Genomic DNA, 72,089 nt, shown 5'->3' with positions numbered 1-72,089 from the left:
TGAAAACACGGTATTTTCAGAGTTTCACAGTGAATTACCAAGAAACAACATAGGAAACCACTGTGAATGGTGAAGTCACATATAGATCCTTTAGTGTGTCAGGTGAAGCACACTACCCAAAAGACTCCTGCGTTCTTGAAACCAGTGTTTGCTCTTTAGTCTACTGTATAAACTTGAAAGCTCACTGAAGCATACATTGAAGCAGAACAACAACGGAACAGCAAGGGCATAATTCCATCTGTTGAAATCGTTTGATTATCTGTATATGTTGGTTAGAATTTCATCTGGTTGAAAGCTCTTGCTGGCCTCCTTCGGAACACAGTCTTTATGAGTTAAAATTAAGGGCAACATCAACTTTAAGAAAGACATACATGAGAACCAGATAGCATCTAATATCTTCAGTTCAAAGAGCTACATCTGTACTTTCAGTAGTACATGCGTTACTCTGCACGGAAAACAAGATATGTCCAGACATCGCTATCTCTGCTTCTGACTTCAATGGCAATGCCACCGGTCACTATCTCCCACAATGAATGCCATCACAGCACGGACAGGGAAGAGAAAGCAATAACTTCTGTTATAATTGCTAGAAATTGAGATGATCTCTCCTGTTTCAAAGAATGATCCTTTACCTGATATAATTTCTAAGCTAGGCCTCTTTGAAAACACGGTATTTTCAGAGTTTCACAGTGAATTACCAAGAAACAACATAGGAAACCACTGTGAACGGTGAAGTCACATATAGATCCTTTAGTGTGTCAGGTGAAGCACACTAACCAAAAGACTCCAGCGTTCTTGAAACCAGTGTTTGCTATTTAATCTACTGTATAAACTCGAAAGCTCACTGAAGCATACAATGAAGCAGAACAACAAGGGCACAGTAAGCATATAATTCCATCTGTTGAAATCGTTTGATTATCTGTATATGTTGGTTAGAATTTCATCTGGTTGAAAGCTGTTGCTGGTCTCCTTCGGAACACAGTCTTTATGAGTTAACAGTAAGTGCAACAGCAACTTTTAGAAAGACATACATGAGAACTAGATAGCATCTAATATCTTCAGTTCAAAGAGCTACATCTGTACTTTCAGTAGTACATGCGTTACTCTGCACGGAAAACAAGATATGTCCAGACATCTCTATCTCTGCTTCTGCCTTCAATGGCAATGCCACCGGTCACTATCTCCCACAATGAATGCCATCACCGCCCGGACAGGGAAGAGAAAACCATAAGTTCTGTTATAATTGCTAGAAATTGTGATGTTCTCTTCTGTTTCAAAGAATGATCCTTTACCTGATATAATTTCTAAGCTAGGCCTCTTTGAAAACACGGTATTTTCAGAGTTTCACAGTGAATTACCAAGAAACAACATAGGAAACCACTGTGAATGGTGAAGTCACATATAGATCCTTTAGTGTGTCAGGTGAAGCACACTACCCAAAAGACTCCTGCGTTCTTGAAACCAGTGTTTGCTCTTTAGTCTACTGTATAAACTCGAAAGCTCACTGAAGCATACAATGAAGCAGAACAACAACGGAACAGCAAGGGCATAATTCCATCTGTTGAAATCGTTTGATTATCTGTATATGGTGGTTAGAATTTCATGTGGTTGAAAACTGTTGCTGGCCTCCTTCGGAATACAGTCTTTATGAGTTAACAATAAGTGCAAGAGCAACTTTTAGAAAGACATAAATGAGAACCAGATAGCATCTAATATCTTCAGTTCAAAGAGCTACATCTGTACTTTCAGTAGTACATGCGTTACTCTGCACGGAAAACAAGATATGTCTAGACATTGCTATCTCTGCTTCTGCCCTCAATGGCAATGCCACCAGTCACTATCTCCCACAATGAATGCTATAACCACACGCACAGAGAAGAGAAAGCAATAACTTCTGTTATAATTGCTGGAAACTGTGATGTTCTCTCCTGTTTCAAAGAATGATCCTTTCCTTGATATAATTTCTAAGCTAGGCCTCTTTGAAAACACGGTATTTTCAGAGTTTCACAGTGAATTACCAAGAAACAACATAGGAAACCACTGTGAACGGTGAAGTCACATATAGATCCTTTAGTGTGTCAGGTGAAGCACACTACCCAAAAGACTCCTGCGTTCTTGAAACCAGTGTTTGCTCTTTAGTCTACTGTATAAACTCGAAAGCTCACTGAAGCATACAATGAAGCAGAACAACAACGGAACAGCAAGGGCATAATTCCATCTGTTGAAATCGTTTGATTATCTGTATATGTTGGTTAGAATTTCATCTGGTTGAAAGCTGTTGCTGGTCTCCTTCGGAACACAGTCTTTATGAGTTAAAATTAAGGGCAACATCAACTTTAAGAAAGACATACATGAGAACCAGATAGCATCTGATATCTTCAGTTCAAAGAGCTACATCTGTACTTTCAGTAGTACATGCGTTACTCTGCACGAAAAAGAAGATATGTCCACACATCGCAATCTCTGCTTCTGCCTTCAATGGCAAGCCACCGGTCACTATCTCCCACAATGAATGCCATCACTGCACGGACAGGGAAGAGAAAACCATAACTTCTGTTATAATTGCTAGAAATTGTGATGTTCTCTTCTGTTTCAAAGAATGATCCTTTACCTTATATAATTTCTAATCTAGGCCTCTTTGAAAACACGGTATTTTCAGAGTTTCACAGTGAATTACCAAGAAACAACATAGGAAACCACTGTGAACGGTGAAGTCACATATAGATCCTTTAGTGTGTCAGGTGAAGCACACTACCCAAAAGACTCCATCGTTCTTGAAACCAGTGTTTGCTCTTTAGTCTACTGTATAAACTCGAAAGCTCACTGAAGCATACATTGAAGCAGAACAACAACGGCACAGCAAGGGCATAATTCCATCTGTTGAAATCGTTTGATTATCTGTATATGGTGGTTAGAATTTCATCTGGTTGAAAGCTGTTGCTGGCCTCCTTCTGAACACAGTCTTTATGAGTTAAAATTAAGGACAACATCAACTTTAAGAAAGACATACATGAGAACCAGATAGCATCTAATATCTTCAGTTCTAAGAGCTACATCTCTACTTTCAGTAGTACATGCGTTACTCTGCACGGAAAACAAGATATGTCCAGACATCGCTATCTCTGCTTCTGCCTTCAATGGCAATGCCACCGGTCACCATCTCGCACAATGAATGCCATCACCGCCCGGACAGGGAGGAGAAAACCATAACTTCTGTTATAATTGCTAGAAATTGTGATGTTCTCTTCTGTTTCAAAGAATGATCCTTTACCTGATATAATTTCTAAGCTAGACCTCTTTGAAAACACGGTATTTTCAGAGTTTCACAGTGAATTACCAAGAAACAACATAGGAAACCACTGTGAACGGTGAAGTCACATATAGATCCTTTAGTGTGTCAGGTGAAGCACACTACCCAAAAGACTCCATCGTTCTTGAAACCAGTGTTTGCTCTTTAGTCTACTGTATGAATTCGAAAGCTCACTGAAGCATACATTGAAGCAGAACAACAACGGCACAGCAAGGGCATAATTCCATCTGTTGAAATCGTTTGATTATCTGTATATGTTGGTTAGAATTTCATCTGGTTGAAAGCTGTTGCTGGCCTCCTTCGGAACACAGTCTTTATGAGATAAAATTAAGGGCAACATCAACTTTAAGAAAGACATACATGAGAACCAGATAGCATCTAATATCTTCAGTTCAAAGAGCTACATCTGTACTTTCAGTAGTACGTGCGTTACTCTGCACGGAAAACAAGATATGTCCAGACATCGCAATCTCTGCTTCTGCCTTCAATGGCAATGCCACCGGTCACTATCTCCCACAATGAATGCCATCACCGCACGGACAGGGAAGAGAAAGAAATAACTTCTGTTATAATTGCTAGAAATTGTGATGATCTCTCCTGTTTCAAAGAATGATCCTTTACCTGATATAATTTCTAAGCTAGGCCTCTTTGAAAACACGGTATTTTCAGAGTTTCACAGTGAATTACCAAGAAACAACATAGGAAACCACTGTGAACGGTGAAGTCACATATAGATCCTTTAGTGTGTCAGGTGAAGCACACTACCCAAAAGACTCCAGCGTTCTTCAAAGCAGTGTTTGCTCTTTAGTCTACTGTATAAACTCGAAAGCTCACTGAAGCATACATTGAAGCAGAACAACAACGGCACAGCAAGGGCATAATTCCATCTGTTGAAATCGTTTGATTATCTGTATATGGTGGTTAGAATTTCATCTGGTTGAAAACTGTTCCCAGCCTCCTTCAGAACACAGTCTTTATGAGTAAACAGTAAGTGCAACAGCAACTTTAAGAAAGACATACATGAGAACCAGATAGCATCTAATATCTTCAGTTCAAAGAGCTACATCTGTACTTTCAGTAGTACATGCGTTACGCTGCAAGAAAAAAAGATATGTCCACACATCGCTATCTCTGCTTCTGCCTTCAATGGCAATGCCACCGGTCACTATCTCCCACAATGAATGCCATCACCGCACGGACAGGGAAGAGAAAACCATAACTTCTGTTATAATTGCTAGAAATTGTGATGTTCTCTTCTGTTTCAAAGAATGATCCTTTACCTGATATAATTTCTAAGCTAGGCCTCTTTGAAAACACGGTATTTTCAGAGTTTCACAGTGAATTACCAAGAAACAACATAGGAAACCACTGTGAACGGTGAAGTCACATATAGATCCTTTAGTGTGTCAGGTGAAGCACACTACCCAAAAGACTCCAGCGTTCTTCAAAGCAGTGTTTGCTCTTTAGTCTACTGTATAAAATCGAAAGCTCACTGAAGCATACAATGAAGCAGAACAACAAGGGCACAGTAAGGGTATAATTCCATCTGTTGAAATCGTTTGATTATCTGTATATGTTGGTTAGAATTTCATCTGGTTGAAAGCTGTTGCTGGCCTCCTTCGGAACACAGTCTTTATGAGTTAAAATTAAGGGCAACATCAACTTTAAGAAAGACATACATGAGAACAAGATAGCATCTGATATCTTCAGTTCAAAGAGCTACATCTGTACTTTCAGTAGTACATGCGTTACTCTGCACGAAAAAGAAGATATGTCCACACATCGCAATCTCTGCTTCTGCCTTCAATGGCAAGCCACCGGTCACTATCTCCCACAATGAATGCCATCACTGCACGGACAGGGAAGAGAAAACCATAACTTCTGTTATAATTGCTAGAAATTGTGATGTTCTCTTCTGTTTCAAAGAATGATCCTTTACCTTATATAATTTCTAAGCTAGGCCTCTTTGAAAACATGGTATTTTCAGAGTTTCACAGTGAATTACCAAGAAACAACATAGGAAACCACTGTGAACGGTGAAGTCACATATAGATCCTTTAGTGTGTCAGGTGAAGCACACTACCCAAAAGACTCCAGCGTTCTTCAAAGCAGTGTTTGCTCTTTAGTCTACTGTATAAACTCGAAAGCTCACTGAAGCATACATTGAAGCAGAACAACAACGGCACAGCAAGGGCATAATTCCATCTGTTGAAATCGTTTGATTATCTGTATATGGGGGTTAGAATTTCATCTGGTTGAAAACTGTTCCCGGCCTCCTTCAGAACACAGTCTTTATGAGTAAACAGTAAGTGCAACAGCAACTTTAAGAAAGACATACATGAGAACCAGATAGCATCTAATATCTTCAGTTCAAAGAGCTACATCTGTACTTTCAGTAGTACATGCGTTACGCTGCAAGAAAAAAAGATATGTCCACACATCGCTATCTCTGCTTCTGCCTTCAATGGCAATGCCACCGGTCACTATCTCCCACAATGAATGCCATCACCGCACGGACAGGGAAGAGAAAACCATAACTTCTGTTATAATTGCTAGAAATTGTGATGTTCTCTTCTGTTTCAAAGAATGATCCTTTACCTGATATAATTTCTAAGCTAGGCCTCTTTGAAAACACGGTATTTTCAGAGTTTCACAGTGAATTACCAAGAAACAACATAGGAAACCACTGTGAACGGTGAAGTCACATATAGATCCTTTAGTGTGTCAGGTGAAGCACACTACCCAAAAGACTCCAGCGTTCTTCAAAGCAGTGTTTGCTCTTTAGTCTACTGTATAAAATCGAAAGCTCACTGAAGCATACAATGAAGCAGAACAACAAGGGCACAGTAAGGGTATAATTCCATCTGTTGAAATCGTTTGATTATCTGTATATGTTGGTTAGAATTTCATCTGGTTGAAAGCTGTTGCTGGTCTCCTTCGGAACACAGTCTTTATGAGTTAAAATTAAGGGCAACATCAACTTTAAGAAAGACATACATGAGAACCAGATAGCATCTGATATCTTCAGTTCAAAGAGCTACATCTGTACTTTCAGTAGTACATGCGTTACTCTGCACGAAAAAGAAGATATGTCCACACATCGCAATCTCTGCTTCTGCCTTCAATGGCAAGCCACCGGTCACTATCTCCCACAATGAATGCCATCACTGCACGGACAGGGAAGAGAAAACCATAACTTCTGTTATAATTGCTAGAAATTGTGATGTTCTCTTCTGTTTCAAAGAATGATCCTTTACCTGATATAATTTCTAAGCTAGGCCTCTTTGAAAACATGGTATTTTCAGAGTTTCACAGTGAATTACCAAGAAACAACATAGGAAACCACTGTGAACGGTGAAGTCACATATAGATCCTTTAGTGTGTCAGGTGAAGCACACTACCCAAAAGACTCCAGCGTTCTTCAAAGCAGTGTTTGCTCTTTAGTCTACTGTATAAACTCGAAAGCTCACTGAAGCATACATTGAAGCAGAACAACAACGGCACAGCAAGGGCATAATTCCATCTGTTGAAATCGTTTGATTATCTGTATATGGTGGTTAGAATTTCATCTGGTTGAAAACTGTTCCCGGCCTCCTTCAGAACACAGTCTTTATGAGTAAACAGTAAGTGCAACAGCAACTTTAAGAAAGACATACATGAGAACCAGATAGCATCTAATATCTTCAGTTCAAAGAGCTACATCTGTACTTTCAGTAGTACATGCGTTACGCTGCAAGAAAAAAAGATATGTCCACACATCGCTATCTCTGCTTCTGCCTTCAATGGCAATGCCACCGGTCACTATCTCCCACAATGAATGCCATCACCGCACGGACAGGGAAGAGAAAACCATAACTTCTGTTATAATTGCTAGAAATTGTGATGTTCTCTTCTGTTTCAAAGAATGATCCTTTACCTGATATAATTTCTAAGCTAGGCCTCTTTGAAAACACGGTATTTTCAGAGTTTCACAGTGAATTACCAAGAAACAACATAGGAAACCACTGTGAACGGTGAAGTCACATATAGATCCTTTAGTGTGTCAGGTGAAGCACACTACCCAAAAGACTCCAGCGTTCTTCAAAGCAGTGTTTGCTCTTTAGTCTACTGTATAAAATCGAAAGCTCACTGAAGCATACAATGAAGCAGAACAACAAGGGCACAGTAAGGGTATAATTCCATCTGTTGAAATCGTTTGATTATCTGTATATGTTGGTTAGAATTTCATCTGGTTGAAAGCTGTTGCTGGTCTCCTTCGGAACACAGTCTTTATGAGTTAAAATTAAGGGCAACATCAACTTTAAGAAAGACATACATGAGAACCAGATAGCATCTGATATCTTCAGTTCAAAGAGCTACATCTGTACTTTCAGTAGTACATGCGTTACTCTGCACGAAAAAGAAGATATGTCCACACATCGCAATCTCTGCTTCTGCCTTCAATGGCAAGCCACCGGTCACTATCTCCCACAATGAATGCCATCACTGCACGGACAGGGAAGAGAAAACCATAACTTCTGTTATAATTGCTAGAAATTGTGATGTTCTCTTCTGTTTCAAAGAATGATCCTTTACCTTATATAATTTCTAAGCTAGGCCTCTTTGAAAACACGGTATTTTCAGAGTTTCACAGTGAATTACCAAGAAACAACATAGGAAACCACTGTGAACGGTGAAGTCACATATAGATCCTTTAGTGTGTCAGGTGAAGCACACTACCCAAAAGACTCCAGCGTTCTTCAAAGCAGTGTTTGCTCTTTAGTCTACTGTATAAAATCGAAAGCTCACTGAAGCATACAATGAAGCAGAACAACAAGGGCACAGTAAGGGTATAATTCCATCTGTTGAAATCGTTTGATTATCTGTATATGTTGGTTAGAATTTCATCTGGTTGAAAGCTGTTGCTGGTCTCCTTCGGAACACAGTCTTTATGAGTTAAAATTAAGGGCAACATCAACTTTAAGAAAGACATACATGAGAACCAGATAGCATCTGATATCTTCAGTTCAAAGAGCTACATCTGTACTTTCAGTAGTACATGCGTTACTCTGCACGAAAAAGAAGATATGTCCACACATCGCAATCTCTGCTTCTGCCTTCAATGGCAAGCCACCGGTCACTATCTCCCACAATGAATGCCATCACTGCACGGACAGGGAAGAGAAAACCATAACTTCTGTTATAATTGCTAGAAATTGTGATGTTCTCTTCTGTTTCAAAGAATGATCCTTTACCTTATATAATTTCTAAGCTAGGCCTCTTTGAAAACACGGTATTTTCAGAGTTTCACAGTGAATTACCAAGAAACAACATAGGAAACCACTGTGAACGGTGAAGTCACATATAGATCCTTTAGTGTGTCAGGTGAAGCACACTACACAAAAGACTCCAGCGTTCTTCAAAGCAGTGTTTGCTCTTTAGTCTACTGTATAAAATCGAAAGCTCACTGAAGCATACAATGAAGAAGAACAACAAGGGCACAGTAAGGGTATAATTCCATCTGTTGAAATCGTTTGATTATCTGTATATGTTGGTTAGAATTTCATCTGGTTGAAAGCTGTTGCTGGTCTCCTTCGGAACACAGTCTTTATGAGTTAAAATTAAGGGCAACATCAACTTTAAGAAAGACATACATGAGAACCAGATAGCATCTGATATCTTCAGTTCAAAGAGCTACATCTGTACTTTCAGTAGTACATGCGTTACTCTGCACGAAAAAGAAGATATGTCCACACATCGCAATCTCTGCTTCTGCCTTCAATGGCAAGCCACCGGTCACTATCTCCCACAATGAATGCCATCACTGCACGGACAGGGAAGAGAAAACCATAACTTCTGTTATAATTGCTAGAAATTGTGATGTTCTCTTCTGTTTCAAAGAATGATCCTTTACCTTATATAATTTCTAAGCTAGGCCTCTTTGAAAACACGGTATTTTCAGAGTTTCACAGTGAATTACCAAGAAACAACATAGGAAACCACTGTGAACGGTGAAGTCACATATAGATCCTTTAGTGTGTCAGGTGAAGCACACTACCCAAAAGACTCCAGCGTTCTTCAAAGCAGTGTTTGCTCTTTAGTCTACTGTATAAACTCGAAAGCTCACTGAAGCATACATTGAAGCAGAACAACAACGGCACAGCAAGGGCATAATTCCATCTGTTGAAATCGTTTGATTATCTGTATATGTTGGTTAGAATTTCATCTGGTTGAAAGCTCTTGCTGGCCTCCTTCGGAACACAGTCTTTATGAGTTAAAATTAAGGGCAACATCAACTTTAAGAAAGACATACATGAGAACCAGATAGCATCTAATATCTTCAGTTCAAAGAGCTACATCTGTACTTTCAGTAGTACATGCGTTACTCTGCACGGAAAACAAGATATGTCCAGACATCGCTATCTCGGCTTCTGCCTTCATTGGCAATGCCACCGGTCACTATCTCCCACAATGAATGCCATCACAGCACGGACAGGGAAGAGAAAGCAATAACTTCTGTTATAATTGCTAGAAATTGAGATGATCTCTCCTGTTTCAAAGAATGATCCTTTACCTGATATAATTTCTAAGCTAGGCCTCTTTGAAAACACGGTATTTTCAGAGTTTCACAGTGAATTACCAAGAAACAACATAGGAAACCACTGTGAACGGTGAAGTCACATATAGATCCTTTAGTGTGTCAGGTGAAGCACACTACCCAAAAGACTCCAGCGTTCTTGAAACCAGTGTTTGCTATTTAATCTACTGTATAAACTCGAAAGCTCACTGAAGCATACAATGAAGCAGAACAACAAGGGCACAGTAAGCATATAATTCCATCTGTTGAAATCGTTTGATTATCTGTATATGTTGGTTAGAATTTCATCTGGTTGAAAGCTGTTGCTGGTCTCCTTCGGAACACAGTCTTTATGAGTTAACAGTAAGTGCAACAGCAACTTTTAGAAAGACATACATGAGAACTAGATAGCATCTAATATCTTCAGTTCAAAGAGCTACATCTGTACTTTCAGTAGTACATGCGTTACTCTGCACGGAAAACAAGATATGTCCAGACATCTCTATCTCTGCTTCTGCCTTCAATGGCAATGCCACCGGTCACTATCTCCCACAATGAATGCCATCACCGCCCGGACAGGGAAGAGAAAACCATAACTTCTGTTATAATTGCTAGAAATTGTGATGTTCTCTTCTGTTTCAAAGAATGATCCTTTACCTGATATAATTTCTAAGCTAGGCCTCTTTGAAAACACGGTATTTTCAGAGTTTCACAGTGAATTACCAAGAAACAACATAGGAAACCACTGTGAATGGTGAAGTCACATATAGATCCTTTAGTGTGTCAGGTGAAGCACACTACCCAAAAGACTCCTGCGTTCTTGAAACCAGTGTTTGCTCTTTAGTCTACTGTATAAACTTGAAAGCTCACTGAAGCATACATTGAAGCAGAACAACAACGGAACAGCAAGGGCATAATTCCATCTGTTGAAATCGTTTGATTATCTGTATATGTTGGTTAGAATTTCATCTGGTTGAAAGCTCTTGCTGGCCTCCTTCGGAACACAGTCTTTATGAGTTAAAATTAAGGGCAACATCAACTTTAAGAAAGACATACATGAGAACCAGATAGCATCTAATATCTTCAGTTCAAAGAGCTACATCTGTACTTTCAGTAGTACATGCGTTACTCTGCACGGAAAACAAGATATGTCCAGACATCGCTATCTCTGCTTCTGACTTCAATGGCAATGCCACCGGTCACTATCTCCCACAATGAATGCCATCACAGCACGGACAGGGAAGAGAAAGCAATAACTTCTGTTATAATTGCTAGAAATTGAGATGATCTCTCCTGTTTCAAAGAATGATCCTTTACCTGATATAATTTCTAAGCTAGGCCTCTTTGAAAACACGGTATTTTCAGAGTTTCACAGTGAATTACCAAGAAACAACATAGGAAACCACTGTGAACGGTGAAGTCACATATAGATCCTTTAGTGTGTCAGGTGAAGCACACTAACCAAAAGACTCCAGCGTTCTTGAAACCAGTGTTTGCTATTTAATCTACTGTATAAACTCGAAAGCTCACTGAAGCATACAATGAAGCAGAACAACAAGGGCACAGTAAGCATATAATTCCATCTGTTGAAATCGTTTGATTATCTGTATATGTTGGTTAGAATTTCATCTGGTTGAAAGCTGTTGCTGGTCTCCTTCGGAACACAGTCTTTATGAGTTAACAGTAAGTGCAACAGCAACTTTTAGAAAGACATACATGAGAACTAGATAGCATCTAATATCTTCAGTTCAAAGAGCTACATCTGTACTTTCAGTAGTACATGCGTTACTCTGCACGGAAAACAAGATATGTCCAGACATCTCTATCTCTGCTTCTGCCTTCAATGGCAATGCCACCGGTCACTATCTCCCACAATGAATGCCATCACCGCCCGGACAGGGAAGAGAAAACCATAACTTCTGTTATAATTGCTAGAAATTGTGATGTTCTCTTCTGTTTCAAAGAATGATCCTTTACCTGATATAATTTCTAAGCTAGGCCTCTTTGAAAACACGGTATTTTCAGAGTTTCACAGTGAATTACCAAGAAACAACATAGGAAACCACTGTGAATGGTGAAGTCACATATAGATCCTTTAGTGTGTCAGGTGAAGCACACTACCCAAAAGACTCCTGCGTTCTTGAAACCAGTGTTTGCTCTTTAGTCTACTGTATAAACTCGAAAGCTCACTGAAGCATACAATGAAGCAGAACAACAACGGAACAGCAAGGGCATAATTCCATCTGTTGAAATCGTTTGATTATCTGTATATGGTGGTTAGAATTTCATGTGGTTGAAAACTGTTGCTGGCCTCCTTCGGAATACAGTCTTTATGAGTTAACAATAAGTGCAAGAGCAACTTTTAGAAAGACATAAATGAGAACCAGATAGCATCTAATATCTTCAGTTCAAAGAGCTACATCTGTACTTTCAGTAGTACATGCGTTACTCTGCACGGAAAACAAGATATGTCTAGACATTGCTATCTCTGCTTCTGCCCTCAATGGCAATGCCACCAGTCACTATCTCCCACAATGAATGCTATAACCACACGCACAGAGAAGAGAAAGCAATAACTTCTGTTATAATTGCTGGAAACTGTGATGTTCTCTCCTGTTTCAAAGAATGATCCTTTCCTTGATATAATTTCTAAGCTAGGCCTCTTTGAAAACACGGTATTTTCAGAGTTTCACAGTGAATTACCAAGAAACAACATAGGAAACCACTGTGAACGGTGAAGTCACATATAGATCCTTTAGTGTGTCAGGTGAAGCACACTACCCAAAAGACTCCTGCGTTCTTGAAACCAGTGTTTGCTCTTTAGTCTACTGTATAAACTCGAAAGCTCACTGAAGCATACAATGAAGCAGAACAACAACGGAACAGCAAGGGCATAATTCCATCTGTTGAAATCGTTTGATTATCTGTATATGTTGGTTAGAATTTCATCTGGTTGAAAGCTGTTGCTGGTCTCCTTCGGAACACAGTCTTTATGAGTTAAAATTAAGGGCAACATCAACTTTAAGAAAGACATACATGAGAACCAGATAGCATCTGATATCTTCAGTTCAAAGAGCTACATCTGTACTTTCAGTAGTACATGCGTTACTCTGCACGAAAAAGAAGATATGTCCACACATCGCAATCTCTGCTTCTGCCTTCAATGGCAAGCCACCGGTCACTATCTCCCACAATGAATGCCATCACTGCACGGACAGGGAAGAGAAAACCATAACTTCTGTTATAATTGCTAGAAATTGTGATGTTCTCTTCTGTTTCAAAGAATGATCCTTTACCTTATATAATTTCTAATCTAGGCCTCTTTGAAAACACGGTATTTTCAGAGTTTCACAGTGAATTACCAAGAAACAACATAGGAAACCACTGTGAACGGTGAAGTCACATATAGATCCTTTAGTGTGTCAGGTGAAGCACACTACCCAAAAGACTCCAGCGTTCTTCAAAGCAGTGTTTGCTCTTTAGTCTACTGTATAAACTCGAAAGCTCACTGAAGCATACATTGAAGCAGAACAACAACGGCACAGCAAGGGCATAATTCCATCTGTTGAAATCGTTTGATTATCTGTATATGTTGGTTAGAATTTCATCTGGTTGAAAGCTCTTGCTGGCCTCCTTCGGAACACAGTCTTTATGAGTTAAAATTAAGGGCAACATCAACTTTAAGAAAGACATACATGAGAACCAGATAGCATCTAATATCTTCAGTTCAAAGAGCTACATCTGTACTTTCAGTAGTACATGCGTTACTCTGCACGGAAAACAAGATATGTCCAGACATCGCTATCTCGGCTTCTGCCTTCATTGGCAATGCCACCGGTCACTATCTCCCACAATGAATGCCATCACAGCACGGACAGGGAAGAGAAAGCAATAACTTCTGTTATAATTGCTAGAAATTGAGATGATCTCTCCTGTTTCAAAGAATGATCCTTTACCTGATATAATTTCTAAGCTAGGCCTCTTTGAAAACACGGTATTTTCAGAGTTTCACAGTGAATTACCAAGAAACAACATAGGAAACCACTGTGAACGGTGAAGTCACATATAGATCCTTTAGTGTGTCAGGTGAAGCACACTACCCAAAAGACTCCAGCGTTCTTGAAACCAGTGTTTGCTATTTAATCTACTGTATAAACTCGAAAGCTCACTGAAGCATACAATGAAGCAGAACAACAAGGGCACAGTAAGCATATAATTCCATCTGTTGAAATCGTTTGATTATCTGTATATGTTGGTTAGAATTTCATCTGGTTGAAAGCTGTTGCTGGTCTCCTTCGGAACACAGTCTTTATGAGTTAACAGTAAGTGCAACAGCAACTTTTAGAAAGACATACATGAGAACTAGATAGCATCTAATATCTTCAGTTCAAAGAGCTACATCTGTACTTTCAGTAGTACATGCGTTACTCTGCACGGAAAACAAGATATGTCCAGACATCTCTATCTCTGCTTCTGCCTTCAATGGCAATGCCACCGGTCACTATCTCCCACAATGAATGCCATCACCGCCCGGACAGGGAAGAGAAAACCATAACTTCTGTTATAATTGCTAGAAATTGTGATGTTCTCTTCTGTTTCAAAGAATGATCCTTTACCTGATATAATTTCTAAGCTAGGCCTCTTTGAAAACACGGTATTTTCAGAGTTTCACAGTGAATTACCAAGAAACAACATAGGAAACCACTGTGAATGGTGAAGTCACATATAGATCCTTTAGTGTGTCAGGTGAAGCACACTACCCAAAAGACTCCTGCGTTCTTGAAACCAGTGTTTGCTCTTTAGTCTACTGTATAAACTTGAAAGCTCACTGAAGCATACATTGAAGCAGAACAACAACGGAACAGCAAGGGCATAATTCCATCTGTTGAAATCGTTTGATTATCTGTATATGTTGGTTAGAATTTCATCTGGTTGAAAGCTCTTGCTGGCCTCCTTCGGAACACAGTCTTTATGAGTTAAAATTAAGGGCAACATCAACTTTAAGAAAGACATACATGAGAACCAGATAGCATCTAATATCTTCAGTTCAAAGAGCTACATCTGTACTTTCAGTAGTACATGCGTTACTCTGCACGGAAAACAAGATATGTCCAGACATCGCTATCTCTGCTTCTGCCTTCAATGGCAATGCCACCGGTCACTATCTCCCACAATGAATGCCATCATAGCACGGACAGGGAAGAGAAAGCAATAACTTCTGTTATAATTGCTAGAAATTGAGATGATCTCTCCTGTTTCAAAGAATGATCCTTTACCTGATATAATTTCTAAGCTAGGCCTCTTTGAAAACACGGTATTTTCAGAGTTTCACAGTGAATTACCAAGAAACAACATAGGAAACCACTGTGAACGGTGAAGTCACATATAGATCCTTTAGTGTGTCAGGTGAAGCACACTACCCAAAAGACTCCAGCGTTCTTGAAACCAGTGTTTGCTATTTAATCTACTGTATAAACTCGAAAGCTCACTGAAGCATACAATGAAGCAGAACAACAAGGGCACAGTAAGCATATAATTCCATCTGTTGAAATCGTTTGATTATCTGTATATGTTGGTTAGAATTTCATCTGGTTGAAAGCTGTTGCTGGTCTCCTTCGGAACACAGTCTTTATGAGTTAACAGTAAGTGCAACAGCAACTTTTAGAAAGACATACATGAGAACTAGATAGCATCTAATATCTTCAGTTCAAAGAGCTACATCTGTACTTTCAGTAGTACATGCGTTACTCTGCACGGAAAACAAGATATGTCCAGACATCTCTATCTCTGCTTCTGCCTTCAATGGCAATGCCACCGGTCACTATCTCCCACAATGAATGCCATCACCGCCCGGACAGGGAAGAGAAAACCATAACTTCTGTTATAATTGCTAGAAATTGTGATGTTCTCTTCTGTTTCAAAGAATGATCCTTTACCTGATATAATTTCTAAGCTAGGCCTCTTTGAAAACACGGTATTTTCAGAGTTTCACAGTGAATTACCAAGAAACAACATAGGAAACCACTGTGAACGGTGAAGTCACATATAGATCCTTTAGTGTGTCAGGTGAAGCACACTACCCAAAAGACTCCAGCGTTCTTCAAAGCAGTGTTTGCTCTTTAGTCTACTGTATAAACTCGAAAGCTCACTGAAGCATACATTGAAGCAGAACAACAACGGCACAGCAAGGGCATAATTTCATCTGTTGAAATCGTTTGATTATCTGTATATGGTGGTTAGAATTTCATCTGGTTGAAAACTGTTCCCGGCCTCCTTCAGAACACAGTCTTTATGAGTAAACAGTAAGTGCAACAGCAACTTTAAGAAAGACATACATGAGAACCAGATAGCATCTAATATCTTCAGTTCAAAGAGCTACATCTGTACTTTCAGTAGTACATGCGTTACGCTGCAAGAAAAAAAGATATGTCCACACATCGCTATCTCTGCTTCTGCCTTCAATGGCAATGCCACCGGTCACTATCTCCCACAATGAATGCCATCACCGCACGGACAGGGAAGAGAAAACCATAACTTCTGTTATAATTGCTAGAAATTGTGATGTTCTCTTCTGTTTCAAAGAATGATCCTTTACCTGATATAATTTCTAAGCTAGGCCTCTTTGAAAACACGGTATTTTCAGAGTTTCACAGTGAATTACCAAGAAACAACATAGGAAACCACTGTGAACGGTGAAGTCACATATAGATCCTTTAGTGTGTCAGGTGAAGCACACTACCCAAAAGACTCCAGCGTTCTTCAAAGCAGTGTTTGCTCTTTAGTCTACTGTATAAAATCGAAAGCTCACTGAAGCATACAATGAAGCAGAACAACAAGGGCACAGTAAGGGTATAATTCCATCTGTTGAAATCGTTTGATTATCTGTATATGTTGGTTAGAATTTCATCTGGTTGAAAGCTGTTGCTGGTCTCCTTCGGAACACAGTCTTTATGAGTTAAAATTAAGGGCAACATCAACTTTAAGAAAGACATACATGAGAACCAGATAGCATCTGATATCTTCAGTTCAAAGAGCTACATCTGTACTTTCAGTAGTACATGCGTTACTCTGCACGAAAAAGAAGATATGTCCACACATCGCAATCTCTGCTTCTGCCTTCAATGGCAAGCCACCGGTCACTATCTCCCACAATGAATGCCATCACTGCACGGACAGGGAAGAGAAAACCATAACTTCTGTTATAATTGCTAGAAATTGTGATGTTCTCTTCTGTTTCAAAGAATGATCCTTTACCTTATATAATTTCTAAGCTAGGCCTCTTTGAAAACACGGTATTTTCAGAGTTTCACAGTGAATTACCAAGAAACAACATAGGAAACCACTGTGAACGGTGAAGTCACATATAGATCCTTTAGTGTGTCAGGTGAAGCACACTACCCAAAAGACTCCAGCGTTCTTCAAAGCAGTGTTTGCTCTTTAGTCTACTGTATAAAATCGAAAGCTCACTGAAGCATACAATGAAGCAGAACAACAAGGGCACAGTAAGGGTATAATTCCATCTGTTGAAATCGTTTGATTATCTGTATATGTTGGTTAGAATTTCATCTGGTTGAAAGCTGTTGCTGGTCTCCTTCGGAACACAGTCTTTATGAGTTAAAATTAAGGGCAACATCAACTTTAAGAAAGACATACATGAGAACCAGATAGCATCTGATATCTTCAGTTCAAAGAGCTACATCTGTACTTTCAGTAGTACATGCGTTACTCTGCACGAAAAAGAAGATATGTCCACACATCGCAATCTCTGCTTCTGCCTTCAATGGCAAGCCACCGGTCACTATCTCCCACAATGAATGCCATCACTGCACGGACAGGGAAGAGAAAACCATAACTTCTGTTATAATTGCTAGAAATTGTGATGTTCTCTTCTGTTTCAAAGAATGATCCTTTACCTTATATAATTTCTAAGCTAGGCCTCTTTGAAAACACGGTATTTTCAGAGTTTCACAGTGAATTACCAAGAAACAACATAGGAAACCACTGTGAACGGTGAAGTCACATATAGATCCTTTAGTGTGTCAGGTGAAGCACACTACACAAAAGACTCCAGCGTTCTTCAAAGCAGTGTTTGCTCTTTAGTCTACTGTATAAAATCGAAAGCTCACTGAAGCATACAATGAAGAAGAACAACAAGGGCACAGTAAGGGTATAATTCCATCTGTTGAAATCGTTTGATTATCTGTATATGTTGGTTAGAATTTCATCTGGTTGAAAGCTGTTGCTGGTCTCCTTCGGAACACAGTCTTTATGAGTTAAAATTAAGGGCAACATCAACTTTAAGAAAGACATACATGAGAACCAGATAGCATCTGATATCTTCAGTTCAAAGAGCTACATCTGTACTTTCAGTAGTACATGCGTTACTCTGCACGAAAAAGAAGATATGTCCACACATCGCAATCTCTGCTTCTGCCTTCAATGGCAAGCCACCGGTCACTATCTCCCACAATGAATGCCATCACTGCACGGACAGGGAAGAGAAAACCATAACTTCTGTTATAATTGCTAGAAATTGTGATGTTCTCTTCTGTTTCAAAGAATGATCCTTTACCTTATATAATTTCTAAGCTAGGCCTCTTTGAAAACACGGTATTTTCAGAGTTTCACAGTGAATTACCAAGAAACAACATAGGAAACCACTGTGAACGGTGAAGTCACATATAGATCCTTTAGTGTGTCAGGTGAAGCACACTACCCAAAAGACTCCAGCGTTCTTCAAAGCAGTGTTTGCTCTTTAGTCTACTGTATAAACTCGAAAGCTCACTGAAGCATACATTGAAGCAGAACAACAACGGCACAGCAAGGGCATAATTCCATCTGTTGAAATCGTTTGATTATCTGTATATGTTGGTTAGAATTTCATCTGGTTGAAAGCTCTTGCTGGCCTCCTTCGGAACACAGTCTTTATGAGTTAAAATTAAGGGCAACATCAACTTTAAGAAAGACATACATGAGAACCAGATAGCATCTAATATCTTCAGTTCAAAGAGCTACATCTGTACTTTCAGTAGTACATGCGTTACTCTGCACGGAAAACAAGATATGTCCAGACATCGCTATCTCGGCTTCTGCCTTCATTGGCAATGCCACCGGTCACTATCTCCCACAATGAATGCCATCACAGCACGGACAGGGAAGAGAAAGCAATAACTTCTGTTATAATTGCTAGAAATTGAGATGATCTCTCCTGTTTCAAAGAATGATCCTTTACCTGATATAATTTCTAAGCTAGGCCTCTTTGAAAACACGGTATTTTCAGAGTTTCACAGTGAATTACCAAGAAACAACATAGGAAACCACTGTGAACGGTGAAGTCACATATAGATCCTTTAGTGTGTCAGGTGAAGCACACTACCCAAAAGACTCCAGCGTTCTTGAAACCAGTGTTTGCTATTTAATCTACTGTATAAACTCGAAAGCTCACTGAAGCATACAATGAAGCAGAACAACAAGGGCACAGTAAGCATATAATTCCATCTGTTGAAATCGTTTGATTATCTGTATATGTTGGTTAGAATTTCATCTGGTTGAAAGCTGTTGCTGGTCTCCTTCGGAACACAGTCTTTATGAGTTAACAGTAAGTGCAACAGCAACTTTTAGAAAGACATACATGAGAACTAGATAGCATCTAATATCTTCAGTTCAAAGAGCTACATCTGTACTTTCAGTAGTACATGCGTTACTCTGCACGGAAAACAAGATATGTCCAGACATCTCTATCTCTGCTTCTGCCTTCAATGGCAATGCCACCGGTCACTATCTCCCACAATGAATGCCATCACCGCCCGGACAGGGAAGAGAAAACCATAACTTCTGTTATAATTGCTAGAAATTGTGATGTTCTCTTCTGTTTCAAAGAATGATCCTTTACCTGATATAATTTCTAAGCTAGGCCTCTTTGAAAACACGGTATTTTCAGAGTTTCACAGTGAATTACCAAGAAACAACATAGGAAACCACTGTGAATGGTGAAGTCACATATAGATCCTTTAGTGTGTCAGGTGAAGCACACTACCCAAAAGACTCCTGCGTTCTTGAAACCAGTGTTTGCTCTTTAGTCTACTGTATAAACTTGAAAGCTCACTGAAGCATACATTGAAGCAGAACAACAACGGAACAGCAAGGGCATAATTCCATCTGTTGAAATCGTTTGATTATCTGTATATGTTGGTTAGAATTTCATCTGGTTGAAAGCTCTTGCTGGCCTCCTTCGGAACACAGTCTTTATGAGTTAAAATTAAGGGCAACATCAACTTTAAGAAAGACATACATGAGAACCAGATAGCATCTAATATCTTCAGTTCAAAGAGCTACATCTGTACTTTCAGTAGTACATGCGTTACTCTGCACGGAAAACAAGATATGTCCAGACATCGCTATCTCTGCTTCTGACTTCAATGGCAATGCCACCGGTCACTATCTCCCACAATGAATGCCATCACAGCACGGACAGGGAAGAGAAAGCAATAACTTCTGTTATAATTGCTAGAAATTGAGATGATCTCTCCTGTTTCAAAGAATGATCCTTTACCTGATATAATTTCTAAGCTAGGCCTCTTTGAAAACACGGTATTTTCAGAGTTTCACAGTGAATTACCAAGAAACAACATAGGAAACCACTGTGAACGGTGAAGTCACATATAGATCCTTTAGTGTGTCAGGTGAAGCACACTAACCAAAAGACTCCAGCGTTCTTGAAACCAGTGTTTGCTATTTAATCTACTGTATAAACTCGAAAGCTCACTGAAGCATACAATGAAGCAGAACAACAAGGGCACAGTAAGCATATAATTCTATCTGTTGAAATCGTTTGATTATCTGTATATGTTGGTTAGAATTTCATCTGGTTGAAAGCTGTTGCTGGTCTCCTTCGGAACACAGTCTTTATGAGTTAACAGTAAGTGCAACAGCAACTTTTAGAAAGACATACATGAGAACTAGATAGCATCTAATATCTTCAGTTCAAAGAGCTACATCTGTACTTTCAGTAGTACATGCGTTACTCTGCACGGAAAACAAGATATGTCCAGACATCTCTATCTCTGCTTCTGCCTTCAATGGCAATGCCACCGGTCACTATCTCCCACAATGAATGCCATCACCGCCCGGACAGGGAAGAGAAAACCATAACTTCTGTTATAATTGCTAGAAATTGTGATGTTCTCTTCTGTTTCAAAGAATGATCCTTTACCTGATATAATTTCTAAGCTAGGCCTCTTTGAAAACACGGTATTTTCAGAGTTTCACAGTGAATTACCAAGAAACAACATAGGAAACCACTGTGAATGGTGAAGTCACATATAGATCCTTTAGTGTGTCAGGTGAAGCACACTACCCAAAAGACTCCTGCGTTCTTGAAACCAGTGTTTGCTCTTTAGTCTACTGTATAAACTCGAAAGCTCACTGAAGCATACAATGAAGCAGAACAACAACGGAACAGCAAGGGCATAATTCCATCTGTTGAAATCGTTTGATTATCTGTATATGGTGGTTAGAATTTCATGTGGTTGAAAACTGTTGCTGGCCTCCTTCGGAATACAGTCTTTATGAGTTAACAATAAGTGCAAGAGCAACTTTTAGAAAGACATAAATGAGAACCAGATAGCATCTAATATCTTCAGTTCAAAGAGCTACATCTGTACTTTCAGTAGTACATGCGTTACTCTGCACGGAAAACAAGATATGTCTAGACATTGCTATCTCTGCTTCTGCCCTCAATGGCAATGCCACCAGTCACTATCTCCCACAATGAATGCTATAACCACACGCACAGAGAAGAGAAAGCAATAACTTCTGTTATAATTGCTGGAAACTGTGATGTTCTCTCCTGTTTCAAAGAATGATCCTTTCCTTGATATAATTTCTAAGCTAGGCCTCTTTGAAAACACGGTATTTTCAGAGTTTCACAGTGAATTACCAAGAAACAACATAGGAAACCACTGTGAACGGTGAAGTCACATATAGATCCTTTAGTGTGTCAGGTGAAGCACACTACCCAAAAGACTCCTGCGTTCTTGAAACCAGTGTTTGCTCTTTAGTCTACTGTATAAACTCGAAAGCTCACTGAAGCATACAATGAAGCAGAACAACAACGGAACAGCAAGGGCATAATTCCATCTGTTGAAATCGTTTGATTATCTGTATATGTTGGTTAGAATTTCATCTGGTTGAAAGCTGTTGCTGGTCTCCTTCGGAACACAGTCTTTATGAGTTAAAATTAAGGGCAACATCAACTTTAAGAAAGACATACATGAGAACCAGATAGCATCTGATATCTTCAGTTCAAAGAGCTACATCTGTACTTTCAGTAGTACATGCGTTACTCTGCACGAAAAAGAAGATATGTCCACACATCGCAATCTCTGCTTCTGCCTTCAATGGCAAGCCACCGGTCACTATCTCCCACAATGAATGCCATCACTGCACGGACAGGGAAGAGAAAACCATAACTTCTGTTATAATTGCTAGAAATTGTGATGTTCTCTTCTGTTTCAAAGAATGATCCTTTACCTTATATAATTTCTAATCTAGGCCTCTTTGAAAACACGGTATTTTCAGAGTTTCACAGTGAATTACCAAGAAACAACATAGGAAACCACTGTGAACGGTGAAGTCACATATAGATCCTTTAGTGTGTCAGGTGAAGCACACTACCCAAAAGACTCCAGCGTTCTTCAAAGCAGTGTTTGCTCTTTAGTCTACTGTATAAACTCGAAAGCTCACTGAAGCATACATTGAAGCAGAACAACAACGGCACAGCAAGGGCATAATTCCATCTGTTGAAATCGTTTGATTATCTGTATATGTTGGTTAGAATTTCATCTGGTTGAAAGCTCTTGCTGGCCTCCTTCGGAACACAGTCTTTATGAGTTAAAATTAAGGGCAACATCAACTTTAAGAAAGACATACATGAGAACCAGATAGCATCTAATATCTTCAGTTCAAAGAGCTACATCTGTACTTTCAGTAGTACATGCGTTACTCTGCACGGAAAACAAGATATGTCCAGACATCGCTATCTCGGCTTCTGCCTTCATTGGCAATGCCACCGGTCACTATCTCCCACAATGAATGCCATCACAGCACGGACAGGGAAGAGAAAGCAATAACTTCTGTTATAATTGCTAGAAATTGAGATGATCTCTCCTGTTTCAAAGAATGATCCTTTACCTGATATAATTTCTAAGCTAGGCCTCTTTGAAAACACGGTATTTTCAGAGTTTCACAGTGAATTACCAAGAAACAACATAGGAAACCACTGTGAACGGTGAAGTCACATATAGATCCTTTAGTGTGTCAGGTGAAGCACACTAACCAAAAGACTCCAGCGTTCTTGAAACCAGTGTTTGCTATTTAATCTACTGTATAAACTCGAAAGCTCACTGAAGCATACAATGAAGCAGAACAACAAGGGCACAGTAAGCATATAATTCCATCTGTTGAAATCGTTTGATTATCTGTATATGTTGGTTAGAATTTCATCTGGTTGAAAGCTGTTGCTGGTCTCCTTCGGAACACAGTCTTTATGAGTTAACAGTAAGTGCAACAGCAACTTTTAGAAAGACATACATGAGAACTAGATAGCATCTAATATCTTCAGTTCAAAGAGCTACATCTGTACTTTCAGTAGTACATGCGTTACTCTGCACGGAAAACAAGATATGTCCAGACATCTCTATCTCTGCTTCTGCCTTCAATGGCAATGCCACCGGTCACTATCTCCCACAATGAATGCCATCACCGCCCGGACAGGGAAGAGAAAACCATAACTTCTGTTATAATTGCTAGAAATTGTGATGTTCTCTTCTGTTTCAAAGAATGATCCTTTACCTGATATAATTTCTAAGCTAGGCCTCTTTGAAAACACGGTATTTTCAGAGTTTCACAGTGAATTACCAAGAAACAACATAGGAAACCACTGTGAATGGTGAAGTCACATATAGATCCTTTAGTGTGTCAGGTGAAGCACACTACCCAAAAGACTCCTGCGTTCTTGAAACCAGTGTTTGCTCTTTAGTCTACTGTATAAACTTGAAAGCTCACTGAAGCATACATTGAAGCAGAACAACAACGGAACAGCAAGGGCATAATTCCATCTGTTGAAATCGTTTGATTATCTGTATATGTTGGTTAGAATTTCATCTGGTTGAAAGCTCTTGCTGGCCTCCTTCGGAACACAGTCTTTATGAGTTAAAATTAAGGGCAACATCAACTTTAAGAAAGACATACATGAGAACCAGATAGCATCTAATATCTTCAGTTCAAAGAGCTACATCTGTACTTTCAGTAGTACATGCGTTACTCTGCACGGAAAACAAGATATGTCCAGACATCGCTATCTCTGCTTCTGCCTTCAATGGCAATGCCACCGGTCACTATCTCCCACAATGAATGCCATCACAGCACGGACAGGGAAGAGAAAGCAATAACTTCTGTTATAATTGCTAGAAATTGAGATGATCTCTCCTGTTTCAAAGAATGATCCTTTACCTGATATAATTTCTAAGCTAGGCCTCTTTGAAAACACGGTATTTTCAGAGTTTCACAGTGAATTACCAAGAAACAACATAGGAAACCACTGTGAACGGTGAAGTCACATATAGATCCTTTAGTGTGTCAGGTGAAGCACACTAACCAAAAGACTCCAGCGTTCTTGAAACCAGTGTTTGCTATTTAATCTACTGTATAAACTCGAAAGCTCACTGAAGCATACAATGAAGCAGAACAACAAGGGCACAGTAAGCATATAATTCCATCTGTTGAAATCGTTTGATTATCTGTATATGTTGGTTAGAATTTCATCTGGTTGAAAGCTGTTGCTGGTCTCCTTCGGAACACAGTCTTTATGAGTTAACAGTAAGTGCAACAGCAACTTTTAGAAAGACATACATGAGAACTAGATAGCATCTAATATCTTCAGTTCAAAGAGCTACATCTGTACTTTCAGTAGTACATGCGTTACTCTGCACGGAAAACAAGATATGTCCAGACATCTCTATCTCTGCTTCTGCCTTCAATGGCAATGCCACCGGTCACTATCTCCCACAATGAATGCCATCACCGCCCGGACAGGGAAGAGAAAACCATAACTTCTGTTATAATTGCTAGAAATTGTGATGTTCTCTTCTGTTTCAAAGAATGATCCTTTACCTGATATAATTTCTAAGCTAGGCCTCTTTGAAAACACGGTATTTTCAGAGTTTCACAGTGAATTACCAAGAAACAACATAGGAAACCACTGTGAATGGTGAAGTCACATATAGATCCTTTAGTGTGTCAGGTGAAGCACACTACCCAAAAGACTCCTGCGTTCTTGAAACCAGTGTTTGCTCTTTAGTCTACTGTATAAACTCGAAAGCTCACTGAAGCATACAATGAAGCAGAACAACAACGGAACAGCAAGGGCATAATTCCATCTGTTGAAATCGTTTGATTATCTGTATATGGTGGTTAGAATTTCATGTGGTTGAAAACTGTTGCTGGCCTCCTTCGGAATACAGTCTTTATGAGTTAACAATAAGTGCAAGAGCAACTTTTAGAAAGACATAAATGAGAACCAGATAGCATCTAATATCTTCAGTTCAAAGAGCTACATCTGTACTTTCAGTAGTACATGCGTTACTCTGCACGGAAAACAAGATATGTCTAGACATTGCTATCTCTGCTTCTGCCCTCAATGGCAATGCCACCAGTCACTATCTCCCACAATGAATGCTATAACCACACGCACAGAGAAGAGAAAGCAATAACTTCTGTTATAATTGCTGGAAACTGTGATGTTCTCTCCTGTTTCAAAGAATGATCCTTTCCTTGATATAATTTCTAAGCTAGGCCTCTTTGAAAACACGGTATTTTCAGAGTTTCACAGTGAATTACCAAGAAACAACATAGGAAACCACTGTGAACGGTGAAGTCACATATAGATCCTTTAGTGTGTCAGGTGAAGCACACTACCCAAAAGACTCCTGCGTTCTTGAAACCAGTGTTTGCTCTTTAGTCTACTGTATAAACTCGAAAGCTCACTGAAGCATACAATGAAGCAGAACAACAACGGAACAGCAAGGGCATAATTCCATCTGTTGAAATCGTTTGATTATCTGTATATGTTGGTTAGAATTTCATCTGGTTGAAAGCTATTGCTGGCCTCCTTCGGAACACAGTCTTTATGAGTTAAAATTAAGGGCAACATCAACTTTAAGAAAGACATACATGAGAACCAGATAGCATCTAATATCTTCAGTTCAAAGAGCTACATCTGTACTTTCAGTAGTACATGCGTTACTCTGCACGGAAAACAAGATATGTCCAGACATCGCTATCTCGGCTTCTGCCTTCATTGGCAATGCCACCGGTCACTATCTCCCACAATGAATGCCATCACAGCACGGACAGGGAAGAGAAAGCAATAACTTCTGTTATAATTGCTAGAAATTGAGATGATCTCTCCTGTTTCAAAGAATGATCCTTTACCTGATATAATTTCTAAGCTAGGCCTCTTTGAAAACACGGTATTTTCAGAGTTTCACAGTGAATTACCAAGAAACAACATAGGAAACCACTGTGAACGGTGAAGTCACATATAGATCCTTTAGTGTGTCAGGTGAAGCACACTACCCAAAAGACTCCAGCGTTCTTGAAACCAGTGTTTGCTATTTAATCTACTGTATAAACTCGAAAGCTCACTGAAGCATACAATGAAGCAGAACAACAAGGGCACAGTAAGCATATAATTCCATCTGTTGAAATCGTTTGATTATCTGTATATGTTGGTTAGAATTTCATCTGGTTGAAAGCTGTTGCTGGTCTCCTTCGGAACACAGTCTTTATGAGTTAACAGTAAGTGCAACAGCAACTTTTAGAAAGACATACATGAGAACTAGATAGCATCTAATATCTTCAGTTCAAAGAGCTACATCTGTACTTTCAGTAGTACATGCGTTACTCTGCACGGAAAACAAGATATGTCCAGACATCTCTATCTCTGCTTCTGCCTTCAATGGCAATGCCACCGGTCACTATCTCCCACAATGAATGCCATCACCGCCCGGACAGGGAAGAGAAAACCATAACTTCTGTTATAATTGCTAGAAATTGTGATGTTCTCTTCTGTTTCAAAGAATGATCCTTTACCTGATATAATTTCTAAGCTAGGCCTCTTTGAAAACACGGTATTTTCAGAGTTTCACAGTGAATTACCAAGAAACAACATAGGAAACCACTGTGAATGGTGAAGTCACATATAGATCCTTTAGTGTGTCAGGTGAAGCACACTACCCAAAAGACTCCTGCGTTCTTGAAACCAGTGTTTGCTCTTTAGTCTACTGTATAAACTTGAAAGCTCACTGAAGCATACATTGAAGCAGAACAACAACGGAACAGCAAGGGCATAATTCCATCTGTTGAAATCGTTTGATTATCTGTATATGTTGGTTAGAATTTCATCTGGTTGAAAGCTCTTGCTGGCCTCCTTCGGAACACAGTCTTTATGAGTTAAAATTAAGGGCAACATCAACTTTAAGAAAGACATACATGAGAACCAGATAGCATCTAATATCTTCAGTTCAAAGAGCTACATCTGTACTTTCAGTAGTACATGCGTTACTCTGCACGGAAAACAAGATATGTCCAGACATCGCTATCTCTGCTTCTGCCTTCAATGGCAATGCCACCGGTCACTATCTCCCACAATGAATGCCATCACAGCACGGACAGGGAAGAGAAAGCAATAACTTCTGTTATAATTGCTAGAAATTGAGATGATCTCTCCTGTTTCAAAGAATGATCCTTTACCTGATATAATTTCTAAGCTAGGCCTCTTTGAAAACACGGTATTTTCAGAGTTTCACAGTGAATTACCAAGAAACAACATAGGAAACCACTGTGAACGGTGAAGTCACATATAGATCCTTTAGTGTGTCAGGTGAAGCACACTAACCAAAAGACTCCAGCGTTCTTGAAACCAGTGTTTGCTATTTAATCTACTGTATAAACTCGAAAGCTCACTGAAGCATACAATGAAGCAGAACAACAAGGGCACAGTAAGCATATAATTCCATCTGTTGAAATCGTTTGATTATCTGTATATGTTGGTTAGAATTTCATCTGGTTGAAAGCTGTTGCTGGTCTCCTTCGGAACACAGTCTTTATGAGTTAACAGTAAGTGCAACAGCAACTTTTAGAAAGACATACATGAGAACTAGATAGCATCTAATATCTTCAGTTCAAAGAGCTACATCTGTACTTTCAGTAGTACATGCGTTACTCTGCACGGAAAACAAGATATGTCCAGACATCTCTATCTCTGCTTCTGCCTTCAATGGCAATGCCACCGGTCACTATCTCCCACAATGAATGCCATCACCGCCCGGACAGGGAAGAGAAAACCATAACTTCTGTTATAATTGCTAGAAATTGTGATGTTCTCTTCTGTTTCAAAGAATGATCCTTTACCTGATATAATTTCTAAGCTAGGCCTCTTTGAAAACACGGTATTTTCAGAGTTTCACAGTGAATTACCAAGAAACAACATAGGAAACCACTGTGAATGGTGAAGTCACATATAGATCCTTTAGTGTGTCAGGTGAAGCACACTACCCAAAAGACTCCTGCGTTCTTGAAACCAGTGTTTGCTCTTTAGTCTACTGTATAAACTCGAAAGCTCACTGAAGCATACAATGAAGCAGAACAACAACGGAACAGCAAGGGCATAATTCCATCTGTTGAAATCGTTTGATTATCTGTATATGGTGGTTAGAATTTCATCTGGTTGAAAACTGTTGCTGGCCTCCTTCGGAATACAGTCTTTATGAGTTAACAATAAGTGCAAGAGCAACTTTTAGAAAGACATAAATGAGAACCAGATAGCATCTAATATCTTCAGTTCAAAGAGCTACATCTGTACTTTCAGTAGTACATGCGTTACTCTGCACGGAAAACAAGATATGTCTAGACATTGCTATCTCTGCTTCTGCCCTCAATGGCAATGCCACCAGTCACTATCTCCCACAATGAATGCTATAACCACACGCACAGAGAAGAGAAAGCAATAACTTCTGTTATAATTGCTGGAAACTGTGATGTTCTCTCCTGTTTCAAAGAATGATCCTTTCCTTGATATAATTTCTAAGCTAGGCCTCTTTGAAAACACGGTATTTTCAGAGTTTCACAGTGAATTACCAAGAAACAACATAGGAAACCACTGTGAACGGTGAAGTCATATATAGATCCTTTAGTGTGTCAGGTGAAGCACACTACCCAAAAGACTCCTGCGTTCTTGAAACCAGTGTTTGCTCTTTAGTCTACTGTATAAACTCGAAAGCTCACTGAAGCATACAATGAAGCAGAACAACAACGGAACATCAAGGGCATAATTCCATCTGTTGAAATCGTTTTATTATCTGTATATGTTGGTTAGAATTTCATCTGGTTGAAAGCTATTGCTGGCCTCCTTCGGAACACAGTCTTTATGAGTTAAAAATAAGGGCAACATCAACTTTAAGAAAGACATACATGAGAACCAGATAGCATCTAATATCTTCAGTTCAAAGAGCTACATATGTACTTTCAGTAGTACATGCGTTACTCTGCACGGAAAACAAGATATGTCCAGACATTGCTGTCTCTGTTTCTGCCCTCAATGGCAATGCCACAAGTCACTATCTCCCACAATGAATGCTAAAACAACACGCACTGAGAAGAGAAAGCAATAACTTCTGTTATAATTGCTGGAAACTGTGATGTTCTCTCCTCTTTCAAAGAATGATCCTTTACCTGATATAATTTCTAAGCTAGGCCTCTTTGAAAACACGGTATTTTCAGAGTTTCACAGTGAATTACCAAGAAACAACATAGGAAACCACTGTGAACGGTGAAGTCACATATAGATCCTTTAGTGTGTCAGGTGAAGCACACTACCCAAAAGACTCCTGCGTTCTTGAAACCAGTGTTTGCTCTTTAGTCTACTGTATAAACTCGAAAGCTCACTGAAGCATACAATGAAGCAGAACAACAACGGCACAGCAAGGGCATAATTCCATCTGTTGAAATAGTTTGATTATCTGTATATGGTGGTTAGAATTTCATCTGGTTGAAAGCTGTTGCTGGCCTCCTTCGGAACACAGTCTTTATGAGTTAAAAATAAGGGCAACATCAACTTTAAGAAAGACATACATGAGAGCCAGATAGCATCTAATATCTTCAGTTCAAAGAGCTACATCTGTACTTTCAGTAGTACATGCGTTACTCTGCACGGAAAACAAGATATATCCAGACATTTCTATCTCTGCTTCTGCCTTCAATTGCAATGCCACCGGTCACTATCTCCCACAATGAATGCCATCACCGCATGGACTGGGAAGAGAAAGCAATAACTTCTGTTATAATTGCTAGAAATTGTGATGTTCTCTCCTGTTTCAAAGAATGATCCTTTACCGGATATAATTTCTAGCTAGGCCTCTTTGAAAACACGGTATTTTCAGAGTTTCACAGTGAATTACCAAGAAACAACATAGGAAACCACTGTGAACGGTGAAGTCATATATAGATCCTTTAGTGTGTCAGGTGAAGCACACTACCCAAAAGACTCCTGCGTTCTTGAAACCAGTGTTTGCTCTTTAGTCTACTGTATAAACTCGAAAGCTCACTGAAGCATACAATGAAGCAGAACAACAACGGAACAGCAAGGGCATAATTCCATCTGTTGAAATCGTTTGATTATCTGTATATGGTGGTTAGAATTTCATGTGGTTGAAAACTGTTGCTGGCCTCCTTCGGAATACAGTCTTTATGAGTTAACAATAAGTGCAAGAGCAACTTTTAGAAAGACATAAATGAGAACCAGATAGCATCTAATATCTTCAGTTCAAAGAGCTACATCTGTACTTTCAGTAGTACATGCGTTACTCTGCACGGAAAACAAGATATGTCTAGACATTGCTATCTCTGCTTCTGCCCTCAATGGCAATGCCACCAGTCACTATCTCCCACAATGAATGCTATAACCACACGCACAGAGAAGAGAAAGCAATAACTTCTGTTATAATTGCTGGAAACTGTGATGTTCTCTCCTGTTTCAAAGAATGATCCTTTCCTTGATATAATTTCTAAGCTAGGCCTCTTTGAAAACACGGTATTTTCAGAGTTTCACAGTGAATTACCAAGAAACAACATAGGAAACCACTGTGAACGGTGAAGTCACATATAGATCCTTTAGTGTGTCAGGTGAAGCACACTACCCAAAAGACTCCTGCGTTCTTGAAACCAGTGTTTGCTCTTTAGTCTACTGTATAAACTCGAAAGCTCACTGAAGCATACAATGAAGCAGAACAACAACGGAACAGCAAGGGCATAATTCCATCTGTTGAAATCGTTTGATTATCTGTATATGTTGGTTAGAATTTCATCTGGTTGAAAGCTATTGCTGGCCTCCTTCGGAACACAGTCTTTATGAGTTAAAAATAAGGGCAACATCAACTTTAAGAAAGACATACATGAGAACCAGATAGCATCTAATATCTTCAGTTCAAAGAGCTACATATGTACTTTCAGTAGTACATGCGTTACTCTGCATGGAAAACAAGATATGTCCAGACATTGCTGTCTCTGTTTCTGCCCTCAATGGCAATGCCACAAGTCACTATCTCCCACAATGAATGCTAAAACAACACGCACTGAGAAGAGAAAGCAATAACTTCTGTTATAATTGCTGGAAACTGTGATGTTCTCTCCTCTTTCAAAGAATGATCCTTTACCTGATATAATTTCTAAGCTAGGCCTCTTTGAAAACACGGTATTTTCAGAGTTTCACAGTGAATTACCAAGAAACAACATAGGAAACCACTGTGAACGGTGAAGTCACATATAGATCCTTTAGTGTGTCAGGTGAAGCACACTACCCAAAAGACTCCTGCGTTCTTGAAACCAGTGTTTGCTCTTTAGTCTACTGTATAAACTCGAAAGCTCACTGAAGCATACAATGAAGCAGAACAACAACGGCACAGCAAGGGCATAATTCCATCTGTTGAAATAGTTTGATTATCTGTATATGGTGGTTAGAATTTCATCTGGTTGAAAGCTGTTGCTGGCCTCCTTCGGAACACAGTCTTTATGAGTTAAAAATAAGGGCAACATCAACTTTAAGAAAGACATACATGAGAGCCAGATAGCATCTAATATCTTCAGTTCAAAGAGCTACATCTGTACTTTCAGTAGTACATGCGTTACTCTGCACGGAAAACAAGATATATCCAGACATTTCTATCTCTGCTTCTGCCTTCAATTGCAATGCCACCGGTCACTATCTCCCACAATGAATGCCATCACCGCATGGACTGGGAAGAGAAAGCAATAACTTCTGTTATAATTGCTAGAAATTGTGATGTTCTCTCCTGTTTCAAAGAATGATCCTTTACCTGATATAATTTCTAGCTAGGCCTCTTTGAAAACACGGTATTTTCAGAGTTTCACAGTGAATTACCAAGAAACAACATAGGAAACCACTGTGAACGGTGAAGTCATATATAGATCCTTTAGTGTTTCAGGTGAAGCACACTACCCAAAAGACTCCTGCGTTCTTGAAACCAGTGTTTGCTCTTTAGTCTACTGTATAAACGCGAAAGCTCACTGAAGCATACAATGAAGCAGAACAACAACGGAACAGCAAGGGCATAATTCCATCTGTTGAAATCGTTTGATTATCTGTATATGGTGGTTAGAATTTCATCTGGTTGAAAACTGTTGCTGGCCTCCTTCGGAACACAGTCTTTATGAGTTAACAATAAGTGCAACAGCAACTTTTAGAAAGGCATACATGAGAACCAGATAGCATCTAATATCTTCAGTTCAAAGAGCTACATCTGTACTTTCAGTAGTACATGCGTTACTCTGCACGGAAAACAAGATATGTCCAGACATTGCTATCTCTGCTTCTGCCCTCAATGGCAATGCCACCAGTCACTATTTCCCACACTGAATGCTATAACCACACGCACAGAGAAGAGAAAGCAATAACTTCTGTTATAATTGCAGGAAACTGTGATGTTCTCTCCTGTTTCAAAGAATGATCCTTTCCTTGATATAATTTCTAAGCTAGGCCTCTTGGAAAACACGGTATTTTCAGAGTTTCACAGTGAATTACCAAGAAACAACATAGGAAACCACTGTGAACGGTAAAGTCACGTATAGATCCTTTAGTGTGTCAGGTGAAGCACACTACCCAAAAGACTCCAGCGTTCTTGAAACCAGTGTTTGCTTTTTCGTCTACTGTATAAACTCGAAAGCTCACTGAAGCATACAATGAGGCAGAACAACAACGGCACAGCAAGGGCATAATTCCATCTGTTGAAATCGTTTGATTATCTGTATATGCTGGTTAGAATTTCATCTGGTTGAAAGCTGTTGCTGGTCTCCTTCGGAACACAGTCTTTATGAGTTAACAATAAGTGCAACAGCAACTTTTAGAAAGACATACATGAGAACCAGATAGCATCTAATATCTTCAGTTCAAAGAGCTACATCTGTACTTTCAGTAGTACATGCGTTACTCTGCACGGAAAACAAGATATGTTCAGACATTGCTATCTCTGCTTCTGCCTTCAATGGCAATGCCACCGGTAACTATCTCCCACAATGAATGCTATAACCACACGGACAGAGGAGAGAAAGGAATAACTTCTGTTATAATTGCTAGAAATTGTGATGTTCTCTTCTCTTTCAAAGAATGATCCTTTACCTGATATAATTTCTAAGCTAGGCCTCTTGGAAAGCACGGTATTTTCAGAGTATCACAGTAAATTACCAGGAAACAAAGCAGGAAACCACGGTGAACGGTGAAGTCACATATAGATCCTTTAGTGTGTCAGGTGAAGCACACTGCACAAAAGACTCCAGCGTTCTTGAAACCAGTGTTTGCTTTTTCGTCTACTGTATAAACTCGAAAGCTCACTGAAGCATACAATGAGGCAGAACAACAACGGCACAGCAAGGGCATAATTCCGTCTGTTGAAATCGTTTGATTATCTGTATATGTTGGTTAGAATTTCATCTGGTTGAAAGCTGTTGCTGGCCTCCTTCGGAACACAGTCTTTATGAGTTAATAATATGTGCAACAGCATCTTTTAGAAAGACACACATGAAAACTAGATATCATCTAATATCTTTAGTTCAAAGAGTTACATCTGTACTTTCAGCAGTATATTCGTTACTCTCCACGGAAAACAAGATATGTGCAGACACTGCTATCTCTGCTTCTGCCCTCAATGGCAATGCCACCAGTCACTATTTCCCACACTGAATGCTATAACCACACGCACAGAGAAGAGAAAGCAATAACTTCTGTTATAATTGCAGGAAACTGTGATGTTCTCTCCTGTTTCAAAGAATGATCCTTTCCTTGATATAATTTCTAAGCTAGGCCTCTTTGAAAACACGGTATTTTCAGAGTTTCACAGTGAATTACCAAGAAACAACATAGGAAACCACTGTGAACGGTGAAGTCACATATAGATCCTTTAGTGTGTCAGGTGAAGCACACTACCCAAAAGACTCCAGCGTTCTTGAAACCAGTGCTTGCTCTTTAGTCCACTGTATAAACTCGAAAGCTCACTGAAGCATACAATGAAGCAGAACAACAACGGCACAGCAAGGGCATAATTCCATCTGTTGAAATCATTTGATTATCTGTATATGGTGGTTAGAATTTCATCTGGTTGAAAACTGTTGCTGGCCTCCTTCGGAACACAGTCTTTATGAGTTAACAATAAGTGCAACAGCAACTTTTAGAAAGACATACATGAGAACCAGATAGCATCTAATATCTTCAGTTCAAAGAGCTACATCTGTATTTTCAGTAGTACATGCGTTACTCTGCACGGAAAACAAGATATGTTCAGACATTGCTATCTCTGCTTCTGCCTTCAATGGCAATGCCACCGGTAACTATCTCCCACAATGAATGCTATAACCACACGGACAGAGGAGAGAAAGGAATAACTTCTGTTATAATTGCTAGAAATTGTGATGTTCTCTTCTCTTTCAAAGAATGATCCTTTACCTGATATAATTTCTAAGCTAGGCCTCTTGGAAAGCACGGTATTTTCAGAGTATCACAGTAAATTACCAGGAAACAAAGCAGGAAACCACGGTGAACGGTGAAGTCACATATAGATCCTTTAGTGTGTCAGGTGAAGCACACTGCACAAAAGACTCCAGCGTTCTTGAAACCAGTGTTTGCTTTTTCGTCTACTGTATAAACTCGAAAGCTCACTGAAGCATACAATGAGGCAGAACAACAACGGCACAGCAAGGGCATAATTCCATCTGTTGAAATCGTTTGATTATCTGTATATGCTGCTTAGAATTTCATCTGGTTGAAAGCTGTTGCTGGTCTCCTTCGGAACACAGTCTTTATAAGTTAAAATAAGGGCAACATCAAATTTTAGAAAGACATACATGAGAACCAGATAGCATCTAATATCTTCAGTTCAAAGAGCTACCTCTGTACTTTCAGTAGTACATGCGTTACTCTGCATGGAAAACAAGATATGTCCAGACATCGTTGTCTCTGCTTCTGCCTTCAATGTCAATGCCACCGGTCACTATATCCCACAATGAAAGCCATCACCGCTGGGACAGGGAAGAGAAAGCAATAACTTCTGTTATAATTGCTAGAAATTGTGATGATCTCTCCTGTTTCAAAGAATGATCCTTTACCTGATATAATTTCTAAGCTAGGCCTCTTGGAAAACACGGTATTTTCAGAGTTTCACAGTGAATTACCAAGAAACAACATAGGAAACCACTGTGAACGGTAAAGTCACGTATAGATCCTTTAGTGTGTCAGGTGAAGCACACTACCCAAAAGACTCCAGCGTTCTTGAAACCAGTGTTTGCTCTTTAGTCTACTGTATAAACTCGAAAGCTCACTGAAGCATACAATGAAGCAGAACAACAACGGCACAGCAAGGGCATAATTCCGTCTGTTGAAATCGTTTGATTATCTGTATATGTTGGTTAGAATTTCATCTGGTTGAAAGCTGTTGCTGGCCTCCTTCGGAACACAGTCTTTATGAGTTAAAAATAAGGGCAACATCAACTTTAAGAAAGACATATATGACAACCAGATAGCATTTAATATCTTCAGTTCAAAGAGCTACATCAGTACTTTCAGTGGTATATGCGTTACTCTCCACGGAAAACAAGATACGTCCAGACATTGCTATCTCTGCTTCTGCCTTCAATGGCAAAGCCACCGGTCACTATCTCCCACAATGAATGCTATAACCACACGGACAGAGGATAGAAAGCAATAACTTCTGTTATAATTTCTAGAAACTGTGATGTTCTCTCTTGTTTCAAAGAATGATACTTTACCTGGTATAATTTCTAAGCTAGGCCTCTTTGAAAACACGGTATTTTCCGAGTTTCACAGTGAATTACCAAGAAACAAAGAAGAAAACCACTGTGAACGGTGAAGTCACATATAGATCCTTTAGTGTGTCAGGTGATGCACACTACACAAAAGACTCCAGCGTTCTTGAAACCAGTGTTTGCTTTTTAGTCTACAATATAAACTCGAAAGCTCACTGAAGCATACAATGAGGCAGAACAACAACGGCACAGCAAGGGCATAATTCCATCTGTTGAAATCGTTTGATTATCTGTATATCCTTGTTAGAATTTCATCTGGTTGAAATCTGTTGCTGGTCTCCTTCGGAACACAGTCTTTATGAGTTAAAATAAGGGCAACATCAACTTTTAGAAAGACATACATGAGAACCAGATAGCATCTAATATCTTCAGTTCAAAGAGCTACATCTGTACTTTCAGTAGTACATGCGTTACTCTGCATGGAAAAGAAGATATGTCCAGGCATCGTTGTCTCTGCTTCGGCCTTCAATGTCAATGCCACCGGTCACTATCTCCCACAATGAAAGCCATCACCACACGGACAGGAAAGAGAAAGCAATAACTTCTGTTATAATATCTAGAATTTTGATGTTCTCTCCTGTTTCAAAGAATGATTCTTTACCTGATATAATTTCTAAGCTAGGCCTCTTTGAAAACACGGTATTTTCCGAGTTTCACAGTGAATTACCAAGAAACAAAGCAGGAAACCACTGTGAACGGTGAAGTCATATATAGATCCTTTAGTGTATCAGGTGAATCACACTACACAAAAGACTCCAGCGTTCTTGAAACCAGTGTTTGCTCTTTAGTCCACTGTATAAACTCGAAAGCTCACTGAAGCATACAATGAGGCAGAACAACAACGGCACAGCAAGGGCATAATTCCATCTGTTGAAATCGTTTTATTTTCTGTATATGTTGGTTAGAATTTCATCTGGTTGAAAGCTGTTGCTGGCCTCCTTTGGAACACAGTCTTTATTAGTTAATAATATGTGCAACAGCATCTTTTAGAAAGACACACATGAAAACCAGATATCATCTAATATCTTTAGTTCAAAGAGTTACATCTGTACTTTCAGCAGTATATTCGTTACTCTCCACGGAAAACAAGATATGTGCAGACACTGCTATCTCTGCTTCTGCCCTCAATGGCAATGCCACCAGTCACTATTTCCCACACTGAATGCTATAACCACACGCACAGAGAAGAGAAAGCAATAACTTCTGTTATAATTGCAGGAAACTGTGATGTTCTCTCCTGTTTCAAAGAATGATCCTTTCCTTGATATAATTTCTAAGCTAGGCCTCTTGGAAAACACGGTATTTTCAGAGTTTCACAGTGAATTACCAAGAAACAACATAGGAAACCACTGTGAACGGTGAAGTCACATATAGATCCTTTAGTGTGTCAGGTGAAGCACACTACCCAAAAGACTCCAGCGTTCTTGAAACCAGTGCTTGCTCTTTAGTCCACTGTATAAACTCGAAAGCTCACTGAAGCATACAATGAAGCAGAACAACAACGGCACAGCAAGGGCATAATTCCATCTGTTGAAATCATTTGATTATCTGTATATGGTGGTTAGAATTTCATCTGGTTGAAAACTGTTGCTGGCCTCCTTCGGAACACAGTCTTTATGAGTTAACAATAAGTGCAACAGCAACTTTTAGAAAGACATACATGAGAACCAGATAGCATCTAATATCTTCAGTTCAAAGAGCTACATCTGTATTTTCAGTAGTACATGCGTTACTCTGCACAGAAAACAAGATATGTTCAGACATTGCTATCTCTGCTTCTGCCTTCAATGGCAATGCCACCGGTAACTATCTCCCACAATGAATGCTATAACCACACGGACAGAGGAGAGAAAGGAATAACTTCTGTTATAATTGCTAGAAATTGTGATGTTCTCTTCTCTTTCAAAGAATGATCCTTTACCTGATATAATTTCTAAGCTAGGCCTCTTGGAAAGCACGGTATTTTCAGAGTATCACAGTAAATTACCAGGAAACAAAGCAGGAAACCACGGTGAACGGTGAAGTCACATATAGATCCTTTAGTGTGTCAGGTGAAGCACACTGCACAAAAGACTCCTGCGTTCTTGAAACCAGTGTTTGCTTTTTCGTCTACTGTATAAACTCGAAAGCTCACTGAAGCATACAATGAGGCAGAACAACAACGGCACAGCAAGGGCATAATTCCATCTGTTGAAATCGTTTGATTATCTGTATATGCTGCTTAGAATTTCATCTGGTTGAAAGCTGTTGCTGGTCTCCTTCGGAACACAGTCTTTATAAGTTAAAATAAGGGCAACATCAAATTTTAGAAAGACATACATGAGAACCAGATAGCATCTAATATCTTCAGTTCAAAGAGCTACCTCTGTACTTTCAGTAGTACATGCGTTACTCTGCATGGAAAAGAAGATATGTCCAGGCATCGTTGTCTCTGCTTCGGCCTTCAATGTCAATGCCACCGGTCACTATCTCCCACAATGAAAGCCATCACCACACGGACAGGAAAGAGAAAGCAATAACTTCTGTTATAATATCTAGAATTTTGATGTTCTCTCCTGTTTCAAAGAATGATTCTTTACCTGATATAATTTCTAAGCTAGGCCTCTTTGAAAACACGGTATTTTCCGAGTTTCACAGTGAATTACCAAGAAACAAAGCAGGAAACCACTGTGAACGGTGAAGTCATATATAGATCCTTTAGTGTATCAGGTGAATCACACTACACAAAAGACTCCAGCGTTCTTGAAACCAGTGTTTGCTCTTTAGTCCACTGTATAAACTCGAAAGCTCACTGAAGCATACAATGAGGCAGAACAACAACGGCACAGCAAGGGCATAATTCCATCTGTTGAAATCGTTTTATTTTCTGTATATGTTGGTTAGAATTTCATCTGGTTGAAAGCTGTTGCTGGCCTCCTTTGGAACACAGTCTTTATTAGTTAATAATATGTGCAACAGCATCTTTTAGAAAGACACACATGAAAACCAGATATCATCTAATATCTTTAGTTCAAAGAGTTACATCTGTACTTTCAGCAGTATATTCGTTACTCTCCACGGAAAACAAGATATGTGCAGACACTGCTATCTCTGCTTCTGCCCTCAATGGCAATGCCACCAGTCACTATTTCCCACACTGAATGCTATAACCACACGCACAGAGAAGAGAAAGCAATAACTTCTGTTATAATTGCAGGAAACTGTGATGTTCTCTCCTGTTTCAAAGAATGATCCTTTCCTTGATATAATTTCTAAGCTAGGCCTCTTGGAAAACACGGTATTTTCAGAGTTTCACAGTGAATTACCAAGAAACAACATAGGAAACCACTGTGAACGGTGAAGTCACATATAGATCCTTTAGTGTGTCAGGTGAAGCACACTACCCAAAAGACTCCAGCGTTCTTGAAACCAGTGCTTGCTCTTTAGTCCACTGTATAAACTCGAAAGCTCACTGAAGCATACAATGAAGCAGAACAACAACGGCACAGCAAGGGCATAATTCCATCTGTTGAAATCATTTGATTATCTGTATATGGTGGTTAGAATTTCATCTGGTTGAAAACTGTTGCTGGCCTCCTTCGGAACACAGTCTTTATGAGTTAACAATAAGTGCAACAGCAACTTTTAGAAAGACATACATGAGAACCAGATAGCATCTAATATCTTCAGTTCAAAGAGCTACATCTGTATTTTCAGTAGTACATGCGTTACTCTGCACAGAAAACAAGATATGTTCAGACATTGCTATCTCTGCTTCTGCCTTCAATGGCAATGCCACCGGTAACTATCTCCCACAATGAATGCTATAACCACACGGACAGAGGAGAGAAAGGAATAACTTCTGTTATAATTGCTAGAAATTGTGATGTTCTCTTCTCTTTCAAAGAATGATCCTTTACCTGATATAATTTCTAAGCTAGGCCTCTTGGAAAGCACGGTATTTTCAGAGTATCACAGTAAATTACCAGGAAACAAAGCAGGAAACCACGGTGAACGGTGAAGTCACATATAGATCCTTTAGTGTGTCAGGTGAAGCACACTGCACAAAAGACTCCTGCGTTCTTGAAACCAGTGTTTGCTTTTTCGTCTACTGTATAAACTCGAAAGCTCACTGAAGCATACAATGAGGCAGAACAACAACGGCACAGCAAGGGCATAATTCCATCTGTTGAAATCGTTTGATTATCTGTATATGCTGCTTAGAATTTCATCTGGTTGAAAGCTGTTGCTGGTCTCCTTCGGAACACAGTCTTTATAAGTTAAAATAAGGGCAACATCAAATTTTAGAAAGACATACATGAGAACCAGATAGCATCTAATATCTTCAGTTCAAAGAGCTACCTCTGTACTTTCAGTAGTACATGCGTTACTCTGCATGGAAAACAAGATATGTCCAGACATCGTTGTCTCTGCTTCTGCCTTCAATGTCAATGCCACCGGTCACTATATCCCACAATGAAAGCCATCACCGCTGGGACAGGGAAGAGAAAGCAATAACTTCTGTTATAATTGCTAGAAATTGTGATGATCTCTCCTGTTTCAAAGAATGATCCTTTACCTGATATAATTTCTAAGCTAGGCCTCTTGGAAAACACGGTATTTTCAGAGTTTCACAGTGAATTACCAAGAAACAACATAGGAAACCACTGTGAACGGTAAAGTCACGTATAGATCCTTTAGTGTGTCAGGTGAAGCACACTACCCAAAAGACTCCAGCGTTCTTGAAACCAGTGTTTGCTCTTTAGTCTACTGTATAAACTCGAAAGCTCACTGAAGCATACAATGAAGCAGAACAACAACGGCACAGCAAGGGCATAATTCCGTCTGTTGAAATCGTTTGATTATCTGTATATGTTGGTTAGAATTTCATCTGGTTGAAAGCTGTTGCTGGCCTCCTTCGGAACACAGTCTTTATGAGTTAAAAATAAGGGCAACATCAACTTTAAGAAAGACATATATGACAACCAGATAGCATTTAATATCTTCAGTTCAAAGAGCTACATCAGTACTTTCAGTGGTATATGCGTTACTCTCCACGGAAAACAAGATACGTCCAGACATTGCTATCTCTGCTTCTGCCTTCAATGGCAATGCCACCGGTCACTATCTCCCACAATGAATGCTATAACCACACGGACAGAGGAGAGAAAGCAATAACTTCTGTTATAATTTCTAGAAACTGTGATGTTCTCTCTTGTTTCAAAGAATGATACTTTACCTGGTATAATTTCTAAGCTAGGCCTCTTTGAAAACACGGTATTTTCCGAGTTTCACAGTGAATTACCAAGAAACAAAGAAGAAAACCACTGTGAACGGTGAAGTCACATATAGATCCTTTAGTGTGTCAGGTGATGCACACTACACAAAAGACTCCAGCGTTCTTGAAACCAGTGTTTGCTTTTTAGTCTACAATATAAACTCGAAAGCTCACTGAAGCATACAATGAGGCAGAACAACAACGGCACAGCAAGGGCATAATTCCATCTGTTGAAATCGTTTGATTATCTGTATATCCTTGTTAGAATTTCATCTGGTTGAAATCTGTTGCTGGTCTCCTTCGGAACACAGTCTTTATGAGTTAAAATAAGGGCAACATCAACTTTTAGAAAGACATACATGAGAACCAGATAGCATCTAATATCTTCAGTTCAAAGAGCTACATCTGTACTTTCAGTAGTACATGCGTTACTCTGCATGGAAAAGAAGATATGTCCAGGCATCGTTGTCTCTGCTTCGGCCTTCAATGTCAATGCCACCGGTCACTATCTCCCACAATGAAAGCCATCACCGCACGGACAGGAAAGAGAAAGCAATAACTTCTGTTATAATATCTAGAATTTTGATGTTCTCTCCTGTTTCAAAGAATGATTCTTTACCTGATATAATTTCTAAGCTAGGCCTCTTTGAAAACATGGTATTTTCCGAGTTTCACAGTGAATTACCAAGAAACAAAGCAGGAAACCACTGTGAACGGTGAAGTCATATATAGATCCTTTAGTGTATCAGGTGAATCACACTACACAAAAGACTCCAGCGTTCTTGAAACCAGTGTTTGCTCTTTAGTCCACTGTATAAACTCGAAAGCTCACTGAAGCATACAATGAGGCAGAACAACAACGGCACAGCAAGGGCATAATTCCATCTGTTGAAATCGTTTTATTTTCTGTATATGTTGGTTAGAATTTCATCTGGTTGAAAGCTGTTGCTGGCCTCCTTTGGAACACAGTCTTTATTAGTTAATAATATGTGCAACAGCATCTTTTAGAAAGACACACATGAAAACCAGATATCATCTAATATCTTTAGTTCAAAGAGTTACATCTGTACTTTCAGCAGTATATTCGTTACTCTCCACGGAAAACAAGATATGTGCAGACACTGCTATCTCTGCTTCTGCCCTCAATGGCAATGCCACCAGTCACTATCTCCCACAATGAATTGCATCACGACACGGACAGAGAAGAGAAAGCAATAACTTCTGTTATAATTGCTAAAAATATGTGATGTTCTCTCCTGTTTCAAAGAATGATCCTTTACCTGATATAATTTCTAAGTTAGGCCTCTTTAAAAACACGGTAATTTCAGAGTTTCACAGTGAATTACCAAGAAACAAAGAAGGAAACCACTGTGAACGCTGAAGTCACATATAGATCCCTTAGTATTGACAAAGATTATTTTAAAAGAATACTCACTCGCCTGTGTTCTAACAGAATACTCACCTAGACTGTGTTCTAACAGAATATGGACTATGTCGATATTTAAAGAATACTCACTGAGCCTGTGTTCTAAAAGAATACTCACTCAGCCTCTGTTCTAACAAAATACTCACTCAGCAAGTGTTTTACCAGAATATGGATTCAGATTATTTTCAACGAATACTCACTCAGCCTATGTTCTAACAGAATATGGACTCAGTTTATTTTTAATTAATATGCACTCAGCTTGTGTGCTAACAGAATACTAACTCAGAATGCATTCTAAGAGAATACTCACTCAGCCTGTGTTGTAACAGTATACTCACTCAGCCTGTGTTCTAACAGTATACTCACTCAGCAAGTGTACTAACAGGATATTGACTCAGATTATTCTTAAAGAATACATACTTAGCCTATGTTCTAACAGAATATGGACTCAGTCTATGTTTAAAGTATACTAACTCATTTCAGTGTTCTAACAGAACACTCACTCAGCCTGTGTTCTAACAGAATACGCACTCAGCCTGGGTTTTAAGAAAATACTCACTCAGCCAGTGTACTAAAAGTGTATTGACTCAGATTATTTTCAAAGAATACTCATTCAGCCTGTGTTCTAACAGAATACTCACTCAGCCTGTGTTCTAACAGAATACTCACTCAGCGAGAGTTCTACCAGAATATGGATTCAGATTATTTTCAAAAAATACTCACTCAGCCTGTGTTCTAACAGAATACTCACTCAGCCTGTGTTCTAATAGAATACTCAGTAAAAGAGTGTTCTAATGGAATGTGGTCTCAGCTTTTGTTAAAAGAATACTCACTCAGCCTGTGTTCTAACAGAATATGGACTCAGTATATTTTTAAATAATACCCACCCAACCTGTGTTCTAACAGAATACTCTCTCAGCCTGTGTTCAAAAAGAATGTGGTCTCAGATTTTGTTCAAAATTACTCACTCAGTCTGTGTTCTAACAGAATATGGACTAAGTCTATGTTTAAAGAATACTCACTAAGCCGGGGTTCTAACAGAATACTCACTCAGCCTGTGTTCTAATAGAATACCCACTCAGCCTGTGTTCTAACAGAATATGTACACAATCTATGTTTAAAAAATACTCTCAAAGACTGTGTTCTAACAGTATACTCATCAGCCTGTGTTGTAATGGAATAGGGACTCAGATTTTGTTAAAAGAATACTCACTCAGCCTGTATTCTAACAGAATATGGACTCAGTTTATTTTTAAATAATACCCACTCAGCCTGTGTTCTAACAGAATACTCACTCAGCCTGTGTTGTAACAGTATATTCTCTCAGCTTGTTGTCTAAAAGAATATGGACTCAGTTTATTTTTTCATAATATCCACTCAGCCTGTGTTCTAACACAATACTCACTCAGCCTGTGTTCTTACAGAATAGGGACTCAGTTTATTTTTAAATAATATCCACTCAGGCTGTGTGCCAACAGAATACTCACTCAGAATGCATTCGAACAGAATAATCACTCACCCAGTGTTGTAAGAGTGTACTCACTCAGTCTGTGTTCTAAAAGAATATGGACTCAGTTTATTTTTAAATAATACCCACTCAGCCTGTGTTCTAACAGAAAACTCACTCAGCCTGGGTTTTAACAAAATACTCACTCAGCAAGAGTACTAACTGTATATTGACTCAGATTATTTTCAAATAATACTCACTCAGCCAGTGTTGTACCAGAATATGGATTCAGATTATTTTCAACGAATACTCACTCAGCCTATGTTCTAACAGAATATGGACTCAGTTTATTTTGAATTAATATGCACTCAGCTTGTGTGCTAACAGAATACTAACTCAGAATGCATTCTAAGAGAATACTCACTCAGCCTGTGTTGTAACAGTATACTCACTCAGCCTGTGTTCTAACAGAATACTCACAAAGCAAGTGTACTAACAGGATATTGACTCAGATTATTTTTAAAGAATACATACTCAGCCTATGTTCTAACAGAATATGGACTCAGTCTATGTTTTAAGTATACTCACTCAGTTCAGTGTTCTAACAGAACACTCACTCAGCCTGTGGTCTAACAGAATACGCACTCAGCCTGGGTTTTAAAAAAATACTCACTCAGCCAGTGTACTAAAAGTGTATTGACTCAGATTATTTTCAAAAATACTCACTCAGCCTGTGTTCTAACAGAACACTCACGGAGCCTGTGTTCTTAAAGAATACTAACTCAGCCTGTGTTCTAACAGAATGTGGATTCAGATCAAAAATTACTAACTCAGTCTGTGTTCTAACAGAATATGGACTCAGATTTTGTTCAAAAATTACTCAGTCTGTGTTCTAACAGAATATGGACTCAGTCTATGTTTAAAGAATACTCACTCAGCCAGTATTTTACAAGAGTATGGACTCAGCTTGTGTTCTAACAGAATACTCACTCAGCCTGTGTTCTAACAGAATATGGACTCAGTCTATATTTAAAGAATACTCACTCACCTCAGTATTCTAAGAGAACACTCACGTAGCCTGTGTTCTAACAGAATGTGGATTCAGATAAAAAATTACTAACTCAGTCTGTGTTCTAACAGAATTTGGACTCAGATTTTGTTCAAAAATTACTCAGTCTGTGTTCTAACAGAATATGGACTCAGTCTATGTTTAAAGAATACTCACTCAGCCAGTGTTCTACCAGAATATGGATTCAGATTATTTTCAAAGAATAGTCACTCAGCATGTGTTCTAGCAGAACGCTCACTTAGCCTGTGATCTAACAGAATGTGGACTCAGATATTGTTGAAAAATTACTAACTCAGTCTGTGTTCTAACAGAATTTGGACGCAGTCTATGTTTAAAGAATACTAACTCACCTCAGTGTTCTAACAGAAAACTCACGTAGCCTGTGTTCCAACAGAACACTAACTCAGCCTGTGTTCTAACAAAATGTGGATTCAGATCAAAAATTACTAACTCAGTCTGTGTTCTAACAGAATATGGACTCAGATTTTGTTCAAAAATTACTGAGTCTGTGTTCTAACAGAATATGGACTCAGTCAATGTTTAAAGAATACTCACTCAGCCAGTATTTTACCAGAGTATGGACTCAGCCTGTGTTCTAACACAATACTCACACAGCCTGTGTTCTAACAGGATATGGACTCAGTCTATATTTAAAGAATACTCTCTCACCTCAGTATTCTAACAGAACACTCACGTAGACAGTTTTCTAACAGAATACTCACACAGCCTGTGTTCTATAAGAATACTCACTCAGCCACCGTTTTAAGAGAATATGGATTCAGATTATTTTCAAAGAATACTCACTCAGCCTGTGTTCTAGCAGAACACTCACTTAGCCTGTGTTCTAAAAGAATGTGGACTCAGATATTGTTCAAAAATTACTAACTCAGTCTGTGTTTTAACAGAATTTGGACGCATTCTATGTTTAAAGAATACTCACTCACCTCAGTGTTCTAACAGAACACTCACATAGCCTGTGTTCCAACAGAACACTAACTCAGCCTGTGTTCTAACAAAATGTGGATTCAGATCAAAAATTACTAACTCAGTCTGTGTTCTAACAGAATATGGACTCAGATTTTGTTCAAAAATTACTCAGTCTGTGTTCTAACAGAATATGGACTCAGATTTTGTTCAAAAATTACTCAGTCTGTGTTCTAACAGAATATGGACTCAGTCTATGTTTAAAGAATACTCACTCAGCCAGTATTTTACAAGAGTATGGACTCAGCCTGTGTTCTAACAGAATACTCACACAGCCTGTTTTCTAACAGAATATGGACTCAGTCTATATTTAAAGAATACTCACTCACCTCAGTATTCTAACAGAACACTCACGTAACCTGTGTTCTAACAGAATACTAACTCAGCCTGTGTTCTAACAGAATGTGGACTCAGATTTTGTTCAAAAATTTCTCAGTCTGTGTTCTAACAGAATATGGACTCAGATTTTGTTCAAAAATTACTCAGTCTGTGTTCTAACAGAATATGGTCTCAGTCTATGTTCAAAGAATACTCACTCAGCCAGTATTTTACAAGAGTATGGACTCAGCCTGTGTTCTAACAGAATACTCACTCAGCCTGTGTTCTAACAGAATATGGACTCAGTCTATATTTAAAGAATACTCACTCACCTCAGTATTCTAAGAGAACACTCACGTAGCCTGTGTTCTAACAGAATACTAACTCAGCCTGTGTTCTAACAGAATGTGGACTCAGATTTTGTTCAAAAATTTCTCAGTCTGTGTTCTAACAGAATATGGACTCAGATTTTGTTCAAAAATTACTCAGTCTGTGTTCTAACAGAATATGGACTCAGATTTTGTTCAAAAATTACTCAGTCTGTGTTCTAACAGAATATGGACTCAGTCTATGTTTAAAGAATACTCACTCAGCCAGTATTTTACAAGAGTATGGACTCAGCCTTTGTTCTAACAGAATACTCACACAGCCTGTTTTCTAACAGAATATGGACTCAGTCTATATTTAAAGAATACTCACTCACCTCAGTATTCTAACAGAACACTCACTTAGCCTGTGTTCTAACAGAATACTAACTCAGCCTGTGTTCTAACAGAATGTGGACTCAGATTTTGTTCAAAAATTTCTCAGTCTGTGTTCTAACAGAATATGGACTCAGTCTCTGTTTAAAGAATACTCACTCAGCTCAGTGTTCTAACAGAACACTCACTTAGCCTGTGTTCTAACAGAATGTGGACTCAGATATTGATCAAATATTACTAACTCAGTCTGTGTTCTAACAGAATTTGGATGCAGTCTATATTTAAAGAATACTCACTCCGCCTGTGTTCTAACAGAATACGCACTCAACCTGGTTTTTAATAAAATACTCACGCAGCCAGTGTACTAACAGGATATTGACTCAGATTATTTTCTAAGAATACTCAATGAGCCTGTTTTCTAACAGAATACTCACTCAGTCTGTGTTCTAACAGAATACTCACTCAGCGAGAGTTCTATCAGAATATGGATTCAGATTATTTTAAAATAATACCCACTCAGCCTGTGTTCTAACAGAATACTCACCCAGCCTGTGTTCTAACAGAATATGGACTCAGTCTATATTTAAAGAATACTCACTCACCTCAGTATTCTAACAGAACACTCACGGAGCCTCTGTTCTAAGAGAATACTAACTCAGCCTGTGTTCTAACAGAATGTGGGTTCAGATCAAAAATTACTAACTCAGTCTGTGTTCTAACAGAATTTGGACTCTGATTTTGTTCAAAAATTACTCAGTCTGTGTTCTAACAGAATATGGACTCAGTCTATGTTTAAAGAATACTCACTCAGCCAGTGTTCTACCAGAATATGGATTCAGATTATTTTCAAAGAATACTCACTCAGCATGTGTTCTAGCAGAACGCTCACTTAGCCTGTGATCTAACAGAATGTGGACTCAGATATTGTTGAAAAATTACTAACTCAGTCTGTGTTCTAACAGAATTTGGACTCTGATTTTGTTCAAAAATTACTCAGTCTGTGTTCTAACAGAATGTGGACTCAGTCTATGTTTAAAGAATACTCACTCAGCCAGTGTTCTACCAGAATATGGATTCAGATTATTTTCAAAGAATACTCACTCAGCATGTGTTCTAGCAGAACGCTCACTTAGCCTGTGATCTAACAGAATGTGGACTCAGATATTGTTGAAAAATTACTAACTCAGTCTGTGTTCTAACAGAATTCGGACGCAGTCTATGTTTAAAGAATACTAACTCACCTCAGTGTTCTAACAGAAAACTCACGTAGCCTGTGTTCCAACAGAACACTAACTCAGCCTGTGTTCTAACAAAATGTGGATTAAGATCAAAAATTACTAACTCAGTCTGTGTTCTAACAGAATATGGACTCAGATTTTGTTCAAAAATTACTGAGTCTGTGTTCTAACAGAATATGGACTCAGTCAATGTTTAAAGAATACTCACTCAGCCAGTATTTTACCAGAGTATGGACTCAGCCTGTGTTCTAACACAATACTCACACAGCCTGTGTTCTAACAGGATATGGACTCAGTCTATATTTAAAGAATACTCACTCACCTCAGTATTCTAACAGAACACTCACGTAGCCAGTTTTCTAACAGAATACTCACACAGCCTGTGTTCTATAAGAATACTCACTCAGCCACCGTTTTAAGAGAATATGGATTCAGATTATTTTCAAAGAATACTCACTCAGCCTGTGTTCTATCAGAACACTCACTTAGCCTGTGTTCTAAAAGAATGTGGACTCAGATATTGTTCAAAAATTACTAACTCAGTCTGTGTTTTAACAGAATTTGGACGCATTCTATGTTTAAAGAATACTCACTCACCTCAGTGTTCTAACAGAACACTCACATAGCCTGTGTTCCAACAGAACACTAACTCAGCCTGTGTTCTAACAAAATGTGGATTCAGATCAAAAATTACTAACTCAGTCTGTGTTCTAACAGAATATGGACTCAGATTTTGTTCAAAAATTACTCAGTCTGTGTTCTAACAGAATATGGACTCAGATTTTGTTCAAAAATTACTCAGTCTGTGTTCTAACAGAATATGGACTCAGTCTATGTTTAAAGAATACTCACTCAGCCAGTATTTTACAAGAGTATGGACTCAGCCTGTGTTCTAACAGAATACTCACACAGCCTGTTTTCTAACAGAATATGGACTCAGTCTATATTTAAAGAATACTCACTCACCTCAGTATTCTAACAGAACACTCACGTAACCTGTGTTCTAACAGAATACTAACTCAGCCTGTGTTCTAACAGAATGTGGACTCAGATTTTGTTCAAAAATTACGCAGTCTGTGTTCTAACAGAATATGGACTCAGTCTATGTTCAAAGAATACTCACTCAGCCAGTATTTTACAAGAGTATGGACTCAGCCTGTGTTCTAACAGAATACTCACTCAGCCTGTGTTCTAACAGAATATGGACTCAGTCTATATTTAAAGAATACTCACTCACCTCAGTATTCTAAGAGAATACTCACGTAACCTGTGTTCTAACAGAATGTGGATTCAGATAAAAAATTACTAACTCAGTCTGTGTTCTAACAGAATGTGGACTCAGATTTTGTTCAAAAATTACTCAGTCTGTGTTCTAACAGAATATGGACTCAGTCTATATTTAAAGAATACTCACTCAGCCAGTGTTATACCAGAATATGGATTCAGATTATTTTCAAAGAATACTCACTCAGCCTGTGTTCTAGCAGAACGCTCACTTAGCCTGTGTTCTAACAGAATGTGGACTCAGATATTGTTGAAAAATTACTAACTCAGTCTGTGTTCTAACAGAATTTGGACGCAGTCTATGTTTAAAGAATACTAACTCACCTCAGTGTTCTAACAGAACACTCACGTAGCCTGTGTTCCAACAGAACACTAACTCAGCCTGTGTTCTAACAAAATGTGGATTCAGATCAAAAATTACTAACTCAGTCTGTGTTCTAACAGAATATGGACTCAGATTTTGTTCAAAAATTACTGAGTCTGTGTTCTAACAGAATATGGACTCAGTCAATGTTTAAAGAATACTCACTCAGCCAGTATTTTACCAGAGTATGGACTCAGCCTGTGTTCTAACACAATACTCACACAGCCTGTGTTCTAACAGGATATGGACTCAGTCTATATTTAAAAAATACTCACTCACCTCAGTATTCTAACAGAACACTCACGTAGCCAGTTTTCTAACAGAATACTCACACAGCCTGTGTTCTATAAGAATACTCACTCAGCCACCGTTTTAAGAGAATATGGATTCAGATTATTTTCAAAGAATACTCACTCAGCCTGTGTTCTAGCAGAACACTCACTTAGCCTGTGTTCTAAAAGAATGTGGACTCAGATATTGTTCAAAAATTACTAACTCAGTCTGGGTTTTAACAGAATTTGGACGCATTCTATGTTTAAAGAATACTCACTCACCTCAGTGTTCTAACAGGACACTCACGTAGCCTGTGTTCCAACAGAACACTAACTCAGCCTGTGTTCTAACAAAATGTGGATTCAGATCAAAAATTACTAACTCAGTCTGTGTTCTAACAGAATATGGACTCAGATTTTGTTCAAAAATTACTCAGTCTGTGTTCTAACAGAATATGGACTCAGATTTTGTTCAAAAATTACTCAGTCTGTGTTCTAACAGAATATGGACTCAGTCTATGTTTAAAGAATACTCACTCAGCCAGTATTTTACAAGAGTATGGACTCAGCCTTTGTTCTAACAGAATACTCACACAGCCTGTTTTCTAACAGAATATGGACTCAGTCTATATTTAAAGAATACTCACTCACCTCAGTATTCTAACAGAACACTCACTTAGCCTGTGTTCTAACAGAATACTAACTCAGCCTGTGTTCTAACAGAATGTGGACTCAGATTTTGTTCAAAAATTTCTCAGTCTGTGTTCTAACAGAATATGGACTCAGTCTCTGTTTAAAGAATACTCACTCAGCTCAGTGTTCTAACAGAACACTCACTTAGCCTGTGTTCTAACAGAATGTGGACTCAGATATTGATCAAATATTACTAACTCAGTCTGTGTTCTAACAGAATTTGGACTCAGATTTTGTTCAAAAATTACTCAGTCTGTGTTCTAACAGAATATGGACTCAGATTTTGTTCAAAAATTACTCAGTCTGTGTTCTAACAGAATATGGACTCAGTCTATGTTTAAAGAATACTCACTCAGCCAGTATTTTACAAGAGTATGGACTCAGCCTGTGTTCTAACAGAATACTCACTCAGCCTGTGTTCTAACAGAATATGGACTCAGTCTATATTTAAGGAATACTCACTCACCTCAGTATTCTAAGAGAACACTCACGTAGCCTGTGTTCTAACAGAATGTGGATTCAGATAAAAAATTACTAACTCAGTCTGTGTTCTAACAGAATGTGGACTCAGTCTATGTTTAAAGAATACTCACTCAGCCAGTGTTCTACCAGAATATGGATTCAGATTATTTTCAAAGAATACTCACTCAGCCTGTGTTCTATCAGAACGCTCACTTAGCCTATGTTCTAAAAGAATGTGGACTCAGATATTGTTCAAAAATTACTAACTCAGTCTGTGTTTTAACAGAATTTGGACGCATTCTATGTTTAAAGAATACTCACTCACCTCAGTGTTCTAACAGGACACTCACGTAGCCTGTGTTCCAACAGAACACTAACTCAGCCTGTGTTCTAACAAAATGTGGATTCAGATCAAAAATTACTAACTCAGTCTGTGTTCTAACAGAATATGGACTCAGATTTTGTTCAAAAATTACTGAGTCTGTGTTCTAACAGAATATGGACTCAGTCAATGTTTAAAGAATACTCACTCAGCCAGTATTTTACCAGAGTATGGACTCAGCCTGTGTTCTAACACAATACTCACACAGCCTGTGTTCTAACAGGATATGGACTCAGTCTATATTTAAAGAATACTCACTCACCTCAGTATTCTAACAGAACACTCACGTAGACAGTTTTCTAACAGAATACTCACACAGCCTGTGTTCTATAAGAATACTCACTCAGCCACCGTTTTAAGAGAATATGGATTCAGATTATTTTCAAAGAATACTCACTCAGCCTGTGTTCTAGCAGAACACTCACTTAGCCTGTGTTCTAAAAGAATGTGGACTCAGATATTGTTCAAAAATTACTAACTCAGTCTGTGTTTTAACAGAATTTGGACGCATTCTATGTTTAAAGAATACTCACTCACCTCAGTGTTCTAACAGAACACTCACATAGCCTGTGTTCCAACAGAACACTAACTCAGCCTGTGTTCTAACAAAATGTGGATTCAGATCAAAAATTACTAACTCAGTCTGTGTTCTAACAGAATATGGACTCAGATTTTGTTCAAAAATTACTCAGTCTGTGTTCTAACAGAATATGGACTCAGTCTATGTTTAAAGAATACTCACTCAGCCAGTATTTTACAAGAGTATGGACTCAGCCTGTGTTCTAACAGAATACTCACACAGCCTGTGTTCTAACAGAATATGGACTCAGTCTATATTTAAAGAATACTCACTCACCTCAGTATTCTAACAGAACACTCACGTAACCTGTGTTCTAACAGAATACTAACTCAGCCTGTGTTCTAACAGAATGTGGACTCAGATTTTGTTCAAAAATTTCTCAGTCTGTGTTCTAACAGAATATGGACTCAGATTTTGTTCAAAAATTACTCAGTCTGTGTTCTAACAGAATATGGACTGAGTCTATGTTTAAAGAATACTCAGTAAGCCAGTATTTTTCCAGAGTATGGACTCAGCCTGTGTTCTAACAGAATACTCACTCAGCCTGTGTTCTAACAGAATATGGACTCAGTCTATATTTAAAGAATACTCACTCACCTCAGTATTCTAAGAGAACACTCACGTAGCCTGTGTTCTAACATAAGGTGGATTCAGATAAAAAATTACTAACTCAGTCTGTGTTCTAACAGAATGTGGACTCAGATGTTGGTCAAAAATTACTCAGTCTGTGTTCTAACAGAATATGGACTCAGTCTATGTTTAAAGAATACTCACTCAGCCAGTGTTCTACCAGAATATGGATTCAGATTATTTTCAAAGAATACTCACTCAGCCTGTGTTCTAGCAGAACGCTCACTTAGCCTGTGTTCTAACAGAATGTGGACTCAGATATTGTTGAAAAATTACTAACTCAGTCTGTGTTCTAACAGAATTTGGACGCAGTCTATGTTTAAAGAATACTAACTCACCTCAGTGTTCTAACAGAACACTCACGTAGCCTGTGTTCCAACAGAACACTAACTCAGCCTGTGTTCTAACAAAATGTGGATTCAGATCAAAAATTACTAACTCAGTCTGTGTTCTAACAGAATATGGACTCAGATTTTGTTCAAAAATTACTGAGTCTGTGTTCTAACAGAATATGGACTCAGTCAATGTTTAAAGAATACTCACTCAGCCAGTATTTTACCAGAGTATGGACTCAGCCTGTGTTCTAACACAATACTCACACAGCCTGTGTTCTAACAGGATATGGACTCAGTCTATATTTAAAAAATACTCACTCACCTCAGTATTCTAACAGAACACTCACGTAGCCAGTTTTCTAACAGAATACTCACACAGCCTGTGTTCTATAAGAATACTCACTCAGCCACCGTTTTAAGAGAATATGGATTCAGATTATTTTCAAAGAATACTCACTCAGCCTGTGTTCTAGCAGAACACTCACTTAGCCTGTGTTCTAAAAGAATGTGGACTCAGATATGGTTCAAAAATTACTAACTCCGTCTGTGTTTTAACAGAATTTGGACGCATTCTATGTTTAAAGAATACTCACTCACCTCAGTGTTCTAACAGGACACTCACGTAGCCTGTGTTCCAACAGAACACTAACTCAGCCTGTGTTCTAACAAAATGTGGATTCAGATCAAAAATTACTAACTCAGTCTGTGTTCTAACAGAATATGGACTCAGATTTTGTTCAAAAATTACTCAGTCTGTGTTCTAACAGAATATGGACTCAGATTTTGTTCAAAAATTACTCAGTCTGTGTTCTAACAGAATATGGACTCAGTCTATGTTTAAAGAATACTCACTCAGCCAGTATTTTACAAGAGTATGGACTCAGCCTTTGTTCTAACAGAATACTCACACAGCCTGTTTTCTAACAGAATATGGACTCAGTCTATATTTAAAGAATACTCACTCACCTCAGTATTCTAACAGAACACTCACTTAGCCTGTGTTCTAACAGAATACTAACTCAGCCTGTGTTCTAACAGAATGTGGACTCAGATTTTGTTCAAAAATTTCTCAGTCTGTGTTCTAACAGAATATGGACTCAGTCTCTGTTTAAAGAATACTCACTCAGCTCAGTGTTCTAACAGAACACTCACTTAGCCTGTGTTCTAACAGAATGTGGACTCAGATATTGATCAAATATTACTAACTCAGTCTGTGTTCTAACAGAATTTGGATGCAGTCTATATTTAAAGAATACTCACTCCGCCTGTGTTCTAACAGAATACGCACTCAACCTGGTTTTTAATAAAATACTCACGCAGCCAGTGTACTAACAGGATATTGACTCAGATTGTTTTCTAAGAATACTCAATGAGCCTGTTTTCTAACAGAATACTAACTCAGTCTGTGTTCTAACAGAATACTCACTCAGCGAGAGTTCTATCAGAATATGGATTCAGATTATTTTAAAATAATACCCACTCAGCCTGTGTTCTAACAGAATACTCACCCAGCCTGTGTTCTAACAGAATATGGACTCAGTCTATATTTAAAGAATACTCACTCACCTCAGTATTCTAACAGAACACTCACGGAGCCTCTGTTCTAAGAGAATACTAACTCAGCCTGTGTTCTAACAGAATGTGGGTTCAGATCAAAAATTACTAACTCAGTCTGTGTTCTAACAGAATATGGACTCAGATTTTGTTCAAAAATTACTCAGTCTGTTTCTAACAGAATATGGTCTCAGTCTATGTTTAAAGAATACTCACTCAGCCAGTATTTTACCAGAGTATGGACTCAGCCTGTGTTCTAACAGAATACTCACACAGCCTGTGTTCTAACAGAATATGGACTCAGTCTATATTTAAAGAATACTCACTCACCTCAGTATTCTAACAGAACACTCACGTAACCTGTGTTCTAACAGAATACTAACTCAGCCTGTGTTCTAACAGAATATGGACTCAGATTTTGTTCAAAAATTACTCAGTCTGTGTTCTAACAGAATATGGACTCAGTCTATGTTTAAAGAATACTCACTCAGCCAGTATTTTACAAGAGTATGGACTCAGCCTTTGTTCTAACAGAATACTCACACAGCCTGTTTTCTAACAGAATATGGACTCAGTCTATATTTAAAGAATACTCACTCACCTCAGTATTCTAACAGAACACTCACTTAGCCTGTGTTCTAACAGAATACTAACTCAGCCTGTGTTCTAACAGAATGTGGACTCAGTCTCTGTTTAAAGAATACTCACTCAGCTCAGTGTTCTAACAGAACACTCACTTAGCCTGTGTTCTAACAGAATGTGGACTCAGATATTGATCAAATATTACTAACTCAGTCTGTGTTCTAACAGAATTTGGACTCAGATTTTGTTCAAAAATTACTCAGTCTGTGTTCTAACAGAATATGGACTCAGATTTTGTTCAAAAATTACTCAGTCTGTGTTCTAACAGAATATGGACTCAGTCTATGTTTAAAGAATACTCACTCAGCCAGTATTTTACAAGAGTATGGACTCAGCCTTTGTTCTAACAGAATACTCACACAGCCTGTTTTCTAACAGAATATGGACTCAGTCTATATTTAAAGAATACTCACTCACCTCAGTATTCTAACAGAACACTCACTTAGCCTGTGTTCTAACAGAATACTAACTCAGCCTGTGTTCTAACAGAATGTGGACTCAGATTTTGTTCAAAAATTTCTCAGTCTGTGTTCTAACAGAATATGGACTCAGTCTCTGTTTAAAGAATACTCACTCAGCTCAGTGTTCTAACAGAACACTCACTTAGCCTGTGTTCTAACAGAATGTGGACTCAGATATTGATCAAATATTACTAACTCAGTCTGTGTTCTAACAGAATTTGGACTCAGATTTTGTTCAAAAATTACTCAGTCTGTGTTCTAACAGAATATGGACTCAGATTTTGTTCAAAAATTACTCAGTCTGTGTTCTAACAGAATATGGACTCAGTCTATGTTTAAAGAATACTCACTCAGCCAGTATTTTACAAGAGTATGGACTCAGCCTGTGTTCTAACAGAATACTCACTCAGCCTGTGTTCTAACAGAATATGGACTCAGTCTATATTTAAAGAATACTCACTCACCTCAGTATTCTAAGAGAACACTCACGTAGCCTGTGTTCTAACAGAATGTGGATTCAGATAAAAAATTACTAACTCAGTCTGTGTTCTAACAGAATGTGGACTCAGTCTATGTTTAAAGAATACTCACTCAGCCAGTGTTCTACCAGAATATGGATTCAGATTATTTTCAAAGAATACTCACTCAGCCTGTGTTCTATCAGAACGCTCACTTAGCCTATGTTCTAAAAGAATGTGGACTCAGATATTGTTCAAAAATTACTAACTCAGTCTGTGTTTTAACAGAATTTGGACGCATTCTATGTTTAAAGAATACTCACTCACCTCAGTGTTCTAACAGGACACTCACGTAGCCTGTGTTCCAACAGAACACTAACTCAGCCTGTGTTCTAACAAAATGTGGATTCAGATCAAAAATTACTAACTCAGTCTGTGTTCTAAGAGAATATGGACTCAGATTTTGTTCAAAAATTACTCAGTCTGTGTTCTAACAGAATATGGACTCAGATTTTGTTCAAAAATTACTCAGTCTGTGTTCTAACAGAATATGGACTCAGTCTATGTTTAAAGAATACTCACTCAGCCAGTATTTTACAAGAGTATGGACTCAGCCTGTGTTCTAACAGAATACTCACACAGCCTGTGTTCTAACAGAATATGGACTCAGTCTATATTTAAAGAATACTCACTCACCTCAGTATTCTAACAGAACACTCACGTAACCTGTGTTCTAACAGAATACTAACTCAGCCTGTGTTCTAACAGAATGTGGACTCAGATTTTGTTCAAAAATTTCTCAGTCTTTGTTCTAACAGAATATGGACTCAGATTTTGTTCAAAAATTACTCAGTCTGTGTTCTAACAGAATATGGACTGAGTCTATGTTTAAAGAATACTCAGTAAGCCAGTATTTTTCCAGAGTATGGACTCAGCCTGTGTTCTAACAGAATACTCACTCAGCCTGTGTTCTAACAGAATATGGACTCAGTCTATATTTAAAGAATACTCACTCACCTCAGTATTCTAAGAGAACACTCACGTAGCCTGTGTTCTAACATAAGGTGGATTCAGATAAAAAATTACTAACTCAGTCTGTGTTCTAACAGAATGTGGACTCAGATTTTGTTCAAAAATTACTCAGTCTGTGTTCTAACAGAATATGGACTCAGTCTATGTTTAAAGAATACTCACTCAGCCAGTGTTCTACCAGAATATGGATTCAGATTATTTTCAAAGAATACTCACTCAGCCTGTGTTCTAGCAGAACGCTCACTTAGCCTGTGTTCTAACAGAATGTGGACTCAGATATTGTTGAAAAATTACTAACTCAGTCTGTGTTCTAACAGAATTTGGACGCAGTCTATGTTTAAAGAATACTAACTCACCTCAGTGTTCTAACAGAACACTCACGTAGCCTGTGTTCCAACAGAACACTAACTCAGCCTGTGTTCTAACAAAATGTGGATTCAGATCAAAAATTACTAACTCAGTCTGTGTTCTAACAGAATATGGACTCAGATTTTGTTCAAAAATTACTGAGTCTGTGTTCTAACAGAATATGGACTCAGTCAATGTTTAAAGAATACTCACTCAGCCAGTATTTTACCAGAGTATGGACTCAGCCTGTGTTCTAACACAATACTCACACAGCCTGTGTTCTAACAGGATATGGACTCAGTCTATATTTAAAAAATACTCACTCACCTCAGTATTCTAACAGAACACTCACGTAGCCAGTTTTCTAACAGAATACTCACACAGCCTGTGTTCTATAAGAATACTCACTCAGCCACCGTTTTAAGAGAATATGGATTCAGATTATTTTCAAAGAATACTCACTCAGCCTGTGTTCTAGCAGAACACTCACTTAGCCTGTGTTCTAAAAGAATGTGGACTCAGATATGGTTCAAAAATTACTAACTCCGTCTGTGTTTTAACAGAATTTGGACGCATTCTATGTTTAAAGAATACTCACTCACCTCAGTGTTCTAACAGGACACTCACGTAGCCTGTGTTCCAACAGAACACTAACTCAGCCTGTGTTCTAACAAAATGTGGATTCAGATCAAAAATTACTAACTCAGTCTGTGTTCTAACAGAATATGGACTCAGATTTTGTTCAAAAATTACTCAGTCTGTGTTCTAACAGAATATGGACTCAGAATTTTGTTCAAAAATTACTCAGTCTGTGTTCTAACAGAATATGGACTCAGTCTATGTTTAAAGAATACTCACTCAGCCAGTATTTTACAAGAGTATGGACTCAGCCTTTGTTCTAACAGAATACTCACACAGCCTGTTTTCTAACAGAATATGGACTCAGTCTATATTTAAAGAATACTCACTCACCTCAGTATTCTAACAGAACACTCACTTAGCCTGTGTTCTAACAGAATACTAACTCAGCCTGTGTTCTAACAGAATGTGGACTCAGATTTTGTTCAAAAATTTCTCAGTCTGTGTTCTAACAGAATATGGACTCAGTCTCTGTTTAAAGAATACTCACTCAGCTCAGTGTTCTAACAGAACACTCACTTAGCCTGTGTTCTAACAGAATGTGGACTCAGATATTGATCAAATATTACTAACTCAGTCTGTGTTCTAACAGAATTTGGATGCAGTCTATATTTAAAGAATACTCACTCCGCCTGTGTTCTAACAGAATACGCACTCAACCTGGTTTTTAATAAAATACTCACGCAGCCAGTGTACTAACAGGATATTGACTCAGATTATTTTCTAAGAATACTCAATGAGCCTGTTTTCTAACAGAATACTCACTCAGCGAGAGTTCTATCAGAATATGGATTCAGATTATTTTAAAATAATACCCACTCAGCCTGTGTTCTAACAGAATACTCACCCAGCCTGTGTTCTAACAGAATATGGACTCAGTCTATATTTAAAGAATACTCACTCACCTCAGTATTCTAACAGAACACTCACGGAGCCTCTGTTCTAAGAGAATACTAACTCAGCCTGTGTTCTAACAGAATGTGGGTTCAGATCAAAAATTACTAACTCAGTCTGTGTTCTAACAGAATATGGACTCAGATTTTGTTCAAAAATTACTCAGTCTGTTTCTAACAGAATATGGTCTCAGTCTATGTTTAAAGAATACTCACTCAGCCAGTATTTTACCAGAGTATGGACTCAGCCTGTGTTCTAACAGAATACTCACACAGCCTGTGTTCTAACAGAATATGGACTCAGTCTATATTTAAAGAATACTCACTCACCTCAGTATTCTAACAGAACACTCACGTAACCTGTGTTCTAACAGAATACTAACTCAGCCTGTGTTCTAACAGAATATGGACTCAGATTTTGTTCAAAAATTACTCAGTCTGTGTTCTAACAGAATATGGACTCAGTCTATGTTTAAAGAATACTCACTCAGCCAGTATTTTACAAGAGTATGGACTCAGCCTTTGTTCTAACAGAATACTCACACAGCCTGTTTTCTAACAGAATATGGACTCAGTCTATATTTAAAGAATACTCACTCACCTCAGTATTCTAACAGAACACTCACTTAGCCTGTGTTCTAACAGAATACTAACTCAGCCTGTGTTCTAACAGAATGTGGACTCAGATTTTGTTCAAAAATTTCTCAGTCTGTGTTCTAACAGAATATGGACTCAGTCTCTGTTTAAAGAATACTCACTCAGCTCAGTGTTCTAACAGAACACTCACTTAGCCTGTGTTCTAACAGAATGTGGACTCAGATATTGATCAAATATTACTAACTCAGTCTGTGTTCTAACAGAATTTGGACTCAGATTTTGTTCAAAAATTACTCAGTCTGTGTTCTAACAGAATATGGACTCAGATTTTGTTCAAAAATTACTCAGTCTGTGTTCTAACAGAATATGGACTCAGTCTATGTTTAAAGAATACTCACTCAGCCAGTATTTTACAAGAGTATGGACTCAGCCTGTGTTCTAACAGAATACTCACTCAGCCTGTGTTCTAACAGAATATGGACTCAGTCTATATTTAAAGAATACTCACTCACCTCAGTATTCTAAGAGAACACTCACGTAGCCTGTGTTCTAACAGAATGTGGATTCAGATAAAAAATTACTAACTCAGTCTGTGTTCTAACAGAATGTGGACTCAGTCTATGTTTAAAGAATACTCACTCAGCCAGTGTTCTACCAGAATATGGATTCAGATTATTTTCAAAGAATACTCACTCAGCCTGTGTTCTATCAGAACACTCACTTAGCCTATGTTCTAAAAGAATGTGGACTCAGATATTGTTCAAAAATTACTAACTCAGTCTGTGTTTTAACAGAATTTGGACGCATTCTATGTTTAAAGAATACTCACTCACCTCAGTGTTCTAACAGGACACTCACGTAGCCTGTGTTCCAACAGAACACTAACTCAGCCTGTGTTCTAACAAAATGTGGATTCAGATCAAAAATTACTAACTCAGTCTGTGTTCTAACAGAATATGGACTCAGATTTTGTTCAAAAATTACTGAGTCTGTGTTCTAACAGAATATGGACTCAGTCAATGTTTAAAGAATACTCACTCAGCCAGTATTTTACCAGAGTATGGACTCAGCCTGTGTTCTAACACAATACTCACACAGCCTGTGTTCTAACAGGATATGGACTCAGTCTATATTTAAAGAATACTCACTCACCTCAGTATTCTAACAGAACACTCACGTAGACAGTTTTCTAACAGAATACTCACACAGCCTGTGTTCTATAAGAATACTCACTCAGCCACCGTTTTAAGAGAATATGGATTCAGATTATTTTCAAAGAATACTCACTCAGCCTGTGTTCTAGCAGAACACTCACTTAGCCTGTGTTCTAAAAGAATGTGGACTCAGATATTGTTCAAAAATTACTAACTCAGTCTGTGTTTTAACAGAATTTGGACGCATTCTATGTTTAAAGAATACTCACTCACCTCAGTGTTCTAACAGAACACTCACATAGCCTGTGTTCCAACAGAACACTAACTCAGCCTGTGTTCTAACAAAATGTGGATTCAGATCAAAAATTACTAACTCAGTCTGTGTTCTAACAGAATATGGACTCAGATTTTGTTCAAAAATTACTCAGTCTGTGTTCTAACAGAATATGGACTCAGATTTTGTTCAAAAATTACTCAGTCTGTGTTCTAACAGAATATGGACTCAGTCTATGTTTAAAGAATACTCACTCAGCCAGTATTTTACAAGAGTATGGACTCAGCCTTTGTTCTAACAGAATACTCACACAGCCTGTTTTCTAACAGAATATGGACTCAGTCTATATTTAAAGAATACTCACTCACCTCAGTATTCTAACAGAACACTCACTTAGCCTGTGTTCTAACAGAATACTAACTCAGCCTGTGTTCTAACAGAATGTGGACTCAGATTTTTGTTCAAAAATTTCTCAGTCTGTGTTCTAACAGAATATGGACTCAGATTTTGTTCAAAAATTACTCAGTCTGTGTTCTAACAGAATATGGACTCAGATTTTGTTCAAAAATTACTCAGTCTGTGTTCTAACAGAATATGGACTCAGTCTATGTTTAAAGAATACTCACTCAGCCAGTATTTTACAAGAGTATGGACTCAGCCTGTGTTCTAACAGAATACTCACTCAGCCTGTGTTCTAACAGAATATGGACTCAGTCTATATTTAAGGAATACTCACTCACCTCAGTATTCTAAGAGAACACTCACGTAGCCTGTGTTCTAACAGAATGTGGATTCAGATAAAAAATTACTAACTCAGTCTGTGTTCTAACAGAATGTGGACTCAGTCTATGTTTAAAGAATACTCACTCAGCCAGTGTTCTACCAGAATATGGATTCAGATTATTTTCAAAGAATACTCACTCAGCCTGTGTTCTATCAGAACGCTCACTTAGCCTATGTTCTAAAAGAATGTGGACTCAGATATTGTTCAAAAATTACTAACTCAGTCTGTGTTTTAACAGAATTTGGACGCATTCTATGTTTAAAGAATACTCACTCACCTCAGTGTTCTAACAGGACACTCACGTAGCCTGTGTTCCAACAGAACACTAACTCAGCCTGTGTTCTAACAAAATGTGGATTCAGATCAAAAATTACTAACTCAGTCTGTGTTCTAACAGAATATGGACTCAGATTTTGTTCAAAAATTACTGAGTCTGTGTTCTAACAGAATATGGACTCAGTCAATGTTTAAAGAATACTCACTCAGCCAGTATTTTACCAGAGTATGGACTCAGCCTGTGTTCTAACACAATACTCACACAGCCTGTGTTCTAACAGGATATGGACTCAGTCTATATTTAAAGAATACTCACTCACCTCAGTATTCTAACAGAACACTCACGTAGACAGTTTTCTAACAGAATACTCACACAGCCTGTGTTCTATAAGAATACTCACTCAGCCACCGTTTTAAGAGAATATGGATTCAGATTATTTTCAAAGAATACTCACTCAGCCTGTGTTCTAGCAGAACACTCACTTAGCCTGTGTTCTAAAAGAATGTGGACTCAGATATTGTTCAAAAATTACTAACTCAGTCTGTGTTTTAACAGAATTTGGACGCATTCTATGTTTAAAGAATACTCACTCACCTCAGTGTTCTAACAGAACACTCACATAGCCTGTGTTCCAACAGAACACTAACTCAGCCTGTGTTCTAACAAAATGTGGATTCAGATCAAAAATTACTAACTCAGTCTGTGTTCTAACAGAATATGGACTCAGATTTTGTTCAAAAATTACTCAGTCTGTGTTCTAACAGAATATGGACTCAGATTTTGTTCAAAAATTACTCAGTCTGTGTTCTAACAGAATATGGACTCAGTCTATGTTTAAAGAATACTCACTCAGCCAGTATTTTACAAGAGTATGGACTCAGCCTGTGTTCTAACAGAATACTCACACAGCCTGTGTTCTAACAGAATATGGACTCAGTCTATATTTAAAGAATACTCACTCACCTCAGTATTCTAACAGAACACTCACGTAACCTGTGTTCTAACATAATACTAACTCAGCCTGTGTTCTAACAGAATGTGGACTCAGATTTTGTTCAAAAATTTCTCAGTCTGTGTTCTAACAGAATATGGACTCAGATTTTGTTCAAAAATTACTCAGTCTGTGTTCTAACAGAATATGGACTGAGTCTATGTTTAAAGAATACTCAGTAAGCCAGTATTTTTCCAGAGTATGGACTCAGCCTGTGTTCTAACAGAATACTCACTCAGCCTGTGTTCTAACAGAATATGGACTCAGTCTATATTTAAAGAATACTCACTCACCTCAGTATTCTAAGAGAACACTCACGTAGCCTGTGTTCTAACATAAGGTGGATTCAGATAAAAAATTACTAACTCAGTCTGTGTTCTAACAGAATGTGGACTCAGATGTTGGTCAAAAATTACTCAGTCTGTGTTCTAACAGAATATGGACTCAGTCTATGTTTAAAGAATACTCACTCAGCCAGTGTTCTACCAGAATATGGATTCAGATTATTTTCAAAGAATACTCACTCAGCCTGTGTTCTAGCAGAACGCTCACTTAGCCTGTGTTCTAACAGAATGTGGACTCAGATATTGTTGAAAAATTACTAACTCAGTCTGTGTTCTAACAGAATTTGGACGCAGTCTATGTTTAAAGAATACTAACTCACCTCAGTGTTCTAACAGAACACTCACGTAGCCTGTGTTCCAACAGAACACTAACTCAGCCTGTGTTCTAACAAAATGTGGATTCAGATCAAAAATTACTAACTCAGTCTGTGTTCTAACAGAATATGGACTCAGATTTTGTTCAAAAATTACTGAGTCTGTGTTCTAACAGAATATGGACTCAGTCAATGTTTAAAGAATACTCACTCAGCCAGTATTTTACCAGAGTATGGACTCAGCCTGTGTTCTAACACAATACTCACACAGCCTGTGTTCTAACAGGATATGGACTCAGTCTATATTTAAAAAATACTCACTCACCTCAGTATTCTAACAGAACACTCACGTAGCCAGTTTTCTAACAGAATACTCACACAGCCTGTGTTCTATAAGAATACTCACTCAGCCACCGTTTTAAGAGAATATGGATTCAGATTATTTTCAAAGAATACTCACTCAGCCTGTGTTCTAGCAGAACACTCACTTAGCCTGTGTTCTAAAAGAATGTGGACTCAGATATTGTTCAAAAATTACTAACTCAGTCTGTGTTTTAACAGAATTTGGACGCATTCTATGTTTAAAGAATACTCACTCACCTCAGTGTTCTAACAGGACACTCACGTAGCCTGTGTTCCAACAGAACACTAACTCAGCCTGTGTTCTAACAAAATGTGGATTCAGATCAAAAATTACTAACTCAGTCTGTGTTCTAACAGAATATGGACTCAGATTTTGTTCAAAAATTACTCAGTCTGTGTTCTAACAGAATATGGACTCAGATTTTGTTCAAAAATTACTCAGTCTGTGTTCTAACAGAATATGGACTCAGTCTATGTTTAAAGAATACTCACTCAGCCAGTATTTTACAAGAGTATGGACTCAGCCTTTGTTCTAACAGAATACTCACACAGCCTGTTTTCTAACAGAATATGGACTCAGTCTATATTTAAAGAATACTCACTCACCTCAGTATTCTAACAGAACACTCACTTAGCCTGTGTTCTAACAGAATACTAACTCAGCCTGTGTTCTAACAGAATGTGGACTCAGATTTTGTTCAAAAATTTCTCAGTCTGTGTTCTAACAGAATATGGACTCAGTCTCTGTTTAAAGAATACTCACTCAGCTCAGTGTTCTAACAGAACACTCACTTAGCCTGTGTTCTAACAGAATGTGGACTCAGATATTGATCAAATATTACTAACTCAGTCTGTGTTCTAACAGAATTTGGATGCAGTCTATATTTAAAGAATACTCACTCCGCCTGTGTTCTAACAGAATACGCACTCAACCTGGTTTTTAATAAAATACTCACGCAGCCAGTGTACTAACAGGATATTGACTCAGATTGTTTTCTAAGAATACTCAATGAGCCTGTTTTCTAACAGAATACTAACTCAGTCTGTGTTCTAACAGAATACTCACTCAGCGAGAGTTCTATCAGAATATGGATTCAGATTATTTTAAAATAATACCCACTCAGCCTGTGTTCTAACAGAATACTCACCCAGCCTGTGTTCTAACAGAATATGGACTCAGTCTATATTTAAAGAATACTCACTCACCTCAGTATTCTAACAGAACACTCACGGAGCCTCTGTTCTAAGAGAATACTAACTCAGCCTGTGTTCTAACAGAATGTGGGTTCAGATCAAAAATTACTAACTCAGTCTGTGTTCTAACAGAATATGGACTCAGATTTTGTTCAAAAATTACTCAGTCTGTTTCTAACAGAATATGGTCTCAGTCTATGTTTAAAGAATACTCACTCAGCCAGTATTTTACCAGAGTATGGACTCAGCCTGTGTTCTAACAGAATACTCACACAGCCTGTGTTCTAACAGAATATGGACTCAGTCTATATTTAAAGAATACTCACTCACCTCAGTATTCTAACAGAACACTCACGTAACCTGTGTTCTAACAGAATACTAACTCAGCCTGTGTTCTAACAGAATATGGACTCAGATTTTGTTCAAAAATTACTCAGTCTGTGTTCTAACAGAATATGGACTCAGTCTATGTTTAAAGAATACTCACTCAGCCAGTATTTTACAAGAGTATGGACTCAGCCTTTGTTCTAACAGAATACTCACACAGCCTGTTTTCTAACAGAATATGGACTCAGTCTATATTTAAAGAATACTCACTCACCTCAGTATTCTAACAGAACACTCACTTAGCCTGTGTTCTAACAGAATACTAACTCAGCCTGTGTTCTAACAGAATGTGGACTCAGTCTCTGTTTAAAGAATACTCACTCAGCTCAGTGTTCTAACAGAACACTCACTTAGCCTGTGTTCTAACAGAATGTGGACTCAGATATTGATCAAATATTACTAACTCAGTCTGTGTTCTAACAGAATTTGGACTCAGATTTTGTTCAAAAATTACTCAGTCTGTGTTCTAACAGAATATGGACTCAGATTTTGTTCAAAAATTACTCAGTCTGTGTTCTAACAGAATATGGACTCAGTCTATGTTTAAAGAATACTCACTCAGCCAGTATTTTACAAGAGTATGGACTCAGCCTTTGTTCTAACAGAATACTCACACAGCCTGTTTTCTAACAGAATATGGACTCAGTCTATATTTAAAGAATACTCACTCACCTCAGTATTCTAACAGAACACTCACTTAGCCTGTGTTCTAACAGAATACTAACTCAACCTGTGTTCTAACAGAATGTGGACTCAGATTTTGTTCAAAAATTTCTCAGTCTGTGTTCTAACAGAATATGGACTCAGTCTCTGTTTAAAGAATACTCACTCAGCTCAGTGTTCTAACAGAACACTCACTTAGCCTGTGTTCTAACAGAATGTGGACTCAGATATTGATCAAATATTACTAACTCAGTCTGTGTTCTAACAGAATTTGGACTCAGATTTTGTTCAAAAATTACTCAGTCTGTGTTCTAACAGAATATGGACTCAGATTTTGTTCAAAAATTACTCAGTCTGTGTTCTAACAGAATATGGACTCAGTCTATGTTTAAAGAATACTCACTCAGCCAGTATTTTACAAGAGTATGGACTCAGCCTGTGTTCTAACAGAATACTCACTCAGCCTGTGTTCTAACAGAATATGGACTCAGTCTATATTTAAAGAATACTCACTCACCTCAGTATTCTAAGAGAACACTCACGTAGCCTGTGTTCTAACAGAATGTGGATTCAGATAAAAAATTACTAACTCAGTCTGTGTTCTAACAGAATGTGGACTCAGTCTATGTTTAAAGAATACTCACTTAGCCAGTGTTCTACCAGAATATGGATTCAGATTATTTTCAAAGAATACTCACTCAGCCTGTGTTCTATCAGAACGCTCACTTAGCCTATGTTCTAAAAGAATGTGGACTCAGATATTGTTCAAAAATTACTAACTCAGTCTGTGTTTTAACAGAATTTGGACGCATTCTATGTTTAAAGAATACTCACTCACCTCAGTGTTCTAACAGGACACTCACGTAGCCTGTGTTCCAACAGAACACTAACTCAGCCTGTGTTCTAACAAAATGTGGATTCAGATCAAAAATTACTAACTCAGTCTGTGTTCTAACAGAATATGGACTCAGATTTTGTTCAAAAATTACTGAGTCTGTGTTCTAACAGAATATGGACTCAGTCAATGTTTAAAGAATACTCACTCAGCCAGTATTTTACCAGAGTATGGACTCAGCCTGTGTTCTAACACAATACTCACACAGCCTGTGTTCTAACAGGATATGGACTCAGTCTATATTTAAAGAATACTCACTCACCTCAGTATTCTAACAGAACACTCACGTAGACAGTTTTCTAACAGAATACTCACACAGCCTGTGTTCTATAAGAATACTCACTCAGCCACCGTTTTAAGAGAATATGGATTCAGATTATTTTCAAAGAATACTCACTCAGCCTGTGTTCTAGCAGAACACTCACTTAGCCTGTGTTCTAAAAGAATGTGGACTCAGATATTGTTCAAAAATTACTAACTCAGTCTGTGTTTTAACAGAATTTGGACGCATTCTATGTTTAAAGAATACTCACTCACCTCAGTGTTCTAACAGAACACTCACATAGCCTGTGTTCCAACAGAACACTAACTCAGCCTGTGTTCTAACAAAATGTGGATTCAGATCAAAAATTACTAACTCAGTCTGTGTTCTAACAGAATATGGACTCAGATTTTGTTCAAAAATTACTCAGTCTGTGTTCTAACAGAATATGGACTCAGTCTATGTTTAAAGAATACTCACTCAGCCAGTATTTTACAAGAGTATGGACTCAGCCTGTGTTCTAACAGAATACTCACACAGCCTGTGTTCTAACAGAATATGGACTCAGTCTATATTTAAAGAATACTCACTCACCTCAGTATTCTAACAGAACACTCACGTAACCTGTGTTCTAACAGAATACTAACTCAGCCTGTGTTCTAACAGAATGTGGACTCAGATTTTGTTCAAAAATTTCTCAGTCTGTGTTCTAACAGAATATGGACTCAGATTTTGTTCAAAAATTACTCAGTCAGTGTTCTAACAGAATATGGACTGAGTCTATGTTTAAAGAATACTCAGTAAGCCAGTATTTTTCCAGAGTATGGACTCAGCCTGTGTTCTAACAGAATACTCACTCAGCCTGTGTTCTAACAGAATATGGACTCAGTCTATATTTAAAGAATACTCACTCACCTCAGTATTCTAAGAGAACACTCACGTAGCCTGTGTTCTAACATAAGGTGGATTCAGATAAAAAATTACTAACTCAGTCTGTGTTCTAACAGAATGTGGACTCAGATTTTGTTCAAAAATTACTCAGTCTGTGTTCTAACAGAATATGGACTCAGTCTATGTTTAAAGAATACTCACTCAGCCAGTGTTCTACCAGAATATGGATTCAGATTATTTTCAAAGAATACTCACTCAGCCTGTGTTCTAGCAGAATGTGGACTCAGTCTCTGTTTAAAGAATACTCACTCAGCTCAGTGTTCTAACAGAACACTCACTTAGCCTGTGTTCTAACAGAATGTGGACTCAGATATTGATCAAATATTACTAACTCAGTCTGTGTTCTAACAGAATTTGGACTCAGATTTTGTTCAAAAATTACTCAGTCTGTGTTCTAACAGAATATGGACTCAGATTTTGTTCAAAAATTACTCAGTCTGTGTTCTAACAGAATATGGACTCAGTCTATGTTTAAAGAATACTCACTCAGCCAGTATTTTACAAGAGTATGGACTCAGCCTTTGTTCTAACAGAATACTCACACAGCCTGTTTTCTAACAGTATATGGACTCAGTCTATATTTAAAGAATACTCACTCACCTCAGTATTCTAACAGAACACTCACTTAGCCTGTGTTCTAACAGAATACTAACTCAGCCTGTGTTCTAACAGAATGTGGACTCAGATTTTGTTCAAAAATTTCTCAGTCTGTGTTCTAACAGAATATGGACTCAGTCTCTGTTTAAAGAATACTCACTCAGCTCAGTGTTCTAACAGAACACTCACTTAGCCTGTGTTCTAACAGAATGTGGACTCAGATATTGATCAAATATTACTAACTCAGTCTGTGTTCTAACAGAATTTGGACTCAGATTTTGTTCAAAAATTACTCAGTCTGTGTTCTAACAGAATATGGACTCAGATTTTGTTCAAAAATTACTCAGTCTGTGTTCTAACAGAATATGGACTCAGTCTATGTTTAAAGAATACTCACTCAGCCAGTATTTTACAAGAGTATGGACTCAGCCTGTGTTCTAACAGAATACTCACTCAGCCTGTGTTCTAACAGAATATGGACTCAGTCTATATTTAAAGAATACTCACTCACCTCAGTATTCTAAGAGAACACTCACGTAGCCTGTGTTCTAACAGAATGTGGATTCAGATAAAAAATTACTAACTCAGTCTGTGTTCTAACAGAATGTGGACTCAGTCTATGTTTAAAGAATACTCACTCAGCCAGTGTTCTACCAGAATATGGATTCAGATTATTTTCAAAGAATACTCACTCAGCCTGTGTTCTATCAGAACGCTCACTTAGCCTATGTTCTAAAAGAATGTGGACTCAGATATTGTTCAAAAATTACTAACTCAGTCTGTGTTTTAACAGAATTTGGACGCATTCTATGTTTAAAGAATACTCACTCACCTCAGTGTTCTAACAGGACACTCACGTAGCCTGTGTTCCAACAGAACACTAACTCAGCCTGTGTTCTAACAAAATGTGGATTCAGATCAAAAATTACTAACTCAGTCTGTGTTCTAACAGAATATGGACTCAGATTTTGTTCAAAAATTACTCAGTCTGTGTTCTAACAGAATATGGACTCAGATTTTGTTCAAAAATTACTCAGTCTGTGTTCTAACAGAATATGGACTCAGTCTATGTTTAAAGAATACTCACTCAGCCAGTATTTTACAAGAGTATGGACTCAGCCTGTGTTCTAACAGAATACTCACACAGCCTGTGTTCTAACAGAATATGGACTCAGTCTATATTTAAAGAATACTCACTCACCTCAGTATTCTAACAGAACACTCACGTAACCTGTGTTCTAACAGAATACTAACTCAGCCTGTGTTCTAACAGAATGTGGACTCAGATTTTGTTCAAAAATTTCTCAGTCTTTGTTCTAACAGAATATGGACTCAGATTTTGTTCAAAAATTACTCAGTCTGTGTTCTAACAGAATATGGACTGAGTCTATGTTTAAAGAATACTCAGTAAGCCAGTATTTTTCCAGAGTATGGACTCAGCCTGTGTTCTAACAGAATACTCACTCAGCCTGTGTTCTAACAGAATATGGACTCAGTCTATATTTAAAGAATACTCACTCACCTCAGTATTCTAAGAGAACACTCACGTAGCCTGTGTTCTAACATAAGGTGGATTCAGATAAAAAATTACTAACTCAGTCTGTGTTCTAACAGAATGTGGACTCAGATTTTGTTCAAAAATTACTCAGTCTGTGTTCTAACAGAATATGGACTCAGTCTATGTTTAAAGAATACTCACTCAGCCAGTGTTCTACCAGAATATGGATTCAGATTATTTTCAAAGAATACTCACTCAGCCTGTGTTCTAGCAGAACGCTCACTTAGCCTGTGTTCTAACAGAATGTGGACTCAGATATTGTTGAAAAATTACTAACTCAGTCTGTGTTCTAACAGAATTTGGACGCAGTCTATGTTTAAAGAATACTAACTCACCTCAGTGTTCTAACAGAACACTCACGTAGCCTGTGTTCCAACAGAACACTAACTCAGCCTGTGTTCTAACAAAATGTGGATTCAGATCAAAAATTACTAACTCAGTCTGTGTTCTAACAGAATATGGACTCAGATTTTGTTCAAAAATTACTGAGTCTGTGTTCTAACAGAATATGGACTCAGTCAATGTTTAAAGAATACTCACTCAGCCAGTATTTTACCAGAGTATGGACTCAGCCTGTGTTCTAACACAATACTCACACAGCCTGTGTTCTAACAGGATATGGACTCAGTCTATATTTAAAAAATACTCACTCACCTCAGTATTCTAACAGAACACTCACGTAGCCAGTTTTCTAACAGAATACT

The sequence above is a fragment of the Furipterus horrens genome, unplaced genomic scaffold (assembly GCF_987537825.1).
Source record: "Furipterus horrens unplaced genomic scaffold, mFurHor1.1.pri manual_scaffold_11, whole genome shotgun sequence".
NCBI classification, from domain to species: Eukaryota; Metazoa; Chordata; class Mammalia; order Chiroptera; family Furipteridae; genus Furipterus; species Furipterus horrens.
This window is presented reverse-complemented; position numbering follows the sequence as displayed.